General features: G+C 41.3%; 1 protein-coding gene across 3 annotated transcripts; it reads left to right on the top strand.

The window, feature by feature from the left end:
• The first annotated feature begins 26,684 nt into the window (after positions 1 to 26,684).
• Positions 26,685 to 65,592, top strand: PGM2 (phosphoglucomutase 2). 3 transcript variants are annotated; one of them, XM_047856436.1, is made up of 14 exons: positions 26,685 to 26,830; positions 31,856 to 32,023; positions 36,460 to 36,566; positions 40,283 to 40,367; positions 42,314 to 42,397; positions 42,536 to 42,729; positions 46,630 to 46,819; positions 48,254 to 48,351; positions 49,451 to 49,631; positions 49,720 to 49,813; positions 51,256 to 51,385; positions 52,467 to 52,656; positions 58,284 to 58,417; positions 64,209 to 65,592. In XM_047856436.1, the coding sequence occupies exons 1-14, from the start codon at positions 26,780 to 26,782 to the stop codon at positions 64,309 to 64,311; spliced, it is 1,809 nt and encodes a 602-aa protein (XP_047712392.1). In that variant the 5' UTR covers positions 26,685 to 26,779; the 3' UTR covers positions 64,312 to 65,592. The 3 variants fall into 3 exon arrangements, 2 of the variants coding, with proteins under 2 accessions (XP_047712392.1, XP_047712393.1); XR_007151623.1 differs by lacking the exon at positions 51,256 to 51,385; XM_047856437.1 differs by lacking the exons at positions 26,685 to 26,830; positions 31,856 to 32,023; positions 36,460 to 36,566 and adding an exon at positions 36,639 to 37,616.
• The last annotated feature ends 6,497 nt before the right edge of the window (positions 65,593 to 72,089 follow it).

The following is a 72,089-nucleotide window of genomic DNA, read 5'->3' as shown; positions in this document are numbered from 1 at the left end:
TTTACCAATTCCATGCTTGACAGAGAAATCATGTTTGGGGGGTGGAGGAGGGTGGGGGTAGGGGGGTAAGTAACAAAACTTTCCCACATACCATGTCCTCCTCTGACCCTTGTTATTTAAAATTCTTCAAATCTCATCTCTTTTTCCTTTCTAGAAACTTCTCTGAATTGCCTTTAACCAGCTCTCTCCCTTCAGAATTCCAAATGTATATTCTCTCTTCCATTTAAACGGTGCTTAACAAATATACCTTATGATGGCTGCCATATTTTGGTCTGTAAAGTTATTCAACATTTGTTTTCTTTCCAACTACAGAAGCTCTTTTGGGGGACGGACCATGTCTCACCCTTTATTAACCCCCTGAGGTACCAAGCTATTATAGGGCCCGAACAAAAAGCCATCCAAAAAACAGTGTATTCGTAAATAAAATATAGATCATGGGTGTATATGCTTAAGACAGTATGGATATACTACTTTATGTCCTCAAACTCCTGATTTGGCAATAATGAGGTGAAAAAAAAGCATCTTGTCTCCCTGAGAAAACTTTTCCTACGACAAAAGTCAGGGTAAGCTTGGCTGAAGTTCATATGACTAAGTCATGACCAAAAAGAAACTTGATCCGTGACCTTCAGTGAAATGCTCAATGTAGAAAATGTAAATGTGCTTAATGATTAGTGATGCTTGTTAAAAATTAAGTCTTTAAAAAATCTATTTATCTGAATTTTAAGGCTACACATACCTGGAGGTCATAGGTGATACCCTTCTGACCAGATTTCTGTTTCTAATACTTTTCTTCTAAATTTTTTTTTTTTTCAACGTTTATTTTTTTGGGACAGAGAGAGACAGAGTATGAACGGGGGAGGGGCAGAGAGAGAGGGAGACACAGAATCGGAAACAGGCTCCAGGCTCTGAGCCATCAGCCCAGAGCCTGACGCGGGGCTCGAACTCACGGACCGCGAGATCGTGACCTGGCTGAAGTCGGACGCTTAACCGACTGCGCCACCCAGGCGCCCCTCTAATACTTTTCTTCTAATGGCCTTCAAAGCAAATAGAACAACTAAGTCAATGAGAAAAGCAACAGGAAGCATATTTTCCATACATCTATTGTCTAATTTCCTTTTAGACAAATCCTTGATCCTCAGACAAAAGACTTATTCCACAATAACTTGATTTAAAATACCTCATTTCTGTAAGTTTCATTGTAAAACTATGTTTAGCATTCATATGGTATGAATGTTTCTAAATTCCTTAAAAACTTTCTCTTTTGAGGGGTGCTGGGTACTCAATCGGTTAAGCATCAGACTTCGGCTCAGGTCATGATCTTTCAGTTCGTGAGTTCAAGCCCTGCATCAGGCTCTGTTCTGTCAGCTCAGAGCCTGGAGCCTGCTTTGGATTCTGTGTCTCCCTCTCTCTGCCCCTCCCCCGCTTGTGCTCGGTCCCTCTCTCTCTCAAAAATAAATAAAAACATTTTAAAAAATTAAAAGAGAAATAAATAAAAGTTTCTCTTTTGACATAAATGTATATCCTATTTGCTGCAGCCTTGGAGTTTGCCAGTTTATCAGGCACTATTTCTCTCTAAAACATCTTTGGGGACTCCAAATGGAAAAAAACACAACAAAAGAAAACGTCTTATGGAACAGTCCACCATTAAGGAAAGAAGTACAAGATGGGGCACCTGGGTGACTCAGTCAGTTAAGCGTCCGGCTTCGGCTCAGGTCATGATCTTTCAGTTCGTGAGTTCAAGCCCTGCATCGGGCTCTGTGCTGACAGCTCAGAGCCTGGAGCCTGCTTCGGATTCTGTCTCTCTCTCTCTCTCTCTCTCTCTCGGCCCTTCCCCTGCTCACACATTTCCTCTCTCTCTCTCTTTCTCTCAAATATAAATAAACATTAAGAAGAAGAAGAAGAAGAGGAGGAGGAGGAAGAAGAGGAAGAAGAGATCTGGAGCACATCCCTACTGCAGCCAGTGAGAGCCACGGTCCTCCGAGTGCAGATGTTCTGAAGTAAGCATTGCTCCTCTCTTGTGCCCTCTCTTTTTTGCCGTACTAGCTCCCAGTGTCATCCATTGGCTGACAAAACTTGAGCAGCTGATAGTGCTGGACCTGTAGTAAAAGGAAGACCTTCAGGCTGAATGTTAAAAAATGCAGATTTTAGGACAGCAAAAGAGCTATCAAGGAAAAGGTCAAGGAAGTCCAGGATGAGGAGTAACAGGCAATTAGGCATCGGTGGGAGAAGCCCTTTGATTTTGTAAAGGGCTTTAGAAACAGCGCGACAGCCCAGCAAGGCTGACCTATGCCAGAGGACACAGTGGCCACAGGCAAGGAGTGACAGACATCAAGGGAGAAGGGCCCTTGCCAATGCGTGAAGGATGGATCTCGAGGACTGGGATGCCATGGGCCCGTGAAGAACTCAATGTCCCTTTCATTTAGAGTCCTCATTTCCAGGAGGGAGTTTCATTGTCCCCAGGGACAATTAAGAATATGAAATCATTTATTTTTCTTCAAATTTAAAAGCAAGCACCTTGGGGCGCCTGAGTGGCTCAGTCGGTTGGGCATCTGACTTCCCTCAGGTCATGATCACGGTCTGTGAGTTCGAGCCCCACGTCAGGCTCTGTGCTGACAGTTCAGAGCCTGGAGTCTGCTTTGGATTCTGTCTGTTCCTCCCCCACGCATGCTCTGTCTCTCTGTCTTTCAAAAATGAGTAAACATTAAAAAACTAAAAAATAATAAAAAAATAAAAGCAAGCATCTTTATTCTCCACATTCAACTAACACGTTAAGTTAACTAACATCTAGTTAACTAACATGTTAACTAACGAACATCTGTTAACTAACAGATGTTCAACTAACATCTATTAAGTGTCGCTTGCTGAAGACTGAAGTTGCAAAGGCAACAAGACAAAGATTTCTCATGAGAAGCTCACAGTCTCGGTGAGCTCGGTGAGTCTGGCTGGCTCAGTCAGGGGGAACATGGGACTCTTGATCTCAGGGTTGTGAGTTCGAGCCCCACGTTGGGTGTAGAGATTACTTAAAAATACAATCTTAAAAAAAAAAAAGGAGTTCACGATTTTATAAGGGCAGATGCTGAATATTCCCCGTGGCCCCACTAGATCCATACACCACCCTGCCCAATGCCCCTGTGGGTTGACTTTCTGGACAGCATCAACCAGTCTTCTTTGGCCCCCCGCTTTAGATAGGCTCAGTCAATGGGCGGCACAGTGGGAGAAGGGTAGGGGAGAAAATAGTAAAGCTTTTTATTGCCTTGGCTCCTTCTGCCCTCCCATGACTAGCCAGTGGTTGTATCCCCTTCCAGCCACAGCTGCGACCTTCTCCTAGAGCCACAGATGGAGCCAGATCTTAGTAACCATTCTGTCTCCTTCAGCCCCAGGGCTGACAGTGGCTTTCCCCCTGATGTAGAGTGGGAGTGCCTCATTACCCCTTTTGGTTCTCCTTGATGTGTAAACATCCTGTCATTAAACTCTTTCATCTGTTTCCTCTAGGCTGATATAGGAGGCAAGCTGGACCACAAGAAAATGTCATAGAGTATCAAACCCAGGGTGAGGGTTCAAAGGAAGGAGTCATCAGTCCTGACTAGGAGATCAGGTGAGGCTGTGGTTTATAAAATCCTTTTCCTATTTACTCTTTCAATTGCCCATTGACATTTCCCTAGGGGGATGGAATCGGCCACATTATTTTCCAGCAACTGCAGTGGAAAAATCTAATGACACCATCAGGGAAAAGTTCAGCGGCCATGTGATTGACTATATAATGAAGTTCTAAAATGTATCTAAAAATGTATCTAAATGTATCTTAAAAAGTATCTAAAAATGGTACATAACTTATACTGGTGTGTCTGAAGGTTATATGAGATACACACAGAGGGTGAGGAAAACTACTTTTAAAATCCAACCCACTTTCTAGTTGACTAATAACTCAGATGACTAACAGTTATGTATTCTCGCTAATGACTGTACTAATTAATATAATGTAGTATAATATAGTAATTATATATGGAATTACATGTATAGATATCATCCATAGTAATTACTTACCACATCACCATGGGATACTGTTATTCTTATGTCCATTTTAAAGCAAAGGAAACTGAGAATTAATGCCTCACGCAAAGTCAGAACAGCCTGTGAGTGACTGATTGGGGATTCCAAGCCCATTTACTTCCAATCTTAACCACTGTGCTCCCTAATAAAAAATTCCCTTAGGTTATATATTAGTTAATGTAGCATTAAATGCTATAAAAGACAAACTCCCAAATCTTAGTGATTATCCTGAAGAGTTATCTCTCACGCATCTCAAATCCAATTGGCAGAGGTCCGTGTGAGAAGGGTCTGCTCCATGTGGACAGTCAAGGACCCAGGCAGGTGAAGGCTCTGACATTTTCAGCATCTTCTTTCAGAGCTGCCCCAAATGTTGAAGTCCAGTCAGCAGAAAGGGGAAGAGAAAGAGAGAAGGAAGCATTTTATGGATCAGGCCTGGAAACGCCAGGTATAAATTCTATCCATATTCCATTTGCCGGCAATCCATTGTATGGCTGGGAAGTGGAATCCGGCTGTCTGGGAGGAAAGAAAAAGGACCTGATGAAGGGCTAGGCACACTCTGCTTCAGATTAGAACCCCCCATTTGAACAGAAGTGTTCTCAGGTGACAGCAAGCTCTGAGTCTGATGACTTTGGAATTCATCTGAAGGTCAAGTGAATTCCACAATATTTAGTTTTCGCTACGAATATTAGATCAGCCAAGATCCTGTTAGAACAGCAAATACTTTAGGGCTTTCAAATAATGAGAACTTCAAACAATGAATTTCTAAAAGGACTAGAGAAACTAAATATGAACAGTGAGACTACCCAGATTTTAGAGATATGGAGAACCACCCCCAGGATGAGAAGGTCAATAGGATGAGATGTGTCGTCAGAGCCCTAAAGCTGGGGCTCCAAAGCCCCATCTCTCCAGTGGGAGATGCCCAGAAGGAGAGAGGAGCTAATGGGCAGGAAGTCGAGGTACAACTGTCATCAGAGACTTTACCAGAGAGAGAGAGAGAGAGAGAGGGAGAGACATGGTGGGGGGGCGGGGGGAGAGAGAGAGAGAGATGGAAGGGAAGGATGCACAGACACACAGACAGAAATACCCTGGCTTCTCTTCTCCTCCTTGGCCCAAATCTTCCTTTAGTGTCGTCCCTTTAACTGAACTTATCAAGAAGCCAGTTGACAAGGTAGTCTGAGAACTATAGGTCCCTGCATTAGAGAGCAGATCAGGGAGAAGGCAGAGAATGAATCTAAGAGCAACCAGGTAAGTAGTCAGCAATAATATCTAATCCCCTCCAAATACACCCTTTAAACCAGAAAGCAGACAAATGTACTGAAATTGTTTAGCTTATACCTATATAAACAAAGCAATATGAATACCTAGTTAATGAAGCAAAAATCTAATAAGACTGGGTTTTTTGGTCCCTGTGTCTCTGTTGTATCATACCTCAAAGCCATGGAGAAAATCAGATTCAGTCATTATCAGGGCAGATACTAAGCACAACTCTTTTTTAATAAATCAGAAACATAGAAAGCTCAATGAAAGGAAAAAACCTATTCAACATTCATTCACTTACATATTAAGTGCTGGGCTCTCTGCTATGAGCTCGGTCAGGTCTAACACATTGAGCACCACCTCTGTGCCATTCCTGGTGGCCTACATTTTCTTTTGGTTGGTTGTCGTTGAGGTATAACTACATGGTATCCGCGCTTAAAAAACTTGCATGCTCCGCCTTTTTTAAAATTTTTTTTAACGTTTATTTATTTTTGAGACAGAGACAGAGCATGAACGGCTCAGTCAGAAGAGCATGCAACTCTTGACCCCAGGGTTGTACATTTGAGCCCCGCGTTGGCTGTAGAGATTACTTAAATAAACTTAAAAAAGAAATCTCCAGTTCCTTTATCTCTTTTTTTTCTCCAAATTTTTCAACTACCCCCTTTTCCCACATCTTTTCCTGTCATCCCAGAACCAATAGCCCAATACTCAACCACTCTTTTATTACAGTGAATGCGTTGTTTCTTGGTTTTCCTATTCAATGTGTCTATCTTTCTAACTGGGGGGGAGTCCCCATCGTGAGAATCTGCCATGAAGTAGAGACTCTTTCCACAGTGGAAGCTGAAGGGGCCAGATACTTCTCCCGTCCTCCTAGAAATAGAAGTTGGACATACAAGGGTTAGTCACTTGGATGTTCCTGCATGAGGTCAACTCTTGACCACTGACGACAAATGGATAGCTTCATACATATTTATGGCTAAAGAATCCAGACAAGGTGGGTCCAGAGGCAGGGGAAGGGTGTCCTGGTAGTAGTGGGCCACCTTGACAACAGTGGTAGCCATTCCAGCAGGGATCCCCAGTCATTCGTTCCCATGTGAGCTGTCTGATCTCCCTTGAGTCCCACCTGTTTTTTCAGCCTGACTCTCTAACCTTCCCTTTGATCTATGAGCTATTCATTATATACTTAAGTTAATGTTTCCTTTCCGTTACTTTCAAGGGAATGACTGATGTATTCACCAACACTTCAACTCACATGTTCATTGTCATTCTTTTCATCTCTCGATAAACTCACAACTTGTGGTTATTGACTCTGCCCCCATGTTTGGCTCCCACATTCTGGCTTTGGATCATGCCAGGAAAAAAGAAATCACTCTTCAGACTGGAACAAATTCATGATCTGAAACTTCAGTCCTAGTCCTTCCCAGAATACTTGTTCTTTATCCCATCCCCCAAAGCAGCTACTTAAATTCTTAGCCTCCTCTGGTTCCCCTCCATCATCTGCCTTCCTCATTCCCAAGTGCTTCCAATGAACAACTCAGTCATCTGACTCGCAGAGGAAGCAGAAACCATGAGACATAAACCCAACTTAATAATCATTACATGAATGGTTTCAGCTAGCAATCAGTATATGACTATCTTATGCTTCTCCTTTTCACCCTAAGATTATTTTCATAAAAACAATTCCAAGTATTTACACAGACCACATTATTTTTTCTGCCTAGAGAATATGTCAATGTATGTGTATTATATATGTATATTATATATACATATACACATATATATGCATATGTATGTATATATGTATGTTTGTGTGTCCCATATTTTTTCTCTTTGGTAAAATAAACTTTCTTTCCCTCTCTATTTATTTTGTGCTATAAATGGAGAAGTTATATTTGTGCTTTTACTACTGATGTCCTTTCCTGTAAGTTTATTTCCTTAGGGTATATTTCCAAAATAGAATTAATGGGTGGAAGGGTATGAATAACTTAAAAAAATTTTTTTAATGTTTTTATTCATTTTTGAGAGACAGAGAGAGACAGAGCACAAGTGGGGGGGGGGGTGGGCAGAGAGAGAGGGAGACACAGAATCTGAAGCAGGCTCCAGGCTCTGAGCTGTCAGCACAGAGCCTGACACAGGACTCAAACTCACAAACCGTGAGATCATGACCTGAGCTGAAGTCGGATGCCTAACCGACTGAGCTACCCAGGCACCCTGGGTATGAATAACTTTTAAAGAGCCTGCTATATATTGGAAACTTATTCTCCAGAAAGAGGTAACTCTTCTGCAGTGAGAAAGCACATTTTGTTTCCTCACAGTGACCAAGTAGCCCTAGCTCCCTTGAGCATGCTAATTTTTATTAATTTTTGCTACCTTATTTTATATTCCTTCTTTCTATTGGCTTGTAGACACTGTCCATGAGACAATGCACTGTCTCTTGTTCTGGATGACCTTCAATGCCTACTAAATGAACCCTACCTGTTGATTTTTGCATTGATGTGCTGGCTGTATCTGAATAGTAAAGCTTTTATCAGATGTTGTTGTCACATTTGTTTCTTCTCTCCGGTTTGTTTTTTTCACTGTTCATTTCAGTATTTAGTATGCGCACAAATTTTAGTCTGACTTCACGTATTTGATCATATGCATTGTATCCCTGGTCTTAGCCAATACTTCTTAAGCATCAAAGACTTAGTCCTCCTCCACACCTGGATTAATTTTGGCATCCATTTTTCCAAGGGTTTTTTTTTTTTTTTGTCGTTAATAAATTGGTATTAAATATTTAACTCTTTGATCCATCTGAGGTTTACTTCAGTAAATAATCTGAAGCACAGCTCCAAATGAATATCTCTCCCTACTATCCTGCTTGCCTGACAGCATTTATTAAACAGATTTATATCCCCCATCATCATTTTTTAAAACTCTTGACAATGATTTTCAGTCCAATTATTTTTTTAGTAGGCTCTATGCCCAATGTGGGGCTTGAACTCACCCCAGATCAAGAGTCGTATGCTCAACTGACAGAGCCAGCCAGGTGCCCCTCAACCCAGTATTTCCCATTGCTTCATTTCCAGGAGTGAATTATTGTAGGAAATTCAGACCTGAAAACCCTCTGAGAATCAGGAATGTGGGGATTCAAAAAACCAACTGATGGGCACATGGGTAGTTAGGGATAAAAGGGATTTTCAAATTATTTGTTTCAATCCCTCCTTCCTAAGACAAATGAGGAAACTGAGGCATCAAAGAATTAAATATGATACAAATCACTCTGCTTCAGACTGTGGCAAAATATAGAGAATTAAAGCACATAAGCAGTAATTAAGGAGATGGATTTCAGATGAAAAATGCATACAAGCATTAAAAATACCACTGACAAAAAACATACAGCTAATGATACACATAAAATATATAGCTAATAATAATAACAAATATACAGCTAATAGAAATATACAACTAGCAATAACGGCAGCTTCTATTAATTGAAGATCTATTGTGTTCCAAGCACTATGCATCTCTCTCTCTTTTTTTAAGATTTTATTTTATCTTATTTTATTTTATTTTTGAGAGACAGAGGGGGGGGGGGCAGAGAGAGGGAGAGAGAGAGAATCCCAAGCAGGCTCTGTTCTATCAGCACAGAGCCTGACACGGGGCTCAATCTCATGACCGTGGGATCATGACCTGGGTTGAAATCAACAGTCAGATGCTTAACCAACTGAGCCACCCAGGAGCCCCACTATGCATCTCTTTTAAGCCCCATGACAACACTTTACAGTATATATTATTATTCCCATTTAGACCCCTAGTAAATTGCCCACAGTCTGCCACCAAGTGGCCAGAGCCAGCTCCCTGTTCTATCTCTCTCACTTGAAAGCTTTTTCCCACTATACAACACTGCCTCCCAGCTACCCAATGTTATAACACTGGGCATGCCAAGTGCCCGCGAAATCAAAAAACAGCCTGCTGCTTAAGTCCATTTGAAACTGGTTAAAAGAGTTATCTCAATTAGTAAAATTGTGTGATTTGGGACAAATCAAGTGAACACGTTAGAACTCAGTTTACTCAGATGAGGGCAGCCGTCCTCAGTAGGGGACAAGAGACAAGATAAACTTTCACATCACTTCTGGTTTTAAAAGTAATAGGATTTGAGGGGTGCCTGGGTGGCTCAGTCAGTTAAGCATCCAGCTTTGGCTCAGGTCATATTCTCTCAGTCCCTGAGTTCGAGCCCTGTGTCGGCTCTGAGCTGAAGGCCTGGAACCTGCTTCAGATTCTGTGTCTCCCTCTCTCTCTCCGCCCCTCCCTGCTTGTGCCCTGACTCTCTCTCTCTCTCTCTCAAAAATAAACATTAAAAAAATCAATAGGATTCTAATTTCTGTCATCTACTTTTCGTTCTTCCACACATAATGAAAATAGCATATGTTTTTAAAAGCAGCACAACCCATTTTTTACTCAACATGTGTTTCTAAAACCATTTTACGGCCAGTAAAACCCCTCATAGAAATTCAGTTGATGGTAGCCATGAAAGAAACGAAAGATAATAACTCAGGAAATGTTTTGCAATTTTTCAAACTAGTGTATAATGTTTAAAAAGGAATTTTTTAAAGATTATTTTCAATACAATAGTGGCATAAGATGATCTGGGAGAATAAATACTATATTTAAGGTTAAAATGATAATAATCACAAATAAGGGCTTATTCGGTGAGTTAACAAAGGAACAAATTTAAATATATTGTAGTGGCTGGGTCAAAAGAATTGATTTATTAATCCCAAGCTACTGATGTTACAACTTCCACTATATTTTTAGTAATTAATGACTAAATGGTAATTTTTGTTCAGATCCTTTTTATAAACTGTAGTGTAGTACCTATATTAAATGGAGGCATAAGCTAAATATTTGAGCAAACCAGAGTAGTCCCCACAAGATTTTAGATCTAAATAGATTTTCCTTCTTTGAATAGAAATAGAATTCTGAAATATTTGCAAGAATATATAAGCTATTGCCAAGGACAAGAAACCCAGTCTTTCCCACCGACTGGTGTTATCACAGGCCACGGGAGGCATCTCAGGGTAAGCATTTCTGTGGCTGTATCTTAGATCTTCCAATAAAGGACTCTAAGGAATTTCATATACTGATAAGAAATAGAAATTAGAATATAAAGGAAATGATTGAAAAAACTAAGCCAAGCCATATTATTAAACAAAAAATAGGAAAAAGGCTTCCCTAGAGATTTCTAAAAATAAAATACTTCAGGCTGGCTAAGAATAGGTGTGAAAGACCTCACAAAGTACCTCTTAGTCATGGAATTCTATGAGCGTCTGGTATTTTTAAAAGTCTACGTTTGCTGTGAAAAAACTTTCACAACGTTGGACGTATTGCCAGAAGAGGGCACCCTTTCCCACAAAACCAAGGTCCGTTTGCTCAACTAACAGGTAAACCAACCTGTGGAGTAAAGCACTAAATTAACTTCCGAATTATCAGTAACAATGCTTTTTAAAAAATTATTTTGCTAGTAATAAGTGTGGATGTATATGTATGTGTGTATTAATAATAATAATAAGCTATTAATAATTATTTTGACTATATCTTGTCTAACCTTGGATAAACTTTCTTAGTTTAAGTTTGTCAATAGACAAGATCCTGGAAGGCTGATATTTTCCAGACCACATCTTAAACTACCATGCCTTGACCAAGGCCATGTGTATATGTATATGTATATGTATATGTATATGTATATGTAATGTAATTTAAAGTGTGAGAAGGAAAGGAACTTTTGCATACCTGGCATGAGAACTCAGGAAATAGAAAAATTCCATTCACTTGGAAGTTCCTTCTGCTTTTCTCTGCTTCTCTCTTCTTCATCCTTCCCCATCCCTATGGGAGCTGCTATTTTAAATTATGTGTTAATAATTTCCTTGACTTCCTTTATAGTTTTATCACCTACGTATTGCTTAATTTTGCCCCCTCCCCCCCCCCTTTTTTTTTGCCCTTAATGTAACTATCTTACTGCATGAATTATTTTGTGATGTGCTTTTTTTGATCAATGTTCAATGTTTGGGATCTACCTGTACTGATACCTGTAACTGTATTTCATGCATTTTTGGCGCTTTGTAGAGTTCCAGCCTATGACTATATCACAAACTATTGTTCATTGTCTATGCTTCTTTGGTCCACTTTTTATTTAGTTACTATTACAGGTGACACTGCTGGAAACTTAGCAAGGGCCTCTCACTACAGATGTACAACACTTCATCTAGGAAATTCCGCTGCCTGTTTTTGTATGGGCCCATTAAGGTGGGAATCATTTTTACATTTTAAATAGTTGAAAAAAGAAAGAAAGAGAAAAATATTTTGTGATAGGTGAAAACAATATGAAATTCAAATCTCACTGTCTACAAATAAAGTTTTACTGGAACATGAACACACCCATTCAGTTCCATGTTGTCTATGGCCGCTTTCCAACTATAGCAGCAGAGGTGAGTAGCTGTGATATCTTGAATATTAGCTACTGAGCACCTGGCATGAGTATAGTCCAAACTGAGATATCTTGGCCCACAAAGCCCAAAATATTTACTATCTGGGTCTTCACAGAAGAAGTTGGCAGACCTTTGCTGTAGATTATATTCCTAACCTGGAAGTGCTACAGCATAGAGTATGTACATTTTCAATGACATTTGTTTTCCAAGGTAGCTCTACAATATACCAATTTATATTCCCATTGCCAGTGCATGAACATTCTCAAGGTTCTCATAATGGGGACAGGAAAACTAGATAGGCTATGGAGATACAGAAGCTACGGTTCTGTGCATATATGAGTTGTGGTACTCATTTGCAACACTTTTTAAAATTCTAAGCTGTTGCAATAAGCTATGAATAATTATTTTGCCTATATCTTGTCTAACCTTGGATAAACTTTCTTAGTTTGTTTGTCAGTAGACAAGACCCTGGAAGGTTGATATTTTCTAGACCACATCTTAAACTACCATGCCTTGACCAAGGCCATGCATGCCCTGGGACTCCCAGCTCCTTCATCTAGAGAGATTGCATCTAGCTAAGACCATTCATGGGCCTCCTATAAAACCAGAATGGTACAACACGAATGGAATGTAACTGGCCCAAATGCCATGTGCGTGTGCATTTATCCTTCAATCTTCTGCTTGTGAGATCTAGAATAAGCTACAGAGTGCTCAGGTCCAAGCAGTCCTCATCATAACTAATGTGTCTTATGTAGCAAATATGTTAACACACAGCTACTGAGCACTGGAAATGAGTCTAATCCAAACTGACATGTAATCCAGTGTAATATACTCATCAGATTTCAAAGAGTTAATATGATAAAAAGAATGTAAAATCTTTGTTGTTTTTAGGTGCTAAACTTGGGTAATTCGCTATCCAGCAATAGAAAAGCAATACAGTAGGGGGAAAAAAAGAAGAAAATGAGATATTTCAAGATACTCTTAAGTTATTTTATTAATTTTCTCTTAATATTTGTATTATTTTAATTCGCTTGGCCAACACTGAATTTTTTAATAGATATTAAGCATGTAATACAACTATCTTCAGACATTTTTAAATGGATTGTTTTAATTCTGGCAATGGATGGTGCTGGTAGCAGATGATAATAGGGAAGTATTTAATACTGTAGAATCATACACTTAAAAATGGTTAAAATGGAAAATAAAATTATATTTTATTTATACATTTTAAATAAAATATATTTTATTTATATATACTATATTATATTATGTGATATATATTTTACCACAACAAAAAAGAGTTGTTTAAAAAAAAAAAAAAAGCTTTTTAAAATAGTTACTTTCACTTTCAGAGAAGAAAAGAGTTTTATAAGCTTGCAAAAAAGAAATAGATAACCATTAATGCAAGAAAAAGAATTTAGTTTTACTGTGACCGGAAGTCTTTGTGGCTTCAAAGATGGCTGCAAGGGGGCACGGGCTGGCTCAGTGGGTAGAGCACACGACTCTTGATTTGGGGGTTATAAATTTGGGCTCCACCGTGGGCAGAGATTACTTGAAAATAAAATCTTTAAAAGTATTTTAAAAAAAAAAGACACAAACTACCTCCAAGGTCTGAATAACAAGTGTGCTTGTGCATGAGAATAGATATCACCTGTAATAATGTGACATTCCAGAAGAAAAATCCCTCACAAAGTGCCATCCATTGACGTTCTTTAAGGAAAAATGAACATTTTAAAACAGGATACTGAAAAAGATACTAGATATGAAGCCCACATTAACACAAGCTTCAGATATAGGAATTATTGTTGAGAACACAATATCTCAAGTTTGAGAAAGGGCAGGATTTGTGGGTGTGGCCAATGCCCAACTCTCAGCTATTGTTCTGGATACAGTCTAGCCAGGCCTGTGTTCCCCAGGCCTTGCTGGCCACCAGAATCAGAACTTTGACTTCTTGAAATGCTAATTTCTTTTTTTTTTTAACGTTCATTTATTTTTGAGACAGAGAGAGACAGAGCGTGAACGGGCGAGGGGCAGAGAGAGAGGGAGACACGGAATCGGAAGCAGGCTCCAGGCTCTGAGCCATCAGCCCAGAGCCCGACTTGGGGCTCGAACTCACGGACCATGAGATCGTGACCTGAGCTGAAGTCAGATGCTTAACCGACTGAGCCACCCAGGCGCCCCTTGAAATGCTAATTTCTAAGTCCCATGCCATAAAACCCAATGGTCTAACTATAGTTCAGGTTTGGAGTGTTTGTGACTGTTCAGGTGTGTGAGTGTAAATCCATGAGAATGAAAGAATTTTTTTTTAAGTTTATTTATTTATTTTGAGAGAGAGAGAGTGAAAGGGTGAGAGAATCACAAGCAGGCTCCACACTGTCAGCACAGAGCCCTTTGTGAGGCTCGGACTCACAAACCGGGAGATCATGACCTGAGCCAAGTCAGAGGCTTAACCACTTAACCAACTGAGCCACCCAGGTTCCCCAAAGGAGCTTTTTTTAAGGTCCCCCAGGTAATTTTGGTTTGGGAATCACTGAACTAAGAGGCCAATCACTTCTTTTTGTCAGTTGGACATCTCAAACAAATATCTGCAACTTGCGTGTCCTTTATTCTAGTGGTAACTTCTGAACTTCCCTTCTTTCCTCTCAGTGGCATTTAGGAAAACTGACCATTCCCCTCCAGAAGCACTTACCTCACTCACCTCCTGGGACACCACACTGTCTGGTGTTCTGGCTGTGCTTTCTCAGGCATCTCTGAAGATTGGGGGGTGGGGGGGCCAGAGCTTAGTCCTTAAAAGAAAACCAGGTGGGTCAAATTCACATACAGCCTATTTGGCTTTACCTCAAAGCTTCTTCAATAGAGATTTGTTGGTTTATTTAATACTTTTAATTGATTTTTTTAAGTAGGCTCCACACCCACTGTGGGGCTTGAACTCACGACCCTGAGATCAAGACTTGCATGCTCTACTAACTGAGCCAGCCAGGTGCCCCCAATATTTTTTATTAAATAAAGTTACTATGTCTATAAAGAGTTATACATAATTCTAAAAGGGCTGTTATGAAAAGCAGCAGCCTTTACCACTACACCATGTCCAAAACACAAGTTCATTTAACTCTTTTTAACTGGTTATTTGTATTTTCTTCAATAATTCTAAACAGCATGCTAATAGAAATAAGCGTTGATTTTTTTTTTTTACTTTAAACATTATTTACTTATTTCCCACCATAGGAGATGATGATTTTACATTTTCTAACACATACACTCTCTCTCTCTCTCTCTCTCTCTCTCTCCTCAGTATCTCACCCTTCCAATGTGTTATAAGTTTGGTTAGATCAATATTCAGAGTTTAAATTTTATGGCCATGTAACATGTAAACACTATTGAAAGCTAATTCATGGATTATTAATTTTTCTTTCCTGTGCCACTTATCTCTTGAGAGTTTTAGATGCTTTTAAAAATTTTTTTTAAATTTCTAATACTTATCATTAATTTATCCCCAATCTTGTCTCCAGTTGAGTAAATCTCCCAGCACGTCCAAATACGTCAGGCACTTTATCACTTTCCATTTTTTTAAAGACTTAATTTTTTAGAGCAGTTTTAGATTTACAACAAAATTGAGGTGGGGGGTGGTACAGGGATTCCCGATGTAGCCCCAGCCCCATATATCTTCAGTCTTTTGAAACCATATCTCTTGCTGCCTTCTGACCTGCAGTAGACTTCATGCACTGACATCCAGGCCAGCTGCACAGAGATTCGCTCAGATGGCTTCCTTCAATATCACCTTAGGGATACCTTTCATCTTATTCTTGCAAATACCTGGTCCTCAGAACTCATTTGGGCAGAGTGTTCTGAACTTCACTATCCCGTGTTTTAATGCAGGTCTTTCCAGGTGTACTTTGTCAGGTACTCAGTGGGCCATTCATTCTAGAACCTCATGTTTGGGAAATTTTCTTGAGTTATTTTTTTGATGATTTCCTTCCCTCCATGTTTTCTGCTCTCCTTTTCTGGAATTCCTAAAATACTCTAATTTCTTTACATGTCCCCCCTTTGTGTATTTTGCTCTACTTTTTGGGAGAGTTCCTTAACTTTTTCTTTCAACCATTCTTTAGGATTTTTTTATTTCTATTATTATGCTTTTAATTTCCATGATTTTAATTTCCACTATTTTCTATTCTCTAAATCCCCTTTTGTTTTTTTAATCATCATGTTATTACTTAATAAATTTTCATTACTTTTTCAAGATACTAATTTTTCCCCCACATTTTCTTTCCCACAAATAATCTCTTTCATATAGGTTATTTCCTTTCTCTTGTTTTATTTTGTCTCTGTCTCTCAAATTGGAGGATGCTTAAAATCTGGTGATTCTTAGCTATCTTCTCATACTTAGGAGTAGAGCACATGGGCACCTGGCTGGCTTAGTTGGTGGAGGCGTGCAACTCTTGATCTTGGGGTTGTGAGTTTGAGCCCCATGTTGGGTGTTGATATTGCTTCATGATAAAATCTTAAAAAATAAAATCATAATAATTTTGGAAAAAAAAGAGTAAAGCACAAAAGAGCTGGTTGGAAGTCTGATGTACTACATGGCTTCAGGGTAAGATGACTTAGCTGCCCATTCCATTGGGCTTCCTTCTCCTTGGACTGGTTATATTCTCCAGATAAATCTCCACGCTCTACCCCATTCTGGTAAGATGGATTGTCAAGAAACCTGGGGCAGTATCAATATTCAGTGTATAAATTTTTACTTATTCTTCCTATTTTCACTTTGGTAACCTGATCCTAACCCATATCAGGGATTCCTCAGTCAAGAGACCCTCAATTTAAATATCAGAGTATAAACCTGCTGTCCTCTGCTGGTGTGTGTGTCAAAGGAACAATTGTCACTGCCATGAAGGGCAAGAAGTCTAGAGATCTAACTGCTTCTTTTTTATAATTTCTAAAATGAAAATTTTTTTTAGTGAAAGAGAGAGCGTGAGTGGGGGAGAGGGACAGAAGGCGAGACAGAATCTTAAGCAGGCTCCATGTGCATCATGGAGCCCAAGGTGAGGCTCCATCTCACGAACCTAGGATCATGACCTGAGCCAAAATCCAGTCGGATGCTCAACCAACTGAGCCACCCAGGTGCCCAAGATCTAACTGCTTCTTAAATACACTTTCAACTGATCTTTCTGTTCTTAGCCCCATCTTTACTTCCGGAAGCATCTTTGTCTACCAATTCCTGAGTCTTTTGGGGTTCTGCCTTTGAACTGGATTGTTCCTGGCTTTCTGCACCAGTTGAGGATTCAGTGCTCTTAAGGCTGCTAAGTCAGTTACTTTCTTCCAATGGCTTCCCAGCCTCCAAAATTTGTTGCTGTCTCCCACCTCTTCCCATTCTCTTTGTCCGTGTGGGTTTATATCTTCTTAAAATGTCCCTTTCTTTGCATCCTAGTATGGCTTTAGAAGAAGGAGAAAGAGATACATAGCCAACCTGCTATTTTTGGTGCAAAGTCTCAATCCAGGTCTTACTATTAATAAAACTTATATCTTAATGCTTATCTATGGGATTGATCCTGTGGTTTCAGGTTGTTTACCTTTCTGTTTTTCTTGTTCATCATAATAGTTCCTGCATCTAGCCTTCTGTGTATTAGATTTATACCACCAATGTTGGAGAAAACTAAACCAGTCAATGTTTTAGCACATTCTTGTGAGACACAATAATGTTTTAAAACGTAGTTTTAAAGCTGAGTGTGGAACTTTTCCTGCATTACTAAAACAATTATAAAAAATTATACACACATGTGTACGTAACACGTAAGTGAATTCTAAGACATAAAGCTAAGCGATGGAACATTTGACATTCGGAAATGATAAAATTCACTGAAAACCTTTAATTATTTAGATGTCCAACTATATAATTATCTAAGCCTTTAATTTGAGAAGGAGCCTGTCTAGAGCAAATTACAGTTGTCAAGCCACATTTTAATAAGATTTCATCAAGTCAAAGTAGGACATAGCATTTTTCAGAATGTGATCATTACCAGTATTCAAGAACTGTGGAAAAAAATTCATTCGTGCTTTTTTGCATAAGCTATTTATCTGTGTGCTAGTCAGAGGACATTTTGAAAAGCCAAACATGAAAAATTTAATAGCAAAACTTTTCAGTTATTTAAGGCACGTGGTGCCTGGTGTTGGCTGAGAAACAATTGGGGGTTTTGCCATTGAGAGGAGGCTGGAAGCCCTGATTGTCCCTCATCAAGCAGGTGATCCAGGGGGAAAGGTCATATGATCTGGGGACCTTTACTGAATTATTTTATCTTCATAGGCTACAGGAAAACTTAGGCTGACTTAAAACCCAAACATTCCCTTATTTCAGTCCTCTTCAGAGCAGGTAAAGGTCACTCTGAGATGGCTCAGTCAGCTTTGCTGTGATAAGGAATGGTCCCCTAAACCCCTCGTGGTTCACAGTAGCAAGTGTGTCTCTCTTGGCCACATTACATGGCAGTGGCTCTGGGTCAAAGCCAGACTGCTTCAGCCAGACTGAACAGCAGCACCATCTGGGACACGTGGCTCAGTGGCAGAGGGAAAGAGAACCGCCTGAAAGATGTGGCACCTGTTAAAACGTTTTTCAAATGGGACCCATGTCTCATGTGCCCACATTCCACAGAGCAAAGCAAGTCACACGGCCAAGCCCAACACAGTGATGAGGAGGGGAAGTTTCTCCTCCAGCAGGAAGTCCCTGCATGTTGTATGGTAAGGGGTGGATATAGATCTACAGTAGAACCTTGGTTCGCGAGCATAATTCATTCCGGAAACATGCTTGTGATCCAAAGCACTTACGTATCAAGGCGACCAACGTCATGATCAGCGTCAGCGATCATGTGATGTTCAGCGTCATGTCCTACTCCCGTATTGCAAGGCATCTCTCATTTGTCAAGTTAAAATTTATTAGAAACATTTGCTCATCTTGGAACGCTCACAGAACAAGTTACTCTCAATCCAAGGTTATGAAAATAGTATAATCTCTACAGGTAGAAAAGACAAAGTGAGAGAGAGAGAGAAAATGAGAGAGCAAGAGCAGGAGAGAGTGAGGGAGCTTAACTGATTTAAGAAAGAAAAGAGGATTTGAGAAAAGTTGAACAGTGATTAGTATAGGAAACTTTACAGGTTGAAAATGGTTTGTTTTTTACTTCAAAACAGTGGTACCTTAAGGAATTTAAGGTTGGATTTTCCACCTTAAATAATGATTTGTCGGTTGTCCTTGCAAGATAATTTATCAGAGACCAGTATTTCTTTTAACAGTACGCTCTCGGGACTCCTTTCTAACGCTATCCGTTCAAGAAGTACAAACTAAATTCCACTTTAATGCAGGTAGAATTAACAGACTGAGTTGAGAAGATTGTAGATCATAATGATTTGGGTTAGAAAGCAAAACACAATGTATCAGCCGGCTTCATTCGGAGCACAGCCATTTACCCAGTGGCTACCCAAACAGAAACTGTGGGTCCTCTGGGTCCTGGCTTAAAAAGCGAGGCTCAATATTCAGTTGACAAAACAGTAATGTCTCAGAAACACCCGGAATTATGTGGTGCTCAGGAAAAAAAGAAAAAAGAAAACAAAATTTCCCTTCCTAGTAAGTCTCTTAAACTCAACACTTTGTAGGGGGATACATTTTTTAGTCTAAGGCTTAGTCCCAAGCTGAGTGTACTAGCACTTTAGCGTTAGTGTTTAGAGAGTATTGAGCTTTTTTTTTTTTTTTAATTTTTTTAAGGTTTATTTATTTTTGAGAGACCGAGACAGACCATGAGCAGGGGAGGGGCAGAGAGAGAGGGAGACACAGAATCCAAACCAGGCTCCCCTGACAGGGGGCTCAAATTCATGAACCGCAAGATCATGACCTGAGCTGAAGTCGGACACTTAACTGATTGAGCCACCCAGGCGCCCTGAGTTTTTAAACACAAACCTCTTAAGAGAGTTTTACCCTCACAGGCTCTGACAATGTGGTCAGGGCATCTCTGCATCTGACCGAGGCAGGAACCAAGACATGCAGCAGTTCGATGATAGCACTTTCCTGAGTCTGCTGGCTCATCAATGCCTGGCCAAATAGCCCAATACCTCAGGCCAAAGGACACGGCGATGCTTAACTGGTCACCCAAGTTCTAATGAGAATGAACCACTCTTTCCCTGAGATCTATCTCGTTGTGACAGGTTGGAGGTGAGGGGTAGAGGGCGGTGTGCTAGACCGGGCACCACTGAGAAGGAAAAAGATGTGAAAATTTTGAAAGCAGAAGCTGGGGTGAGGGAACACAAACCAGGCCTGCTGTTCAATTTCTAATGATCAGAAGGCCCAGTGGGGATTCACGTGCAAACAATTATTAAAATAAGTAATCAGAGAGGGGCATCTGAGTGGCTCAGTAGGTTAGGCCTCCGACTCTTGATCTCTGCTCAGGTCAGGATCTCGCAGTTCGTGAGATCAAGCCCCTCAAGAGCCAGCCTGCTTGGGATTCTCTCTCTCTCTCTCTCTCTCTCTCTCTCTCTCTCTCTCTGCGCCTCCCCTGCTTGCACTCTCTTTTTCACTCTCTCTCTCAAAAATAAATAAACTTATTTTAAAAAAGTAATGAGAGGAAACTAAGCAGTTTCATGAATTTATTTAATGAAAATAGGCATAAATAACAGATATTTAAATCTTTTCACTGAGAAAGACCTTTGACCTCCAGCTGGTCTGCAGAAATAATTGCTCTGTTTAGGTTTATGGCCAGTAATGAGTACACTGATAAAGTCTATTGACGGATTATTATTCATTCTCTCGTCAACCTTGAAGTTGGGGCACTAGGGAATAGTGACAAGCATTTCATTTTCTTGCTTAAATTCAGAAATGCTGGCTCGTTTTAGAGAAAAGGCTTGTATGGGAGTAACTTGTATTATTACTATAATCCATCTTTTTTCTTTCTTCACGAATATAAGGGAACCCAATGATTCATTCTTCAACACATACTTATTGAACATCTATTATGAACCAAACACTGTCCTAAATGCTGGGGACTCAGACAAAAAAGAATTTAATTATAGCAGAGTAGAGAGACAACATTAAAATCAAATGTATAATATCATGGCAGCTACCGATAAACACTTTGAAGAAAAATAAAGTAGGATAAGAGTGGGGGAGATCCATTTTGGGAGAGGCAACGGTGTGCTGGTAACAGCTCTCACCACTTTCATCAGAGCTGACTATTAAAGTTTTAGGAATTTTGCTGGTCAGATGTTAAAAACAGCTATTATTATAAATTAAATTGTGCAACCTTGTAAGTAAAAATACGTTATAATAAAAGCAAAGGTAATAAATACTCAACACTCACCATTTATATTTATTTTTCTACTTGTTACTATCATCTATGCTCTTTATTTACATCTATTATATCTGTGTGTTGGAAATTTTCTTCCCAACTCTGTGTTTAGTGATGTCACGGTAGCTTGAAATCAGCCATGGCGGGTATAATTACACCATGGAAATGGGCAAATAATACTAACCACGGTTTTTTCCTTTCTTTCTTTCTCTTTCTTTCTTTCTTTCTTTCTCTTTCTTTCTTTCTTTCTTTCTTTCTTTCTTTCTTTCTTCTTTTTTTATTTCAGAGAGCCAGTTAAACATTTACCAGCACTTTACAGAGAAGAGTCCTTCCGATAAGGTGATATTTGAGTAGAAGCCCGAATTAAATGTGGGCATTGTCATCAGGATATCTGGGGGGAGAATAATACATGGTCAAGTATCAGCACAGAGAACAGCCAGCATGGCTGTTGATTGCAGTCAGTGAGAAATGTGGCAGGAAATCAGGACAGGGACAGATTAAGTAGAACTTTGAAGCCCGTGGTAAAAGATACTTTTTATGACAAGTACATTATGAAGCCATGGAAGGATTGAAAATAGGAGAGGCACACGTGCTGATGTCTATCATAAAGGAGCATCCTATTGTATGGAGGAGACTAGACTGTTCTATTAAGTGATTTGTTCTAAATTTCAAGTGAATGCTGTCTGAGAATTACTCCTTGCTTGTTGCAAATCTCCCAGAACCGTTGATATTTGCGATCATGCTAACATTCAATCACAGGCAACATAGAGCATGTGGAAGTGACTATGAAGGCTCATTCCTATCCACACTCCTTCCTGGGCACACGGGTAGTCTACACATCCCAACACTCTTGCAATTAAGTGGGTTCATATGATGTGTTTTAGCTAATGAAACGTTGAGTCGAAGTGATGTGTCACTACCAGGCAGAAGCATTTAAAAGCCATTGTGTGGCCACTACACTTTTGTCTTCCATGGTAACTGCAGAGGCCACATACTGAGATGAAGGAAACCACAAGATGAAAGCATCCTGATCCCTGAGGGACTGTGTGGCATATACCAGCCACCAACTTACTCTGGACATGTAACATGAACAAGAAAAAAAAAATCATTGTATCTTTGTTTCACAAAGCCCTGAGATTTAGGGATTAACTTATTCCTTCAGCTTGACCTAGCCTATTGTGACTAATACAGAATTTCAAGTTCGCAGTATTTTGAATAATAGCTGACACTTGTTGAATGCTTACCCTATGCAAGGCACTACAGTAAGCATTTTATATGTATTTCCTCATTTAAGACCCACATCCCCCCAGTGAGGTGGACACTATTACTGCTTTGTTTTACAAATAAGGAAATTGAGGCCAAGAGAGGTTAAGTGGTTTGCCCAGTGTTCCCCAGAGAACCAAGATTCAGCCCTGACTCTGGTGCCTTCCCTTTTCCTACATGAGGAAAGAACACACAGCCTTCCGACTTCATCCATTTCTTCACCCACTTACCAGGCACCTACAGTGGTAGCCTCCTAGTAGGCAAAGATAAATAAAACACCTCTAGGAGCTCACAGTATAGTGAGGGAGACATTTTGAAGAGTAGATTACAAAGAAGTGAATTTACAGGAAATACAGGTGACAGAGGAAGGTGCTGAGAGACTCCAGTCAGCAAAACCCAGATTGTGCAAAACCCTACAGGACAAATAACCCAGTTTATTCAACAAATAAATTGCAAGGGAATACAGGCAGAACCTATAGATTAAAAGAGATAACAAAAGATTTACCAACCAATGGCAAGATTATCTGGCTCCGGATTCAAGCAAGCTGTTAGCAAACAAACAAAAAGTGAAGGTACTTACTAGATACTTGAAAATTTGAATACTAAGTGCACATTTAATGATATTAAGAAATTTTTAACTTTAAAAAGTTTGGGTGAGATAATGGTTTCGAGGTTATTTTTATTTTTTTTTAATTTTTTTTTTAACATTTATTTATTTTTGAGACAGAGCGAGACAGCGAGACCCTCATGAATGGGGGAGGGTCAGAGAGAGAGGGAGACACAGAATCCGAAACAGGCTCCAGGCTCTGAGCCGTCAGCACAGAGCCCGACGCGGGGCTCGAACCCACGGACCCTGAGATTGTGACCTAAGCCGAAGTCGGCCGCTTACCCGACTGAGCCACCCAGGCGCCCCTTCGAGGTTATTTTTAATGTGTCCTTACCTTTTAGAGATACATGCTAAAATAGTTATAGATGAAATGATATGATGTCGAGAATATCCTTCAACATATATAGGAGGGGGGAGTGGATAGACTGGCCATGGATGATCATTGTTGGCCTGGTGATAGTTACATGGGGGTCAATTTTAGTAAATATTTTAAACTTTACAAAATAGAAAGTTTTAGAATAACTGTTCCTGGGTTGGATACAAAGGACCTGTCAGTTTTAGAATCACTGACAAGGTGTTTGGGGAAGTTGGGAAAGCTTCCAAGGAAAACAGGACATCCACGTGTGAAATAGCTCTTAGGCAGCAGCAGAACACGCACAAACAAATCAAATTATTTTAAGCATCACCCAACATTATCAATGCCAGAGATGGTTAATATTTATTTTCCCACCACAGCTGGCTGCTAGCACAAGGAAACAGGCTACCAGAGTTCATGAAACTTCCTTCCATGGACATGTGCAGAAATGAGCTGAGGGAACAGGAGATTAAACGGTGGATTAGAAAGTCAGGAGACTGGGCAGTGAATCGTGGCTCTGTCACTGACCAGCTGCGTGTCTTGGAGAAGGATGCTTACATTTTGGGTCTCTGTTCCCTCGTCTGCAAAACAAGGAGGCTCGAACTGTTCCTGCTCCAATTATTCTAACAAATGTTACTTGGGGTCCTGTGTGGGAATCACCTGCCCCAGCAGCATCATTATCACAGCAGCATCATTATCAGAACTGGAGAGACTTCCAGTTCGGGCATCTCAGTTACAGGAGACTCTGGGGAAGTCCCTTGCACACAGAGATCCCCTGAAGCAACCATCTGGAAGAGTTCTGGCATAGGAGAGGGAAACAAAGGGCAAGTGAGACTGCCTGGTCTCTGATTCTCTGGGTCCTGCAATTTCTGTCCTAGCATGATTGGAAAGAAGGTTGGTCTGGGGGAGAGAATGAAACAACCCCAAGCAGGGCAATGTGCAGACAACCTGACAGATGGGGACACTCCGTCTGCCCATCCTTCTTCACTGTCATTTGCCTATGCTCCAGTCTCTCAGGCCTTTTGGTTCAGGAGAAGGACCACACTCCCAGGGATTATCTGAAAAGCATTTTCCAGACCGCCTCCTGCAACATTAACCGTGTCCTTCCCTCATGTCTCCACATGTGTGTAGGGAAGACTCCCAGAGAAGGACAGCCCCCTAATGAGCATCCTTCTGGAATTTCTTTGTTTCCATCCCAACAATTGTATCAGTCTGTAATTATGTAGAAACTGGTACAATTATATGATTAATCTGTCTCTATAAACAGATATCATAAATCCTGGATGTTTGTTTTCTTCTTAAAATTGAAATAGGACCTATAGAAAATGTACAATTCATAAGGTCAGCCCAGTGAATTATTACAAAAGGAACACATGTGGGCACCCACTATATGGGTCAATAAAACAGTCCGGACATCCCAGAAGGGACTCTCCTCCTTCCTAAAGTCACCACTTCCCCTGACATCCATTGATTAATCTTGCCTCCTTTTTAAAGTTTTTAATTATTAAGATTTTTTTAAATTGAGATATGCGGGGCATTTGGGTGGCTCAGTCGGTTGGTCATCCGACTTCAGCTCAGGTCATAATCTCACTGTCGGTGAGTTGGAGCCCCGCGTTGGGCTCAGTGCTGACAGCTCGGAACCAGGAGCTTGCTTCAGATTCTGTGTCTCCCTCTCTCTCTGCCTCTCCCCTGCTCACATTCTGTCTCTCTCAAAAGTAAATAAACATTAAAAAAAAACCTTTCTAAAAAACTTTATAAAAATTGAAATATGTACCATGAGTTTGTGTGCAGTGAAATTTACCTTTTAGAGTATGCAATCCTATGAGTTTTCATAAACAGAGCTGTGTTTATCACAACCTCAATCAAGATACAGAAGAGTTCCCTCACCCCCAAATTCCCTTGTATCCTTTGTAGTCAACCCCTCTCCTTATCCCCAGTTCTTGTAACCAGCTGATCTTTTTTTCTTTCCCTGTAGTTTTACCTATCCTACCATGGCATATACATGGAATGGTCCAGTATTTGGAGGGATGGGGGTGGGGGACGGGTGGGGGGAGGTGGGAGGGAAGGCCTGGCTTCTTTCAACCTAATATTTGTAAGATTTGTTCATAATGTGTATAACAGTTGTTCATTTTCATTGTTGTATGAATCATAATTTAGTGACATTATTGAGTGAACATACCACAGTATTATCCAATGTATTGTTGATGGACATAAAATTGTTTCTAATTTGGGGCTATCAGAGATAATGCTGCTAGAAACGTTCTTGCACATGCCTTTTCATGCTCACTCTATGCATCTTCTTCATGGTTTAGTGATCCCAAAGTAATGAAGATGTTCTCCTACCTTAGTTTCTAGAATTTTCATTTTACTTTTCACACTTAGACCTACAACTGACCTGGAATGCGTAGTATTTGTATGTGATATGAAGCAGGGGCTCAAGTTTCTTTTTCCTTTTTGCTACCTAGATATCCAGTTGACCACCACCATTAAATAAATAAATAAATAAATAAATAAATAAATAAATAAATAAAAAGTCCTTTCACCTTGCTCTACAGTGTCACCTCTGAAATAAGCTGTGTATACATGTGTAATTTTGTTTCTGGACTCTCCATTCTGTTCCACTGTCTAGTCATGTTAATCCTCCCCCTGTGTTCTTCTTTTTCCAAAATTTTCTCATTTATTTGTGACCCTCAGCATTTCTACATAACTTTTATGCTCCTATCTGGGTTTACTCATCCTTGGTCCCAGCACTGACAAGGTGCCTGGGCACACTAGGAACTCATTGAATAGCTGTTGCGTGAATGGAGGTGACCTCGGGAACTTTCAGGATGATGATAAAGACTTTCTCGCATGCCTGGTCTCAGCAACGCCCTCCCACCCCCACTACCCCGGGCACCCCTCTCCCCCCTCCCCCACCCTCCACTACGCTGGCCCCCTCCCAGACCACCCACTCATCCGGCCCAGCTCCTCCTCCCCCACCCCCTCCCCACTCCCCGTCCACGCGGAGGCACTCGGCTAAACTGCTAGGAGACTGAGTTCATCACTTTCCTCCAAAACACACCCTTCCCAGCAGCGCGTTCTCCCAGTCCCGCCTCCGCCTCTCCCGGCCCCTCCTCCGCTTCTCTCGGCCCCGCCTTCGCCTCTCCCGGCCCGCCTCCGCCTGGCCTGGCCCCGCCTCCGTCTCTCCGGCCCCTCTTCCGCTTCTCTCGGCCCCGCCTTCGCCTCTCCCGGCCCCGCCTCCGCCTGGCCTGGCCCCTCCTCCGACTCTCCCGGCCCCGCCTCCGTCTGGCCTGGCCCCTCCTCCGCCTCTCTCGGCCCCGCCTCCGCCTCTCCCCGCCCCGCCTCCGCGTCTGCCGGCCCCTCCTGGGCCTCTCCCTGACAGGCCGGAAGGGCAGTCCTTCCCCACTGGGCTGCTGGCAGCGCCTGGAAGGCAGCGGCGGCGGCTCCGGGAGGCTGCGGTCTCGGCATGGACACCCGGCTGGACCAGGAGACTGCGCGGTGGCTGCGATGGGACAAGGTGAGGGACGACAGGGTGTGGGAGCGTCGGATGGAGAAGTGGGGTTCCTCTGCACGCCCCAGGAGCCCCCACCTTTCCTGCGGGGAGTGCGGGTGCCTGAGCTTCCTTCCCTCCGGCCGCTCGCACCTGCAAGGCCCACGGCCGGTGGAGAAACGGAGGTGGAGTACCGAATTACGAATATGCAGATTACGACCTGCTACGACCTGTCATAGGGAGACACCCCCTTGAGGCCACAGCTCGCTCCCTCAGCTGCCGGGCTTCCTCTTTGGGGAAGTGGAACCCACCGGGGCATATTGATGCAAGGCGCGGTTGCAATACATCTACACAAAGGAAGTAGAGCCACTCACTGTTGTATTACTTACAGATTCAAGGGGAGGGGGGCGGTATGCAGAGAGCCGGGGCAAGGTCAGTCCTCCGTCCCAGGTATGACGTCCCGGGGAGCCGGAGAGAGGGTACGGTAGCAAGCACCCAGTATAAGGTGGTTAGGGCGGCGGTCACTAACTTTTCCTCCGGGCTGAACTCTAAGTGGTTATTTAAAAGATGCCCCGGGAAAAGCAAAGGAAAACTTGGGGCGGAAATCCCTCTGGGTGTGAGCAGGGTTATAAAGTAAAATGACTTGGCAGCAATCCAGAAAGACTAAGTTGTTTTTCTCATCAAATGCGGGAAGACGGAAGAGCGAGGAAGCTGGGGTGGCCAGGCCTCCTTGTGTTTGGCCTGCACGTGGCAAAGCCGGGGCAAGCCCGGAAAAGTTGTCCCGGGACAAAGCCAGCCCTCTGGCCGTCTGGGGCTCCAAGTTCGGGAGAGGGAGAGCGAGCCCGAGCTGATCTGAACTCGGCGGGGCTCTGGGGCCGCGTCCAATTGGGGCGTGCCCGCGTGCCCGCGTCACTCGGACCGCTGGCTCGTCCTTTAGAAGTACGCTGTGCATCCCCAGAAACCCAGAATCGTTCCGTCCAGCCTATTCCTTTTGCTCCTGGGAACTTTGCAGGGAGCAGTATTCCCATCCACCTCTCCCAGGTGCTTGGTTGAGAACGTGCGTGCTCCTGATTGGGCCCGCCTGGCTTCAGGCGTTTTCTTCTGGTCTCCGACTTTGTTGGAATGACAGAAGGGAACTCCTTGAGCACAGCACCGCTAGCTTTTCTCCTGTTCCCTCTCTTAGGTGCAGGAGCAAAGAGACCCCAAAGCAGACAGCACCTCCTCCCTTCTTTAACTCTCCTACTTGCCCCTTGGGGCAGGCTGTTTGTTTACCCGGGAATGTTCCTTCCTCTTCTGCTGAATTTGTTTCTCAAGCTGTTAACTCCTGTTTCTGGCCTGAACTTACATGTGATTTATGTAGAGGGGCCTTCCCTGGCAACCAGGGATAAATTATGTCTCCCTAATTGGTCTGCATTGCTCAAAACAAAACAAAAAACAAACCAGAAAAAAAAACAACACACACACAAAAACTTGTTTGTAAGTGTATTTGTTTAATGTCTGGCCCACCAGGGCTGACTTCGAAGGCAGGACATGTGTTGGGTGGCACGACCCTGTTCTAGGAGGGTCCAGCACTTGGTACGATCCTCTGCTGTCCTGTTTTGAAATTCACTTGTTGAACAAGGAGTCCCACATTTTCATTTTGCACTGGGCCCAGACAAATTATACAGCCGTGCCTGTCCACTCCTCCACTAACGTACATGGTTTTTAGAGCCTGACACAGGGCACTGGCCTTAGCAGACACCTAAAATACTGGTAGGGTGAAAGAAGGAAGATTGTAAACTCTATCAGCAGGGGCCAGGCCTTCCTCCTTCCCCGGGGCCCCTGTACTTGAAATGTGAGCACATCCCATCCAGGATGCTATTGGCAACTCCTTGGGTTGCTTTTTCTTTTCCTGGAAAGACAGCCTGGTAATTCTTTAGGGAGGGGAAAATGTTTCCATTTGTGATAACTTCGTAACTTGAGGTGGGTAGAATCCTTTTAAAGTCATAATTGATCGTGTGTTTTAAACCCATGAAACATTCTCTTTGAAGAAGTCAAAACCTAACTTCTGCAAGATCTTGTATCTGTATATGGAGAGAGAGTACTTCCCTGGGTAGAGGCAAAGGGGATGTTATCCTTTTTAGTTTTTAATTTCTACGGCTCCTCTTGCTTGTTTCTTCCTGTCTCAGTGTCTTCCTTGGTTTGAGACAGACACCGGGTGGGGAACGTCCTGCCCACCAAAGGCACTGCAAGCCCTCTGGTCTGATTCCCCCACGTTGTATAGCTGACCCTGTCCACTCCCTCACTGGTGCAGAGGGCCTGACACAGCACACTGCACAAGGCAGGCACCCTCTGCATTTCCACTGTGCCTTCATCCCCTGTGTCTCAGCTGTCAGCTTTAGTCACACTCAGGGCCGGTTCTGATCTCTGCCGCCCTCTTGACTTTGTATTCTTCTCTCTCTGCCTCCTTTGGTTTCTCTCAGGCTATTAGGTCTTTGATGGCTATCAAAGGCCAGGTGGCATTTTCCAAATCTACCCTGTACACAGGGGAATCACTGGATATTGGGTGTGACCTTAAAGTCTGTGTTTTCTCATTCACTCAGCAAATATTTATTGAACCTCTTTAATGTGCCAGATCTGAGCCCTTCCTTGAGGGCACCTGACAATCTGGTTGCTCAGATGGTGCTCTAGGATCACCGGCTATGGCTCTTAACCCAAAAGGTGGGGTTTTACTTGATCCTAATCAAGGTAGAACAATATGGAAATGTGGGCTCCATTCCAGAAAGCAAAGGTTTTATTGCAATAGCATTTCAAATTTTAATGGCGTGGCATATCTTGGCTGCAGGTTCATTTAGTTGGACCGTGACTGTAAGATAAAGTGCTTACTCTCTTGTTCCTCTGAAGTCCTTCTTTAAAAACCTGATGTGGAATTAATGTGATTGTCATTTCCCTCCATTCTTAACATTGTCTGCAACTCTTGTACAAAGAAAATAGGGCAATGTAAAGTGAACTTAAATGGTTCACGTGAGCATCTATTTGAAACAGTTCATGTAATAGAAAAAGCACTAGATCAATGTTCAAGCAAGTCACTTAACCTCTGAGGATCCCCATCAATGAATTGGGGTTTTTGTTATTTGTCTCTTGCACCCACTGCATGCTTCACATTTGAGAGAATTGTACAAATTATGACATGACAATAGTAAGTTTTTTTTAAGTTTATTTATTTATTTGAAAGAGAGAAAAAGCTTGAGCGGGGGAGGGGCAGAGAGAGAGGGAGAGAGGCAGAGTCCCAAGCAGGCCCTTCATCACGGGGCCCCAACCCAGGAGTCATGAGATCATGACCTGAGCTGAAGTCGGACGCTTAACTGACTGAGCCACCCAGGTGCTCTAGTAAGGTTTTGATTTAAATTGTATAATCGCACAACTCTGTGGGAAAATTTGAAGATATTAGGGAAGAAAAGGAACTAAATGCCAAGCAGAGAAAAATGTTTTCCATTAATTTGATGTAAAGTACCTCCAAACCACCTTGTAAAAGAGGTTCTAGGCTGTTCCCATTTTACGGATGAGGAAACTGAGAATTCAAGAAGCTAAGTAGGCTACCCAAGTACACAGAGTTGGTACGTGATGATGTGACTGGCATTCCATTCTGGGTGTTAGATCCCAAAACCATGTGTTCGTTCCATTTCTCCGAAAGCACTTGCCTTGATGGGCAAAAAAAATAACGTATTATAAAGGAGAAAACAGGGCTCCTGGGTAGCTCAGTCGGTTAAGCGTCTGACTTCCGCTCAGGTCATGATCTAACAGTTTGTGAGTTTGAACCCTGCATCAGGCTCCGTGCTGACAGAGCGGAGCCTGGAGCCTGCTTCGGATTCTGTGTCTCTGCCCCCGCCCGCACCCCTGCTCATACTCTTTCTCTCTCTCTCAAAAATAAATAAACATTAAAAGAATTTAAAAAAAAAATAAAGGAGAAAACTATTTTCTTATACTCACAACACTTCCGACCCCAAATGTGTGGTTTTTCCACAGCAAGTTAATTTCCAACTCTCCATGGATACCAACTGGGCATCCTACAATGTAACTCAATTCCGACACTACCCAGAGTCAGCACAGACCTCCCTCTCTGAGTTTAGGGGCTCCGTCCCACAAAACTACCCCCACTTCAGATGTCAGTCCAAAGCCCCAGGTGGTCACCTGGCCAACCAGTGATAAATCAAGGGTTCCCGAGACCCCCTCCTCGGGTTTGATAATTTACCAGAACCACTCACAGCCCTCAGGAAAGCACTTTACTTACTATTACCAGTTCTATTATAAAGGATACAACTCCGGAACAGCCAAATGAGAAAGCTGCATAGGGTAGGGTGTGTGGGAAGGGCTGCAGAGCTTCTACGCCCTCTCCAGGGATGCTGCCCTCCCAGCACCCCAAGTGTGCACCAGCCTAGAAGGCCTCCGAATCCAGTTACTGAGAGTTTTTGTGGAGGTTCTCTTAACCTAGGCGCGATCGAATCATTGGCCACTGGTGAGTGGACTCAATCTCCGAGCCCACCAATCCCAAGCTGGTTCCCCTGGCAACCAGCCCCACCCTCAGGAGTCACTCTATTAGCATAAACTCCTGGTGTGGTTTGTAGGGGCTTATTGTGAATAACAAAAGATACTCTCACCCCTGCCTCTCAGGAAATGCCAAGGGTTCTAGAAGCTCTGTTCTAGGAGCCGGGGACAAAACCAAAATAGTATTTCTTATCATATCACAGTATCACACATTATAATTTTTAAAAAATTGAGTCATGGTGTTGTACACCTGAAACTAATGAAACATTGTGTTTAACAATAAAAAAACTTACTCATATTTCAACTTGCAAAACTGAGAAGCCATATATATATGGCTCGTCAAATATATATATGTATGTATATATATTTATATGTATACATATTTACATATATATGTATCTTTTCAGATATATACATTATTCCTCTATAGGTTCACTCATTGTGGGTTTTTTTTTTTAATATATATTTCAGATTTTTTATTCTGCTATTCAGCCGGCTGTGTCTGTTGTATACATTTCTGTTTTGCAGAATCCTTTAACTTTGGAGTCAGTGAAACAACTAATTGCAGATGGGAATAAAGAAGAACTAGAAAAATGCTTTGGGGCCCGAATGGAGTTCGGGACAGCTGGCCTTCGAGCCCCAATGGGAGCAGGAATTTCTCGTATGAATGGCTTGACCATCATCCAGACTACACAGGTACCACATTTTCATATTTCTTGGTCATTCTTAACACATCCCCAGCGTTAAAAGATAAAACTGAGGCATGGTAAACGTTTTAAGAGTTCGTTTCTGTTTGAATTGGTCAGTGCCAAACCGGAAGTAGTTAGCGTCCCACTGGCAGGGGCTGGAAGAAAGACTTACATAGGAGAGGAAGAGGCAAGGCAAGGCAATTCGAGGATTTGGGAGTGGTTGCCTTATTTGGGAATGTCTTGCAGGCAGTTTGTGATTAGCTGTCCTTAGGTTTTAATTTCTTAACCTTTAGGCATGTACAGGCTTGGCCTTTGGTTTGCTTCTATAGATAGACTACTAAGGCATTACGCCTCCTCAGTTAATATAACCCCAGGCTCCTTTTGCATTTGAGGCACCTAATTTGTTTTAATTTTGGCCGGGACTTGTGGATTTGCCAAGGCACAGGGACATTTACTCAGTAAAGTAAGGCTTGTGCAGTTGGTTAAAGGGGTAACTTGTTTCAAAATTCATACAAAACTCATACAAATTCAAAATTCATACAAAATTCATACAGCCTAGTTGGCTCAGTCGGTTGAGTGTCTGGCTTTGGCTCAGGTCATGATCTCACGGTTCATAAGTTCGAGCCCAGCATCGAGCTCATTGCTGTCAGAGCAGAGCCCGCTTCCCTATCCTCTATCCCCTCTGTCTTTGCCTTCTCCCTGCTTGCGGTTTCTCTCTGTCAAAAATAAATAAAAACGTTAAAAAAAAATCATACAGCCTTCCTTTCTTCCTTTCATTCAGCAGAGATTTATTGAATGCCTACTCTGTGCCACGCTCTGGAGATATAACAGTGTGACTCAAACAGACAGATTCCCTCGTGGAACTTTCATTCCAGTGCAAATCCACCTGCTAAACTGATGACTTTTATGGTTTTGTAATTTTTGCAATGGTGGAGCAGGTGCAAGCGTTGAAAAACGTTTCTAACTACCAGAATACCCGGGAGCTGATTCTATTTCATTTTAATTTGTAGTATAAGTGGAAATTACTGCTGAGTTCCTTTGCTTTCATTTGTGAATTTTACTGTCAGAGTCTACAGCCAACTGCCAGGAATAGACATGAATCCTTTGATGAAACAGAAGAGCTCCCATGGAGTACCCGGAGTTTTGTTTATGAGGGAAATGAAGAACAGATTATTCTCTTTCTTCAACTACATATGCTTGTTTAAAAATGAAGGTGGCTTTGGGGCACCTGGGTGCCTCAGTCGGTTAAGCACCCGACTCTTGATTTCAGCTCAGGTCATGATCTCACGGTTTGGTTTGTGAGATCGAGCCCTGTGTCGGCCTGTGCACTGACAACGTGTAGCCTGCTTGGGATTCTCTCTCTCCCTTTTCCTCTGCCCTTCCCCCACTTGTATTTGTGCACTCATGCACGTTCTCTCTCTCTCTCAAAAAAAAAAAAAAGAGAGAGAGAGAGAGAGAGAGAGAAAATGTAGGTGACTTTAATTCTGAAAGGTAAAAAGGCTAGAAAAAAATGACTAATGATTACGTGTACCTTACACGTATCTCCCAGCATAAAAGGCAGACTTGAGCATGTTCTAGTGAAACCCAAATAAGGAAGTCTTGTGTCAGGGTATGGACTTATGCCATGGGAACCCTGGCTACAAATTTCTGTAAGCCATAGGGCTCCCTGAGATCTTCTTGGAGGGAAGGCTAGAATGGAGCGAGCCTGGGAATCCTGTTCTAGTTTATGGTTTGCATGGGATCGTGCCGCTCAGGAAAGTCACCCTCTGCTTTAGGTACCAGGGCTGTATAACTAATCGCCCAAAACATAGCGGTTTTGAACAACAACCACATTTATTTTGCTCACACATCTATAATACAGGTGGAGTTCAGTCGGGACAGCTCATCTCTGCTGGACCTGGCATCCCTTGAGCCAGCTTAGAGGCTGGAATCACCTGAGAGCTCATTCAAGCACACATGTGCAGTTACTGCTGACTTTTGGCTGAGAGCTAAGCTGGGGCTGGAACGTTCTGTGTGCCCCGGGCTTCCTTACAGTATGGCTTGGAGAGCAGCCAGTGACAGCATCCAGAGAGAGTGTGCACAGGTGGAAACCCTATTGATTTTTATGACCTAGCCTTGAAAGTCACACAAATTCACTCCCATCATGCTCTGTTTGTTAGAACGACTCAAGGCTGTTCCTGTTCAGGGAGAGGGCACATAGATACCCACCTCTCAATGGAGGAATGTCACTGTCCCATTAGAGGAGCACAGGGAATGGGATGTATCCATATGGCTATCTTTGGAAAGTCCAGTTGGTTACGTCTCCATTAGGCTTAATTGCTAGGGGGTTCTAAGGGATTCAAGATGAACTTGGAGCCTTTTTTCCTACATTCATCTACATCTAGTTTCTGAGTATGATGAAATCTATCCTCAGAAAGGTCTTAGGCCCTGTCTCACACATCGTCTCCCCTAGGGGAATTGGCCCCTTCTGAGGGGAGACCTTGTGATTGTAAGAATCCCACAAAACTGAAATGAGGAGATCCTTTAAAGGTCCGCTGATTCAACCAGCCACCCCTTGTGATAATTTCTTCTACAGTCCCCACCACTTTGACCTGATTATCCAGCCTACTCTGGAACATTTATAATGGGAGACAAGGATGTTTAAATGTACGACAGGTTTTTGACATCAGCAGGTACGTTTTTAAAGTCTTAGGAGTGGTTTCAAAATCAGAGAAAGAGGATTCCCAGGACAAACCACTCATAGTTTGAGATTTTGAAAGTGTACAGAATTCCTTTATTATGTCCTTTGATAACATTTCAGTTCTGAAAACCTCCCTGATCCCACACTGAGTCCTCTCTAGAATAAACTTTCCCTCTTCCCTTAGCCATTTTCTCGAATCCTTAGTCTCAGCTGGCCCCAGTGTTTTTTGTTTTTTGTTTTTTAAATATTTGTTTATTTTGGGGAGAGTACAAGCAGGGGAGGGGCAAGGAGAGGAAGACAGAGGATCCGAAGTGGGTTCTGCACTGATAGACTGACAGCATCGAGCCCAATGTGGGGCTTCAACTCATGAACCCAGGAGATCGTGACCAGAGCTGAAGTCAGACACTCACCTGACTGAGTCACCCAGGTGCCCCAGCCTCAGAGTTTTTTTTAAAGAAGTTTGGGGCTGTGAGGGTTCTGGGCTTACACTGAGTGCTTTTTGTGCTCTTAAACACTGGGGCCATAGGACAGGGTCTGAGTGGGGCTGGGGAGAGGGTGCTGTCGCTGATGGAAGCCTTAGGAGCATCTGAGTACCTTCAGGAAAACCCACAAAACCAATGCACATGTGTCCTTATTTCCTATATCACTCAAACTCAGAAGATCAGCCCAACACAATATTTTGGGGGAAAACAGAAGGTATTCTCAACTGGCACGGCTCTGGCCACAAAACTGTGAAGTATCTCCCCCACCAAAAATAAGTTATATTTATTTTTAAAAGACTTCCTTCAAGGGAGGGGACCAAAAAAAAAAGACTTCCTGCAGTCGAAGTGAAATAAGTAATATTCTTACCCAATCAGCCAGAGTTCTATTTGTTCTGTAATAAAACCTATTTTGTCCAGTGATATAAACCTATTGAGTTCAAAGTTCACTGTTTTCTAATCTTTCATATTTCAGATTGATGTGAGGTTATTGTACACACTGAGATACAGGAATTGCATGTTCCATTAATTGTAGGCAGATGATAATAGCCCAAACTCTGCACAATTTTTATGTGTATAATTGGCTATGCCATGCAATTAGACTGATAAGGCCTCCATAAAAGTTTGGCTTGCTAGAAAACAAGATCACAAGTAGAACAGGTTTAGACCAGATGATTGCCAAAGGCTTATAAAGCATATTAAGTTTCTTTGACCTTCTGATGTTACCGAGGAGGCTGAAATGTCTGAAACACCTCCCTGTCCCCAGACATTTTAGAACTAGTGTAAAGGGAGGAATATAGACTTTAAAGGAAAATAATAAAAATAATGTTCATAACAGCAAACACATAGTGCTTACTTGGTGTTGGATTGTCAGCACTTAGCATATTAATTCAATCCTTAAAACAGCCCTTTGGGGTAGGTACTGTTGTTTTCCTAGAAAACAGAACAGGAAACTGAGGCACCAAGCGATTAAGGGATTTGTCATTTGCTCATAGGTGGCAGAGTAGAGTATGAAGCCCACAGATGCTGTGTGTTTTGAACCCCTGCACTATATTGCCTGCAAGCAGACCGAGGCAGAAATCCAGGCTCTGCTATTCATGTGTCCGGCAAGCCTCCCTGAGCCTTAACTTTCCCATCCATAAAATGGGATTCCTTGGCAAAACTGATCTGGGTAATAGATACTAAGTATCTAGCACAGTACCTGATACATATAGTTAGACAATAACTGAAGCTGTTAGTTTCTTATTGTTCAGTGTGTTTCATTATCCGTGGGATATTTTTCAGGGATTTTGCAGATACCTGGAAAAACAATTCAGTGACCTGAAGCAAAGAGGTGTTGTGATTAGCTTCGATGCTCGAGCTCATCCACCAAGTGGAGGCAACAGCAGAAGGTATTTAAGGATATTGAAGAAGCCTTTTTTTGTAGTGTATTTGGTGGGTTTGTTTTTAATCACTTTACATTCATTTGTCAGCTACAATGGCTTAACTATAAAAAGGAGTCCGTTCTGCCTTGCAACTTTAAGAATTCTAGTTTTTCATTTAAGGGAATGAAATTATTTAGACAATTTAGAAGTTAATGTGTATCTAAATGAAAGACATTTTTTTAAACGGGCAACATTATTTCTCCCTCTCGCTTTCTTCCTCTTATGTCATTTTTTTCCTCCACTATTCATAAGCTGCAGGAGCTTCTTCCCATTCTTGAACACCTGCTTTAAGCTGCATTCTTATATTATTTCCAAACCACTGGGACCCTCTTGTAGCCAAAGGCAGATGATGACGGTGATGAGGGGAATAGCAGTTATTTGAGTGCTGAATATGAACTAGGCCCTCAGGTGTTTACTCATTTCATTGTCACAACAGCCTATAAAGTGTACTTTTATCTCTGTGCTCTGAGATCATGACGTGAGAGAAGGAGCCACAATTTCAGCGTAACAAAGCTGACACCAGCGGTCAGCAAACTTTACTTCTAAAAGGTCAGTAGTAAACGTTTTACACACTGTGGACTGCAAGTCTGTCACAACTACTCGACTCTGGCGTGGAGCACAAGCACAGACATAGGTTATACATGCTGAGTGGGCGTGGTGGTGTTCCAATAAAACTTTATTTACAAAATGGGCTGCAGATTGCCAACCGCTGCTCTCGACTCCCTCTTTTACTTGAACACTTCCCCTATTATGATGAATTTTTTTTTGTCACTCCAGAGTAAGAGTATTAGTAGTTTCTGAGGTTGGAAGAACATACAAATATTTAATATTGATGAAAAGTCTCCATAACTTTAGATAGTGCAGGATGAGTTCATAGAGTCCTAATCCTTTGCCCATCAGGAATTTCTAATCTAAGAGAGAAGCATTGACGGGAACCAATGTGCAGCTTCGAGGAGGGGAGCATAGCCAGGGCATAAGATTAGATGACACCAGCCACCAGACTGAACTCCGAATGACGTAAGATTTTTGCTTTTAAGCTGCAGGCTCAAAAATGTGTTTTTTGTCAACAAAGCAAGAGAGAAACTGTAGCCCTGTGTTTGTAAGAGAGTGATGTAGTATCAGCCAGAATATCAGTTTGTCAGTTTCCACTTCGTGAATTTACAGTTAGAATTAGGGCATAAGCATGCGCTTTCCTGGCCCCAGGGGCAGGTCACATCCTCCAGCCAGAGGGCACCCAGTGCACGTATGTGGCCAACGGTGCCTGTTTAGCTTCTGAAATTGCTTCATTTTAGGCTGACTATCCTGCTTCTGGTTGATATATCCTTCAAACATGTTCACGTTATCAGTGAAGTTACAGATATCTCTTGCTCTGGCCTTGGAGCCATATCATTTCCTTGAAGTGACTGCTATATGAGTTTATGGTTCACGTCTCAGTGTTTGATGGGATGGAGTGGAGCTCAGGGTCGCTCTCGATCACCTACAACATGCAAGATGTTTAGAACTTGTAGCATAAATATTAAACCAATACCTGGTAAAACCTTCATGATGAGTAAATGGAAACTTCTTAAAGAGCTAGAAATGATTGGTCTCAGAATTTTATGTAAGGAACTGTTTACTTATTCTTTAATCTTCCAATTTTAAATATCTGGTGGGAAACATAAACAGTAGCTGTCAAGCATATGCAGAGAACACATTGGATCTCTCTTGTGCAGATCTGTAACTTAGTTTGTATATGTAACGTATATGCTGAGTGTCTCCCTTGCTCCTTTTAAGTCAGTGCCTTTAAAAGCAGCCAGAACACATGATAAACATGTCAAGTCACTTCAATTCTAATAAATGAAGTTTAGACTTAATTCAGATTTTTATTAATATTGTTTTTGCTGAGTTTTATTTTTTATGAGTCTCCTTGTATGGAGCCTTTTTTTTTTTTAACTGTCAAAATCATTTTTGTGTTTCTGTGGATCCTAAGAATTTTAACGCTTGAGTTGTTAAAGCACAGAGATCTCTTTGTGCCCACCCAGCTCCAAGAAGAGTGTTGGATAAGGCTGGTCCCAAGAAATACTTGGGGAGAGAATGAATATATATCTGGTTGCTTAATCCTGTAATGGCATAATGTAGTTCATTGGAAGAAAACTGCTCAGTTATTGTGACAAAATATTTCACTGCAAGCTGCAAGAAAGATTCAATGCTCAGTTCTGTCCTGCCCTAAGCTAGCCACCATGGAAGATGAGAAAAATGTCAGTGTCAAAGATTTAAGTCTTCTTTTACTCTCTTGCACTGTTGGTGGGAATGCAAACTGGTTCAGGCACTCAGGAAAACAGTGTGGAGGTTCCTCAAAAAGTTAAAAATAGTACTACCCTGTGATCCAGCAATAGCACTACTAGGAATTTATCCAAATAGGCAGGAGTGCTAATGCACGGGGGCACATGTACCCCAATGTTTACAGCAGCACTTTCAACAATAGCCAAATTATGGAAAGAGCCTAAATGTCCATCAACTGATGAATGGATAAAGAAGATGTGGCTCATATATACAATGGAATACTACTTGGCAATGAGAAAGAATGAAATCCTGCCATTTGCAGCAATGCGGTTGGAACTGGAGGGTATTATGCTAAGTGAAATAAGGCAGTCAGAGAAAGACAGATATCGTATGTTTTCACTCATATGTGGAATTTGAGAAACTTAACAGAAGACCATGGGGGAAGGGAAGGAGAAAAGTAGTTACAGAGAGGGAGGGAGGCAAACCATAAGAGTCTCTTAAATACAGAGAACAAACTGAGGGTTGATTGGGGGGGGGGCGGGGAGAGGGGAAAATGGGTGATGGGCATTGAGGAGGACACTTGTTAGGATGAGCACTGGGTGTTGTATGTAAGCGATCAATCATGGGAATCTACCCCCAAAACCAAGAGCACACTATATATACTGTATGAGGGCCAACTTGACAATAAATTATATTAAAAATAATAATAATAAAATAAATTAAAAATAAATTAAAAATGAATCTTTTCTTAAACGAATGAATGGAGCCAAGATGTATATATGCCATATATATATGTGTGTGTATATATATATATATACACACATACACACACACACACACACACACACATCACATGCACACTCACACATATGTCAATATGCCTTATGTTTTATGAGAACATCTAATCAAATGCTAGTCTGTGTGGCTCATGCTGGATTGTGATAACTTCAGACTGGGATTTCTCAGCCTCTGCACTGTTGACATGTGACTTCATACTGGCTGGATAATTCTTTGTTGGGGACTGCTGTGTGCATTATAGGATGTGAGGCAACATCCTTGGCCTCTAGCCTGCTGGTAGCACGTACCCCAGTCTCCAGTGACAATCAAAAATGCCTCAGACACTGCAGACGTCCCACGGGGGCAGAATTGCCCTCTGCTGGGCTCAGCCCTGGCTTAGCTGCTGTGTGGCCATTGGACGTGGGATGACTTCTCTGGCTTTCCTTGGCCTTAGTCCCATGTCTGTCAAACAAAAGGGTGGAACGAGACGACTCCTAAGATTCCTCCAGCTTGAATGTTCTATGCCAATGGAAATATAACAAATGAACCTAAAGAAGTGGGTGGGCATTCACTTCCTGCTTCACTGTCATGCACAGTCCTGACAGCCCTGTTCTCCTTTCTCCCCCATCACACTGCATTTCCAGATTTGCCCGACTTGCTGCAACCACATTTATTACCCAAGGGATTCCTGTGTACCTCTTTTCGGATATAACCCCAACCCCCTTTGTGGTAAGTATCCCTTTTGTTTATAATTTTCTATCACGGGGTCAGGGATGGGACATGGCTGCATTTTAGTCTTTGGGCTTTGGGTATTTATGTGACAGAAGAGCCCCTTGGCATTTATCAGATATGCTCTCATCTCTCTGGATATGTTTTCCCACATTCTAGTAATATTTGTATGGTGTTCAACTTTCAATATGTCAGAATTGATTTTTTTCTTTTTTAAAAATTTTTATTATTTTTTTTTATTTTTTAACATTTTATTTATTTTTGAGAGAGAGAGACAGAGTATGAGGAGGTGGGGAGCAGAGAGAGAGGGAGACATAGAATCCGAAGAAGGCTCCAGGCTCTGTGCTGTCAGCACAGAGCCCAATGCTGGGCTCAAACTCGTGGGCCGTGAGATCATGACTTGAGCTGAAGTTGGACGCTTAGCCAGCTGAGACACCCAGGCGCCCCAGAACTGATTTTTTTCTAAGTGCGGTTTTTCTTTAGTTACCATTAAAAGGATATTTTAGCTAGTTAGCAAAATATTTTGTTGGTCATCTGTGTTTTCATTTGATTTGTAGTTCTTTTTCTCACTGGCACAATGTCTCGGGTCCCAAAAGAAATGTCTTGGGTCTAAATCTGAATTTACCTCAAACTGTGCCTTACCCCGAATATTTTTGACAAGTTGATGCGCCAACTTTTTATACAAATGTTTCATTCTAAACGCTATTCATGACCAGGACAAGAAGCATGCTTGGCATATTTTAGTAAGATTTTATATATATATATATGTATATATATATATATATATACATATATATATATATATAATCCTTAATATAGCAGAACCTAAAGAAAAAGACAATAGGGACTATGACAACTGTTGTTTTTAAGTAGCTAGAACTTTTAGGAACAGGGCCAGATGCTGAGAATATGCATTTTCAGAAATTAAGCCAACAACATGCTTAGAATGCAGTTATTTACATGGAGTGGAGAAGAGAACATAAATATACAGAAGGCAGCCCCACAGTGTGGTGCTTTCTCTCTCTAGTGAGCTGACAGGTAGGTGCATCACCTCCCAGATTGTAAATAAGCCAATTCACACGCAATGTCCCATGAAAACGTAGCTCGGATTTCATGGTTTGATGGAAAGATTGCAGTGTGTTCAAGCATCCTTGGGCTTCTGTACTATGTAAGTGTTAACTGCCATGATTTTTATATCAGACACGAATCATAGGAGTGTGTCGTGATCATTTCCCCATGCTGTAGAGTGGTTCTCCTTTTTTCTTTGCTTCGGGGATGGAAAATAACTCCTAAAGGGACAAATGACCACAGAGATGCTTGCTGGGAGGCTGGAGGGGGGCAGATGGTTAGAATCTCCGGTTGCCTGTGTGTAGGAAGTCTCAAAAGCAATATCACAGGGAGGCTAAGCCAGCCCCTCTCCCCATTTGGAGAAGTAGTCTTGTAAAGGTGGGGGGCTGAGTAGAAATACAAGAGAAGGATTTCTAACCCTGGAGTAGGACATAAGTGAGCAAGATACAGGAGCAGTCTCCATTTCTTCATTTCCCTCCACCATTTCCTAAAAGCAAATGGGAAAGAAGAGAAAGCCATTGGAGGGGAGAAACTGAATCCAGACACTTCTGTCCCAAGCAGAAGGCTTAAAAGAATGTGAGATGAAAGATTAGACCTTTTTGTTTGAACAGTTGTCTCGCTCTACCAAGTGGAAGACAGAATGAGAAGAAGGCACCTAGGAAAATCCCCACGTGCCTTGTTAGGGTGCACATCCTAGAGTTTTGAGCTGTGAGTTGGCGCTAAGGGAAATGCAAGTATACTTGGGTGTGGCACAAAAATATTGAATGATGCGTTATTTATGTTTATTAAAGGAAACATTGATACAAATAATATACAATAAACACACTAAGTATATCCTGTTCTTTGTTTGAAACGGTTCTTTTTTCCTGCCTGCACAGCCCTACACAGTGCTGCATTTGAAACTCTGTGCTGGAATCATGATAACTGCCTCCCATAACCCAAAGCAAGATAATGGTTACAAGGTATTCATTCTGTTTTGTTTTTTTTTTCTCTCCACACCTGTATCATTCTATGTGCATCCTATACCTTTACGGTATAGGTAACAGAGGCTTTATTTCCATTGACCCTAACCCATCTGGATATGTTCCTACATCCTCCAGGTCTACTGGGACAATGGAGCTCAGATCACCTCTCCTCATGACAAAGGGATTTCTCAAGCTATTGAAGAAAATCTAGAGCCATGGCCTCAAGCTTGGGATGATTCTTTACTTAATGGCAGTCCACTGCTTCATGACCCAAGTGCTTCCATCAATAAGAGCTACTTTGAAGACCTGAAAAAATACTGTTTTCACAGGTAAATGGATTGTAAATTCACCTCAAGTGAGTTGAAATTTGTGATTCAGCCAAGTTCTATCAGTTTTCATGAATTTTTTCTCTTCACTCGGTATATCTTCTGTAGCTGTATCTGGTTTTAGAGGCCGTAGGTCAGGGGTTGGGCATTTTTCTTGAAAGGGCAGATAATAAATTTTGTTGGCTCTGTGAGCCATTGTATTATTACAACTACCCAACTGTTGTGGTGGTAGGAAAGCAGCTATAGATGAAACACGAGTGAATGACAACAAACATAGCTCGGTTAAAAAAAAAAATTATTTACAAAAGCAGGTGGCTGACATATTGGCCGTACTTCAGTGACCTCTGTGGTAGAATCATAGATACGTGTATATATGCATGTGAGTGTGTGTATGTGTATATGTATGTAAAAAAAAAACTTGCTGAAACATGGGAAAAGGAAACACTGATGTTTTGTATCTTTCCAGAAATTTTCTGTGCATATGCTAGCATATTGTATGTGTAGTGTGTTTCAAAACCATAAACAGGAATATAGCGTGCGTGTAGTTTGTTCCGTGCCTTTCTCCCCCCAGTTAGTCATGGATACCTTCTGTGTCAGCCCCTACTAGTCCTGACTCCTCTGCTGTAAGGGATGCTGTACACATTGATTTAACCCGGTGGCTCAGAGACTTGATACGTACAGTTAGGTAAGAAGCAGACCAGCTGAGTAACCGTGTGGTCCTTCTGTAGCATGCTGTGGGTCCCACCACTGCTGACTGTCCTCCAGCAAGAAAGAACTGGTTTTAAAGAAGCATAATTTCTAGACCGTCTCTAATATTGTCTTTGTTGGACCACTGGGACCAGTTGCAGCTGAAGGGAGTGGCCCTACGGGCTGGGTGTTAGCATGTGCAAATGGAAGTCCAGAGCGGCCAGATCGCCTGATTTGTTCTCCGTAAGAGAAATGAGAAACCTAAATTTTCCATGTGAAATCTCCTCATTTTTAAATATTGGTGACCATTTTGCAAATGGCGCGTTCGAGGGTAAGGGTCTCGAGTTGTTTGCTACTCAGAGCACTGGCGGCAGCACGCCTCGGCACAGTTCTGGAGAACCTGTGTGTGCGCACCTGTGCGTGTGCGTCATAGGAGACATTTCTGGCATCAGCGTTGTACGTGCATTTACAAAGTTGGCAATGATTAATAAATTGCTCTCCAGAAATGTTATTCTAGCGGACACTCCCACCAACGTCATCATAACAATATCAAATACAATGATGGAATATATCGAGTATATCTTAGCAGTGTATGATCCACACATCTTACCCATACTGAGTATTATCAACTTTCTTATTCTGCTAGATGAAAGGAGTGTCTGGGGGCGCCTGGGTGACTCAGTTAAGCGTCCAACTCTTGATTTTGGCTCAGGTCATGATCTCCTGGTCCTGAGAGCCTGCTGGGAGTCGGGCTCTGTGCCCTCTGCACCGGGCATGGAGCCTACTTGACAGTCTTTCTCTCTCTCCCTCTGCCCCTCCCCCACTTGCACTTGAGCTCCTGCTCTGTCTCTTAAAAAAAAAAAAAGTAATATTGTATTTGGATTCTTTAAGTATGAATAAACTATTTTTTCATATTCATTTAGCCTATATTTTTCTATGTATTTATTCATTTTTTGCATCTGTGAAACCTCTTTGCTTACATAGAAAACTAGTCTTCATTTATTTCAAATATTGTTTTCCATTCTGCTCTTGTTACCTTTGAACTTTTTTATTGAAACTTTTGGATGAAATCTTATAAAAATTTGATTAAAAAGTTGACTTTTTAATTTATGAGTTCTGAATTTTATGTCAGATTTAAGACTTTCTCTACACCAAGATTATTTTTAAAAATCCCCTTTTTTTCCCTGGGACTTGCATATTTACATTTTATAATGTTTAAATCTTTTCTTTCACTGGTGATTTATAATTGTGCCTGAGACACAAAATAAGAAAGCAGATTGGGGCTTTTTTTTTTTTTTTTTAAGTTTTGTGGTTATATCAATGCATTAAATTGAAGAATCTGTCTTTTTTAATTGGAAATTAAAAAGCTGTCTCTTTTATTTTTTTTTTTTTCAACGTTTATTTTTTATTTTTGGGACAGAGAGAGACAGAGCATGAACGGGGGAGGGGCAGAGAGAGAGGGAGACACAGAATCGGAAACAGGCTCCAGGCTCTAAGCCATCAGCCCAGAGCCCGACGCGGGGCTCGAACTCACGGACCGCGAGATCGTGACCTGGCTGAAGTCGGACGCTTAACCGACTGCGCCACCCAGGCGCCCCAAAAGCTGTCTCTTTTAATTGGAAATATCACCTTTATCAATTAATTTCTTTTTTTTCTTTTGAAGTTTATTTATTTATTTGAGAGAGAAAGAGGGCATACCAGTGGGGGAGGGCCAGAGAGAGGGAGAGGGAGAACCCCAAGCAGGCCCTGCACTCTCAGCACGGAGCCCAACATGAGGCTTGAACTCACGAACCTTGAGATCATGACATGAGCTGAAATCAAGAGTTCGATGCTTAGCCGGCTGAGACACCCAGGCGCCCCTATGAAATAATTTCTAACAAAAATTGAGTGCTTATATAGATAACTTCTATAGGACTTTCACTTGTGCTAATTAATTTAATCTCATTTTAATCCTCACAGTAATGCTGAGGGTAAGTTCAGGTGTATTACCATTTTATAGATGAAAAACTTGTGACACAGAGAGGTTAAGTTAATAACCAACAATCACACAGCTTATAAGTGGCAGAGCTCCTAAATTCAGAGTCTGTCTTCAAAGCATGTTAAGGATGAAGCTTCTCATATATATTTTCTATGTCAAATTTGATCTACTTCTGCTCTCTATTCTGTTCTTCTAATCTGCCTTTTTATATCTAGTTCTAAACCCTTCTATAATTATGATAGCTTTATAATTCACTTTAATATCTGAGTGATTTTTTTCAGGTTTGTTCTCACTAGTCTTTAGCATATTTATTTTTCTGGATGCATTTTATTTCTTAAGAGAAGACCTCGTGCATTTATTCACTTTCAAAAGAAATGGACAATAACCTAAGATTCCAGCAGTCAGAACACTGGAATTTTTCTAAGTCTTATTTTTACCTTTCTATTACCTTTACTTTTGATATTTACTGTTATTCTATTTTAAGTCTCCGGAGCCAGGCAGTTTGACCAATAGGATTGTTACTTGACAAAGAAAAAACATTTTTATACATCCCTATATAAGATGTTCCATCACATTTTGTTAAAAGGGACATTTTGAAAACCATTTTGAAGCTAGTTAAGAGTACTTGGAACTGAGGCCCTAGCACTGCCATAGGTGGGCACCCACGAGCAGCTGAGTCTCTCCTGGAACCTGAGCCCAGAGTTCTTTCTTTAATCCTACTCTAGGTGCAAAAGCTATCGCATAAAACAGACTCTGAAAGTAATCAGATTTACTGGAAATAACTACAGAGTAAAATTTAAGGCATGAATATGTTGGGAGTAGGGTATATATTTGGGAAAAAGTGAATAAGTTTTGCTCTTTTGAAAAACTTTTTAATGTTTCTTTATTTTGAGAGAGAGAGAGAGCACGCACAGGGCAGGGGCAGAGGGAGAGGGAGAGAGAGAATCCCAGGCAGGCTCTGTGCCGTCAGCACAGAGCCTGATGCAGGCTATCCCTTAACCCCGTGAGGCCATGACCTGAGTCAAAATCAAGAGTTGGACACTGAACCATCTGAACCACCCAGGCACCCTGCTTCTTTTTTTAAATGGAATTAGATAGTTGTCTTGTACATCTTTATTACATTGATTTCTTCCTTTCTTAGCAATCTGGTTCCTTAATAGCAAAGTTTCTAGTTTTGCAAGCCATATTTAAATATTTTATCTATATTTTATCCTTTCCCATCATGTGTTTAATCCCAGGAGTGTGAACAGGGAGACCAAGGTGAAGTTTGTGCACACCTCTGTCCACGGCGTGGGTCATGACTTTGTGCAGTCAGCTTTCAAGGCTTTTGACTTTGCTCCTCCTGAGGCTGTTCCTGAACAGAAAGATCCCGATCCTGAGTTCCCAACAGTGAAATACCCGAATCCTGAAGAGGGTAAAGGAGTCTTGGTAACCTAATCTTTTTTGTCCTAAAACTTACCTCTTATATTGAAACTTCTTACTATCCAGTGAAATAATTTTTATGTATTTTTTTTAGTTTTGTAAAGTTTTATTTATTTAAGAGACAGAGAGAGTGAATGGGGGAGGGGGGCAGAGAGAGAGAGAGAGAGAGAGAGAGAGAGAGAGAGAGAATCCCCAAACAGGCTCCACGCTGCCAGCACAGAGCCTGGCACAGGACTTGAACTCACAAACCATGAGACCATGACCTGAGCCAAAACCATGAGTGAACACTTAACCAACTGAGCTACCCAGGGCACCCCTTTTTATGTGTTTTCATTGTGCTAAACAAAAAAACCAACTTTATCATGAGAAATATTTATATCTATTAGTCATCCATTTCTTATAGGAACCTTCAAAACACATATCTTAGCATCAGGATGTGAGAGCTGAAATTGAAATGATATTTTAAATTGAATTGAATTAATGAAGTTAAAATTTAGTTTACCCTGATTTCTTCACGTTAAAAAGAAACAGTAATGGAATGAATATTTATCACATGTTTTTTATTCCTTAATATTTTTATTCTGGAATTTTCCTAATATGAAGCAGAATTATTAAAATTATGGTTCCTTTAGCCTTTTTTTTTAATTTATTTTTTTAACATTTATTCATTTTTTTTTTTTAATTTTTTTTTTCAACGTTTATTTATTTTTGGGACAGAGAGAGACAGAGCATGAACGGGGGAGGGGCAGAGAGAGAGGGAGACACAGAATCGGAAACAGGCTCCAGGCTCTGAGCCATCAGCCCAGAGCCTGACGCGGGGCTCAAACTCACGGACTGCGAGATTGTGACCTGGCTGAAGTCGGACGCTTAACCGACTGCGCCACCCAGGCGCCCCTATTCATTTTTGAGGAACAGAGAAAGACAGAGCAAGAGCAGGGGAGGGGCAGGGAGAGGAGGAGACACAGAATCCAAAGCAGGCTCCAGGCTCTGAGCTGTCAGCACAGAGCCCAATGTGGGGCTCGAACCTATGAATCATGAGATCATGACCTGAGCTGAAGTCAGATGCTCAACCGACTGAGCCACACTGGCACCCCGCTTTTAGCCTTTTTAAAGGTTAACAGTGATATTCAGCAAATTGGCTTACTTTGGTTTGTTTTGAGGTTGATCACTTGGCAAGGCCTAGAAACATCAGTCCAGCCACACATGCGCTATTAAATGTGAGGTGAACCCCACAGGCAGGTGTGGGTCGTGTGTTGATGTTCCCATTATCTGACCTCTGGCTTAGGAAGTAATTCGTGATCAGCCAAGACCAGCTCCAGAAATAAAACTCAGCCTTCGTTTGGGGAAAGTTTTTTTTTTCCTCAAGAACTGAATGTTTTTAAAGATGGCAATATGCTCAGTTCTTGACTGAAATAATCTTTTCTTTTCCTACTTTTTCAGACCTTATCTTTTGCCTTGGCTGACAAAACCAAGGCCAGAATCATTTTAGCAAACGACCCGGATGCTGATAGACTCGCTGTGGCAGAAAAGCAGGACAGGTACAATTGATTGGGATTACCTATGTAGTAGCAAACATAACGGGTGACATCTTGAGCAGTTAACTGCTCCTGGAAATATTTACTGTTCATTGTACACATCATCACCTCACGGAACTTCCTGTCACTGAACCTCTAACATACAGCAAATGCAGTTCTGGGGCCCACACGATGATTGGCGAGCAGAAGGCAGAGTAAACAGCCCAGGGTGTATTTGGAATTGAAATTACTATTTCTCTTCTCTCGTTTCATCATCAATTTTATAATTAATGACTCAGTTCCTAATGCAGGCAAGTACTTTGTTTGGTGCTGGATTTACAGGTCGGTATTTACTGAAGGGTTTGCTGAAGGAGCTGTACCTTCAAGGAAACGTTGAATTCAGGTCGAGCGGACCAGAGAGGAATAGCACTGGGGTACCCAGTGTTTAAGACAAGATTGGCCATAGAGTCTGTGCAGAAGAATAGGACGTAAGTGGAGGGAAAAGATGAAAAGCAGGCAGGGTCCAAGCAGTTTTGGGAGGTCAAACGGCACACGTGATGTTTTGGGAGCAGCGAGCAAGCAGGTTTAATTCTAATCACTTTCTAGAAAGTTAAGCAAGGTGGTACATGCTAAAATGCAAGATGTACTGCTAGCCACCCAACTACAGAGAGGAAAATGAATCACACGTCTGTTCTGTGGTGTCCTGACCATTTTAGTGCAAACTCACTCTTGAGACACACTAGGATATTGACCTCTCAGAACCTCAATACTGACCAGACCGAAAATTGAGATTCACACACTATAATCCTGTGGGGGGCAGGGGAGGAAGGGGGGCAGCATATTTCTGTCATCTTTAAAGCCAAACCCTTTGACAAAGACAAATAAACGTGTTATGTGTCGTCACTCTTCAAAGATGGGATGTTGGAGCAAACCAATTGAGACAGAGTAGCTGCTCAGATGTTTGTGGTGAAGTGACACTTTTTCGACCAGTTATTTAAGCAAGAGTGACAAGAACACTCTTATAGAAACCACTTTGAGCCTCGTTCGGTTTAATTGTCCCGTCCCAGTCACTTCAGTGTCTCTCTTAATATCACAGCAATGCGTTGGTTGTTCTTTCTTTCAGCGGTGAATGGAGAGTGTTTTCAGGCAATGAGTTGGGGGCGCTCTTGGGCTGGTGGCTTTTTACTTCTTGGAAAGAAAAGAACCAAGATCACAGTGCCCTCAAAGACATATACATGTTGTCCAGCACGGTCTCCTCCAAAATCTTGCGAGCCATTGCCTTAAAGGAGGGCTTTCACTTTGAGGTAAGATGTTTCTGGGGCTCGCTCTTAAATTTCTTTTGCTCTGTAGGAGGTCTAAGGCATTTCTTTCTCTTTTGGGTTATCCCTTTAGGAAACACTAACTGGCTTTAAGTGGATGGGAAACCGAGCCAGACAGCTAATAGACCAGGGGAAGAATGTCTTATTTGCATTTGAAGAAGCTATCGGTAAGAAGCAATAATAGTGATTGTAGCATTAGTTAATATATAGAATGCAAATAAATGGGATTTGGATTTGGGTTCAAAAAATTAACAGTAGAACAGGAACACACCGGTGCTCAAAGAGCACTGAACTGTCCTACCCCAAAATTGGCATCTCAGACATGCTTTCAGCTAAAAAGAATATCTCTTTAAAAGCCAAGCCATTAATATAAGAAAGTGAATCCTTTCCCTGGATGACTGAAAACAGTGATGTTCTGCCCATGAATGCTCGTAGCTCAGGAATCATGTATTTGGGGGAGTTGTGGTATTTCCTCAACTGTGGTGTTGATCTCCAGGTCTGATATGGCTCACTCCTGTTCTAAAAATGCTGGGCAGACGTCTGTCCAGAGGAAGAGACAAGGCCTGGTTGTAGGGCTTTCATCAAAGTGACTGTCACCCAAAAGGACAGCCCGAGTCAAGTCAGAATGACTGGGAAACGCTCGTCAGTTTACGTAAGGAAAAAAGGGAACTAGGTGTAGAAACTTGAAATTCGGATGTTTATGTGAGGGATATTTTAGCTACATGTTTAGTAAAAGCTATTATACCTTATACTTATTATATAAGAAGATTCACCTGTTCCCTGCAGCACAGATGCTCACATATTATTTAACAAATTAATAATAGCTCAGCTTTTGCCCTTTCGTCACAAATGTCAGTCTTATCTTTCTATAGCTTTTTATTAAAAAATGTTTTCTTCAAATATTTATTGCATATCAGTTAAGCAATGGATGAACACTGACCTCAGTCTATAGCACTTTGCATCGATCTAGTTAGTAACCACACAAGAGAGCATAGGCTAGGTGTCAAGGTGAAGGATGTAACTCAAAGAACTATGGGAATTCAGAGAAGACAGAAGAAGCATTGACTAGAGCACCTGGAAACTATTTTGTGTGAGCTGAAGGAGTTGGGGCTGGACCTAGGGAATGAACAGTTGATCTAGGAGGGAGAATCTCCTTATCGGTTATTCAACCAGTACATCTTGAAGGCCTGCTATGCACTAGACATTGGCCTGGATTCTCGAATATAAAAATGATAAATGAGGGGCGCCTGGGTGGCTTAGTTGTTTAAGCATCCGACTTCTGCTCAGGTCATGATCTCGTGGTTCGTGTTTGAGCCCCGTATCGGACTCTGTGCTGACAGCTCAGAGCCTGGAGCCTGCTTTGGATTCTGTGTTTCCTTCTCTCTCTGCCCCTCCCCCACTCATGCTGTGGTTGTCTCTCTCTCTGTCTCAAATATAAACATTAAATTTTTTTTAATTTTTAAAAAAAAATGGTAAATGGGAAGCATTCACATATTCGTATTGTACAACCTCTTATGAGATGGGCAAGTTGCATATAGGTGTGTGCATGTACAGTGTTGTAAAGGAACTCACTCCTAAGCGTGTGTGTATGACGCGTGTTTCTCTGCAGGATATATGTGCTGCCCTTTTGTTCTGGACAAAGATGGGGTCAGTGCCGCTGTCATAAGCGCAGAGTTGGCTAGCTTTCTAGCAACCAAGAATTTGACTTTGTCTCAGCAGCTAAAGGCCATCTATGTTGAGTAAGTGTCTATTAATTCTGTTTAATTGAAGTAATAGTGTTAAATATTTTCTTATGGTTCTATGTGTGAGATACTAATATTCTTTCTAATGCTCTTTGGTTGTGAATTCTATTTCTTTTTCTTTTTTTAATGTTTATTTATTTTTGAGAGAGAGAGAGAGATGGGGTATGAGCAGGGGAGGGGCAGAGAGAGAGGGAGATACAGAATCCAAAGCAGGCTCCAGGCTCTGAGCTGTCAGCACAGAGCTCCACGCGGGGCTTAAACTCACAAACCGTGAGATCATGACCTGAGCTGAAGTCGGACACTCAACCGATTGAGCCACCCACGCGCCCCATGAATTCTATTTCTTATGAAACTAAATAAAGAATCATCTTTTCTTTTGATACTTAACCATGTAATGGTAATTATCATTCATGATTGCACGAATCCTTAACAAATGAGGGCATCAGTTGCAGAAATAGCTAATTGAAGAATGTGATTTTAAGTGTGTGATGTCAAAAAAGATTAAAGGTGTTCATGAAATCTATTAAGTTTTTAGAGCAATGACCCAGGTCTGCCTTTATAAAGTGCAAAAGCAGCCCGTGGCAACACGTTGCAGTAAGACTCTTACAAATACAGGCTAAAGGCGAGGCAGCAGTTTGGCAATCCCCAGGGTCAATTGTTGTACCTCTTTTTTATGCTAAATTATTCCTTTGAAGGTACTCATGGCTATTTGTTTCATTTGGTTTAAAATATACTGGTTGACAAATGTACACTGTGTGGAATTATGTGTTCCTTATTTTGCATATTTGTATTTCCTTAACTGAGATATAACTGACATTAGTTTCAGGTATGCGATATAGTGTTTCAATATTTGTATATATTACAAAATGATCATCACAGTACATCTAGTTAACAGTCGCACCACACTTAATTACAAATATTTCTTCTTATGATGAGAACTTGTAAGATCTATGCTCTTAGCAACTTTCAAACATATAGTGTAATATTATTAAATATAATCACCATGCTGTATTTTACTTATTTTATTCTAATAAATTTTTTACTTAATTTCTAAAATGATTTGTGTTTGTTTCCATAGGTATGGCTACCATATTACCAAAGCTTCATATTTTATTTGCCATGATCAAGGCACCATTAAACAATTATTTGAAAACCTTAGAAACTATGATGGGAAGAATAATTATCCAAAAACTTGTGGCAGATTCGCAATTTCTGGTATTAGAGACCTTACAACCGGCTACGATGATAGCCAACCTGATAAAAAAGCTGTAAGTAATATCTTTTATCAGTTAAACACTTCTCTATTTACCTTCTATTATACTTGGCATAGTTTGACTTATTGAATCATGGAGTTAATTGAAGCTGATTGTAGGCATCCAGGCATTATTATAAATAAGCTATCAAAATACATAGAAAGAGTAGGGCAGCCCACCCTGGTGTCTCTGAATCAGTAGATCTGGGGCGGAGGCCAATAATTTGCATTTCTAACAAGTTCCCTGCTGATGCTGGTATTACTGGTACACACTTTGAGAACCGTTGTTTGCTTCCTGCTTAGTTTTACCCTATTCTCTGAATGTTTGGGAGCTGTTAGCTATAAAGCATGAGTTTGCATTCTTCACATCATGTGGATCCTCCACTGGAGTCAAAAGAAGGCTCAGATATGGCCGAAGAGTATTGCTAACTAATGGCAGGAGATAGGAGGAAGAGAGTAAGAATAGCCTTGTGAGATATTAGACATCTTGTTAGTTACCTTTTTTTAAAATTTTCATCTGCACACAATGTATTTTTTAAAAAGAAGTATTTTTGGAAGAGTCCTGATGAAACATGACAGCTCCAGCCCCTGCCATCTCTTTGCTATGCTGAGATAACCATGTTCCCTCTCAGTTGTTTCTCCTGGTATTTACCACCAGATTTTTTTTTTCAATGTTTATTTATTTTTGAGAGACAGAGGGAGACAGAGTGCGAGCAGGGAAGGGGCAGAGAGAGAGGGAGACAGAGAACCCCAAGCAGACTCCACATTGTCAGTGCCGAGCCCGACATGGGGCTCGAACCCACAAACCGTGAGATCATGATCTGAGCCAAAATCAGACACTTAACCCACTGAGCCACCCAGGCACCCTTACCACCAGATTTCTAAATAATGTGCTCATATGGTGATGTTTTGGCTTCTCAGCATTGTACTTTATTAATTTTCTATTATGGAGGTAAGGATTTAAATCTTACATTTCTTACATTCACTATTCCGCCTTCTCTCCTGTCTTCGCAAACGCATGTGCCACAATATTTGATGAAATCAGATTCCATGCTTGTATTATTATGACTAGTAACTATTGTTTCCTGCTTAGCTAAGTAGTGTACTTTGATTAGTTTCCCCTAAATTGTATAATTATTTTTCCTATAATTAATAGTTGCTTTGTTCTTTTGTGTGCTTGGATTTTTATGTAACTATCACCAGTCTTTCTCACATCCTTCAGATACCTCTCAGTAGGGTTTTCCACATGGTCCAGTGCTGTTTTATCAGTTCCGTGTTGTTTCCAGCAGCTTCTGTCCTGATCCCTCCATCCGGGCAGGGCCAACTGCTCTATGTGTTGAGTACACACACGTCATCCTGGGAATGTCCTTCACCACTTACCGAGTCAGGTCCTTTGCTCCCACACCCCATGACTTCTTCCTATATTTGTTTTCCTAAATCATATCCTCTAGTAGATTCCTTAAACGAAGTGAATAGGAGGTAAATTTTGAGAGGCATTTAAATCTGGAAATATCTTATTCTACCCTCACATTTGATTGACTCGTAGTTTTGAAAGCAGCAGTGCTCTGTCATTTTTTAGTTCCCAGTATTGCTGTGGAGGGTCTGATCTTTCAGGAAATAGTTGAGGCGTGCTGTGAGCCACATAAAGGGATGTCGATGCCATACTGATTCAGTCCTTTCCATGCAGCTTGTTTTTTCTCTATGGGAAGATTTCAGGAATTTTCTGCTAAAACTCTGAGTTCTAAAATTTCAGTGATTTGCTTTAATATGGGTCTTTTTTCAGTCATTTTTCTGGGTAGTCGGTGGGTCTCTGTTGGTCTTTGGAGTCATTTCTTTCAGTTCTGAGTAATTTTCTTAATTTTGTGTCAAAGAAGAGGGCTGCGTGGTCATTTCCCAAGTATTCTCTTGCCCTGAGTTTCCGGCCTCCCTTTCTTGTTGAGTTCTTAGTTAGAGGCTGGCTCTCCAGGACTAATGTTCTCCTTTCCTTGTTTCTCTCTTTCTTACTGTCCATCTATATCTTCTTGCCCTACTTTCTGGGAGATTACATCAACATTAATTTTCAGTGCTTCTGTTCACAATTTTAGCTCTTATTGTCCAACTTATTAAAAATAACACCCTAAGGCTTCCAGCTGACTCAGTTAGTGGAGCATGTGACTCTTGATCTCAGGGTCATGAGTTCTTGAACGTTGGGTATGGAGCCAACTTAAATAAAAATATTTTAAAAATAAAAATAACATCCTATTCTTGTTTTATGTATATAATATTTTTCTTTTTTTTAAATAATGTCATGGTTCAACAGTTCTATACATTACTTGGCTGTCATCACAGTAAATGTACTCGTGACCCCTTTTGTCTGTTTCATCCATCCCCCACCCACCTCCCCTCTGGCCACCACCAGTTTGTTCTCTACGTGAAGAGCATATATTTTCTGATGTTGTTGTCTCTCTTTTTCTTAGTTCATTGTTTTGTTCCTTAAATTCTCCATATGAATGAAATTATATAATATTTGTCTTTGTCTGTCTTAATTCACTTAACATTATACCTTCTATGTTGTCCATCCATGTTGTTGCAAATGACAAGGTCTCATTCTTTTTTTTTTTTTTCCTTAAGTAATCTCTACACCCAACATCAGGCTCAAACTCACGACCCCGAGATCAAGAGTCACATGCTGTACTGACTGAGCCAGGCAGGTGCTCCAACATCTCATTCTTTTTAAAGGCTGAATAATATTCCTGTGTGTGTGTGTGTGTGTGTGTGTGTGTGTGTGTGTGTGTGTCTCCACACACATACACCCTTGGACTGCTTCCATATCTTGGCTATTGTACATAATGCTGCAGTAAACATTGGGGTGAATATATCTTTTCTTTTTTAAAAATTTTTATGCTGCAGTAAACATTGGGGTGCATATATCTTTTTTTTTTTTTTAATTTTTATGCTGCAATAAACATTGGGGAGCATATATGTTTTCTTTTTTTTTAATTTTTATTTATTTTTGAGAGAGAGAGACAGACAGAGCGTGAGTTGGGGGAGGAGTAGAGAAAGAGGGAGACACAGAATCTGAAGCAGGCTCCAGGCTCTGAGCTATCAGCACAGAGCCCAATGTGGGCTCGAACTCACGGACGGCGAGATCATGACCTGAGCCGAAGTCGGACACTTAACCGACTGAACCACCCAGGCGCCCCTGCGTATATCTTTTCAAATTAGTGCTTTCATTTTCTTTGGGTAAATACCCGGTAGTGGAATCATTGGATCATATGGTAATTCTATTTTTAATTTTTTGAAGAACGTCCATATTATTTTTTATATTGGCTGCACCAATGAACTTTCCTACCACCAGTGAACAAGTATTCCTTTTTCTCCACATCCTTGCTGACACTTGCTATTTCTTGTCTTTTTTATTTTAGCCATTCTTATAGGTGTAAGGTAATATCTCATTGCAGTTTTGATTTGCATTTTCCTGATGATCAGTGATATTGAGTATCTTTTCATGTGTCTGTTGGCCATTTTTATGTCTTTGGAAAAATGTCTATTCAGGTACTCTGCCCATTTTTTTTTTTTTAAACTTTTTTTTTTTTTCCAACGTTTATTTATTTTTGGGACAGAGAGAGACAGAGCATGAACGGAGGAGGGGCAGAGAGAGAGGGAGACACAGAATCGGAAACAGGCTCCAGGCTCTGAGCCATCAGCCCAGAGCCTGACTTGGGGCTCGAACTCACGGACCGCGAGATCGTGACCTGGCTGAAGTCGGACGCTTAACCGACTGCGCCACCCAGGCGCCCCTCTGCCCATTTTTAATCTGTTTTTTGGTGTTCTGTAAGTTCTTAATTCATGTTCGATATAAACTGCTTATCAGATATATCATTTGCAAATATCTTCTCTAATTCAGTAGGTTGCCTCTTTGTTTTGTTGATGGTTTCCTTTGCTGTGCAAAAGCTTTTTATTTAGGTGTAGTCCCAATGGTTTTATTTTGCTTATGTATGTAATATTTTATCTGTCTTAAGTATAGGCATTATAACTTTTTAAAATGTAGACTTTTTTTCCTGTATTGTCTTTATATCTCCCAAATTATTTTTTTACTATTATTCAGGTTTTTTGGATTGTGTCTTTAAGCTGTCTTTTCCCAAAGTCTGGTAATCCCTCATTATTTGGGGGCACTCAAAAACCGATCGGAAGTTCTACATACATGAGCAAACCTTGTCAACTGACAAACTTTGCTCTCAGGAGATTGGGTGCCAAGTTAACTTTTACACGGCGGGCTCCCTATCAGGGGAAGCCTAATTCTCACCCTGATCTCTTGCCTAAAGGCTGTAAGGTGGGTGACAGCGGTGGAGAGTTGCCTGGGAGTCTGGAGGGAGGACGGCTGGTATTCAGGTTGTTGACTCTGAGTTGCTCTCTGTTTTCACCATATCCTGCCCTTCTATACCAGTGCCTGGTGTACCCAACTCCTGAGCCTTTCTTGTTCAATTATACCAGAGAATTAAGCCATCTCCTATTAAGGTGGTTGCCTGACTGTGTGGGCAGAGGGTGAGGATCTGGGAGAGTCTGATAGGTCTTCTCACATCCTTTCTTTGTTTCCCACCTGCCTTTCACAGTGCCTGGTGCCTCCAGGTAGTGAGCTTTGCCAGGGTTCTGCAAAGCTCATTGACCAGGGTCTTGTTTGTTCCTTGCAGGTGCTCAGCTGTCATTGTCCTGTGTTCCATCAGGTCAATTCTGCCCCTTCATCTGTTTTGTAACTCCCAGGATTCGTTGGCAACCTAATTAACTACTGTTTTCCTTTTCCTCTTTGCCCTTGTGTTTTGTATATTCACACACACAGTTCCGTCATTTTAGCTGAGTATGGGGAACGATTAGCTATGAATACATCTGCCAGAAATGTTATATTTAAAAAGATCTCTTTATATAACTGTTTTTTTTTTTTTTTTTACAAAGTAAAATAAGGTCTAGTTTATTCTGGGTTTTTTGGTCACATATTATCAATCTATTTAAATCAATTTCTCATGAAATGATATGCTTCCATGTTAGTAAAACTTTAGTAGCTTTGGGGTGCCTGGCTGGCTCAGTTGGAAAAGCATGAACTCTTGATCTTAGGTTGTAGATACGAGCCCCACATTGGGTGTAGAGATTACTTAAGATCTTTAGGGGCACCTGGGTGGCTCAGTCAATTAAGCATCCAACTCTTGATTTCGGCTCAGGTTATGATCCCACAGTTCGTAAAATCAAGCCCCACATCTGGCTCCATACTGTCAGTACAGAGCCTGCTTGAGATTCTCTGTCTCCTTCTATCTCTGCTCCTCCCCTGCTCACTCTCTGTCTCTCTCTCTCAAAATAAATAAACATTTAAAAATAAAATAAAATCTTTAAAAAAAAACCCAAAAACTTCAGTAGCTTTAATTAACAAGACTAGGGAGGTAAAATGCAAGTATACAAGTTACTTAATTCCCCAAATCATTTTATGATTATTATTATTTAGTATTTAATTCAGAAGAAGAATTTTTTTTTTTATTTCCTCAAAAGTATCCTTTTCTCTGAAACCAGTATATTTGCTTGGCATTTATTTTCTTGCCTATACAGGGGGAAACTATTATTTGAGCCAGAACAGTTCATGTCACAATTTAAATGTATAACGTGTAAATTAATTCCTAGGTTCTCCCTACCAGCAAAAGCAGCCAAATGATCACCTTTACCTTTGCTAATGGGGGCGTGGCCACCATGCGGACCAGCGGGACTGAACCCAAGATCAAGTACTATTCGGAACTGTGTGCCCCCCCTGGAAATAGGTATGATATCCACGGCAGCACGTGTGATTGCTGTGCCCTAAAGTTCCTAATTGGTTCTGCACAAGTGCTAAGTAAAACCTTTTGCTTTGCCAGTGTTATGTACTTTAATTAGGAATGTTGTTTCAAAGCCTGCAGCAATACTGTGATATTAACAGCTGTTTGGAGCATCCACGGACACAGGAGCTCATTTTTACTTACTTATTGCTGTCCTACCTTTCTTTGTATGGGAAAATTTCATTCCAGATTTCAGTAATAGTAATACAGTTTCCTTTTTCTAATACTTTAATTTGAGACTAGCACCAATGAGTTTTTCTCTTTTTCTCCTTGTCTCTGATACAATAATTAAAAAAACATTTTTTTAATATTTATGTCTTTTTGAGAGAAGAGTGTGAGCGGGGGAGTAGCAGAGAGAGGGGGAGACACGGAACCCGAAGCAGGCTCCAGGCTCTGAGCTGTCAGCACAGAGCCCGACACGGAATTCGAACTCATGAACCGAGAGATCACGACCTGAGCCGAAGTCGGCCGCTTAACCGACTGAGCCACCCAGGCGCCCCAATAATTTACATTCCACTGTACCTGCCTTGAACAAATATCTTTGAGTATCTATTGTGCATAAGTCTGTGCCGGGTTCTGGGGAGGATAAAGAGCCATAGCAGAAAGAGTCTTGCCTCCAAAAAGCTGACGGTCTGGTAGCTTCAGGGTCATGTTTTTGTGACCTCGGTAAAGGGTTTGAGTTTACTTTGCAATACCATAACATCTTAAACTTTAACAACCATGGTGCATGTAGTTAGCTTGTGTAAATGTGATCCTGCAGACTCATTTAACCCCCAGGTAACTAGCACTTCTCCATTCGGAGTAAAGAATCAGGAAAAATTGTTTAAAGACTAATTAAGTCAGTACTGTGCAATGGAAATAAAATATGAGTCACATAATGCAATTTGAAATTTTCTACTAGACGCATTTTTAAGTAGTGAAAAGAGGGGCGCCTGAATGGCTCAGTGAATTGAGCGTCTGACTTCAGCTCAGAGCATGATCTCACAAACCATGAGTTCAAGCCCCGCATCAGGCTCTGTGCTGACAGCTCAGAGCCTAGAGCCTGCTTCAGATTCTGTGTCTTCCTCTCTCCCTGCCCCTCCCCCATTTGCACTCTGTCTCTCTTGCTGTCAAAAATAAATAAACATTTTTTTAAAAAGTTAAATAGTAAAAATAAACAGGTAAAATTAATTTAGTAATTTATTCTACTTTACTTAACATGAAAATATTATTATACCATATATAATTTATATAAAATTAATGAGATATTTTACTTTTTATCACATTTTCAAGATCCATTTACTATTTTACACTCACCACATATCTCAATTAAAATGCTTGATTTTTTTTAAAAAACACTTGTTCCATACAATTGACCCTTGAACAACACAGGCTTGAACTATGAAGGTCCACTTATATGTGGAATTTAAAAAAAAATTTTTTTTCAATGTTTGTTTATTTTTGAGAGACACAGAGAGAGAGAGCTTGAGTAGCGAAGGGCAGAGAGAGGGAGACACAGAATTCAAAGCAGGCTCCAGGCTCTGAGTTGTCAGCACAGAGCCTGACGCAGGGCTTGAACCCACGCACCGTGAGATCGTGACCTGAGCCAAAGTCAGATGCCCAACCAACTGAGCCACCCAGGCGCCCCAATATGTGGATTTTTTAAATAAATACAGTGTAATATTATAAATGTATTTTCTCTTATTATTAATAACTTTTTTAGTGTATTGCAAGAATACATGTAACAAACAAAATATGTGTTAATTGACTGTCTATGTTATGGTATGGTTTCCAGTCAAAAGGAGGCTATTAATAGTGAACTTTTTGGGGTGTAAAAAGTTATCCATTGATTTTTGACTGCATGGAGGGGGGGGGGTCACTAATGCCCTAAATCCCAGGCTGTTGAAGGGTCAAATGTATTAAGAGTTTATAAAATTTACCGTTGAAAAAATAGATTTGGATACCTAAGTTGTTCCAAACATACTTCAGTTTTCCAATAATTGAATTAAATGGCAGCTTTTTTTTTTTTTAATGTTTTATTTTATTTTTTGAGAGACAGAGAGAGACAGAGCATGAGCGGGGGAAGGGCAGAGAGAGAGGGAGACACAGAATCCAAAGCAGGCTCCAGGCCCTGAGCTGTCAGCATAGAGCCCGATGCGGGGCTCAAACCTATGAACACAAGATCATGACCTGAGCCAAAGTCGGATGCTCAACTGATTGAGCCACCCAGGTGCCCCTAAATTTCAGCTTTTAAATTTGAAAGTCAGTTAATTAAACTTATATTCAGTTTTCAGTCCCACTAGTCACATTTCCAGGGCTCAGTACTGTAGTCAGGAGCATGGATCTGATGTTTCCCAACCAAAGCCTTGCTCATTGCAGAGTTTTTCTGATCTTGTGAATCCAATTTGCACTATGTGGAAATAAAAGCAGAGGAAATTTTCTGAGCATCTTCAGTTGGCCAGCCAGTAGCAGATTAAATGTAGCAAATTAGAGAGGTGGGGGCAGAATTATTAGTGTTAGACTTTCCTCGGACAGGAAGAAATGACAGCTGATAGCAAGGAAAGAAACATTAAAACAAAACAAAAACATAAAACATGGACACGGTAACTCAGAATGTTGACTGCTTTATCATAAGGGAAATAGCGTTCCACTTCCAAACGGGCCCTGAATCTTCTTCTGAATAAGAGACCCAGGTCAACAGTTAAAGTCATGATAATGGCTCTTAAATATCATGATAGTCCAATATATTTAAAAAGTCATAGACTGTGTCCTATATTTTGCTACAAATTCCCATTCAAAACCTTTTTGTGCTGAAAGGGCGAAAACTCAGCTAGTAAGCAGCTTGAACAAACACATAAAGCTTCCCATTTTCTAAGCATTTGTATTACCAACATTTGATTGTAATATTGTGCAAGTATCACTGTTTCTATGTGTGTTAAATAGTAAGCTGTTTGCTACTCTATTGGGTATGAGTTTTTCCAGACATTTCTTTGTAATTCTCATTCTCACGTAATGTTTTCATATTTCTATGCCTTTCTTCTGGAAAAAAAAAAAAGGGGACATTAGTCCAACTTAAAGATCCATTTTCTCTATATATTAGTTCCTTGTCATTTCTCTGTGAAGATATAATAATTTGGAAAACTTTATAATAACAATACTATTTAATGTTTAAGGATCTGGTATTTTACATTTTTCACATGGCTTATTGGGTGGACTTAAATTCAAATATTAGTTTACAAATTCCTGAAGACACTTAGAAAAATTGTCCTTGGGGCGCCTGGGTGGCTCAGTCGGTTAAGCGGCTGACTTCAGCTCAGGTCATGATCTTGCGGTCTGTGAGTTCGAGCCCCGTGTCGGGCTCTGTGCTGACAGCTCAGAGCCTGGAGCCTGCTTCGGATTCTGTGTCTCCCTCTCTCTGACCCTCCCCTGTTCATGCTCTGTCTCTCCCTGTCTCAAAAATAAATAAACGTTAAAAAAAAATTAAAAAAAAAAAAAAGAAAAATTTTCCTTTTATTATATTCATCAAGATGCTGTTCTAACTTACTAATTGGGACATTGGGCACTGGGTCAGTCCACGGATATGCTATCAGGGCTCAAGCAAGTTACCAGCATACCTAACGTACAAGAGCAATAAAGCCATGGCTAAGGTTTCCTTACTGTCTGATCACCTTAATATTATCGCTGTCTTTTATATCATCAATTTCATTTATTCATAGAATTCCATAACCTACTCATCCTTTAGAATGGAAAATCCTTTTCAAGTTTAAGTCCTGCTTTTTTGATCAAAATATTTTTTGAGCGGTATATGTCTTTTGTCCAACTTTTTATTTTGGAAATTTTCAACAAATGCCCACATACCTTTCGCCTAGACCGAGGGTTGGCAAACTTTCGGTAAAGAGCCAGATAGTAAATATTGTAGATTTTACAAGCCATATAGTCGCAACTACTCAGTTCTGCTGTTGCTCAAAAGCAGAAAGAAGGAATGAACACAAAGGAATAGGTGTAACTGTGTTCTAATAAATCTTTATTTATAAAAACAGGCTGTCAACAGACTGCCAGCCATAGTTAGCCTACTCTAACCTAAACAGTCGCTAACATTTTGCAATATTTGCTATCTCTCACATATATTATTGTATATGCAGGTTTTGTACCTGTATTGTATATGCAGGGGTTTTTCCTGAGCCATTTGAAAATAAGCTGCAGACCTTAGTACAACTGAACAAGGATGCTCTAAGGATGTTCTAAGGAATTCTTGGAATTCCTTGGATACTGGAATCCTTGGATACTGGAATCCTTGGATACTTGGAATCCTTGGATACTGGATTACAATATCACAATTTAGGTAACAATTATATCAGGCAAGCTTCTAACAGAGAAACAAAACCAGTAGGAGATATACACTGTACTTATATATTTGTGTTTGTGTATTCACTAGGGAGTTTAATTTTAGGTATATTGTTTAAAAAAAAAAAAACAGTAGTTGTTTAGTTGTGTGCCTTCCTGAGAAATGTTGTTTTCTTCAAAACACATTTGTGGAGAAGGAAATAACAACCAATGTGATTCATGTGTATTTATGAAGCATAATTACCTTGTATGTTACCAGTGGGGGTAAAAATAATTTTAATGACAGCTACATTTATTGAGGTTTTTGGGCCAGGTTCTGTGCTAATTGCTTTATATAATTTATCTCAATCTACACAACAACTCTCTTGAGAAGATAAAGTCTTTATCCCAATTTTACAAATGAGAAATCTGGGCCTCTGAGAGGCTAAGAAGGGCATACAGCTAGTAGTAGAGCCAGAATTCATGTCTGCAATAAAATGGATTGTTTTAGTTGTACCGAGTAGCTCTCACAGTGTAACAATGAACTTAACTAATTACAAGAATTGCCATTTCCATTTAGATAAAGTTGCATATATTAAAGACAGTCGATTATGAAGTCATGTAAGTTAGAATTGAAGGATTTGGTTTTTTAAATTCAGCTTTTTGGTTTAAAGTCCTTCCAGTAAACGCACCGTGCTAGGAGCCTGACCCTAACACGGGCTGCTGGAAACCTGTCTAATCACAAATTCATTTTATCATGATCTACCTTCCAATTGTTTGCATATAAATGAGTGTTGTCCTCATGCTTGAAAGTTTGGTTTCCTTAGAGGGAACCAGTTCCCTGGATTTTTGCTTATACTTCGTTGTGACCCTGGAAGTAAAGAGAAAAGCTGGGGGAACTGAGTGCCTGGTATCTGATTAGCAGGCCCACTAGGAGGCTCCCATTCTCTGCTGCTTAGCTTCCAATATTCTGAAGACAGACTGCATCGGGAACGTTCCTATCCTGGGAGACTGAGGACTTAACAGAGGGGTCATTGGTAAAAGTTTAACAGGATTGCATGACAATTGAAGTTATAAAGTTTTCTTTGCACTGTTAGGTACAAAGTTTGCAGATCCTACAGGGATGCTAAGGCAAAAACTGTGCTTCTTAAAAATTCTTGTAAGAAATGCAAAGGGACGATTTTATTTCTAGTAGAGACCTTGGGAAAGCCTTTGGGGGAAATAATGGATATTGTCTCATGGGGGTTTTTTTTGTTGTTTTTTTTTTTCCAAGTCAACAGATACATTCCCATGCTTAAGTCACTGGAGTTCTGTTTTGTCTGATTTAGCCTTCCTCTTAAGGTTAAATTTCAGTGTTACTTGGCCAATGCAGGGAGAACTTAAAATATGCTTTGGAATAATCCACTGACCTGGAATTTCCCCTCTTATCTTCCAGTGATCCTGAGCAGCTGAAGAAGGAACTCAATGAACTAGTCAGTGCTATTGAGGAACATTTTTTCCAGCCACAAAAGTACAACCTGCAACCAAAGGCAGAGTGAAATATATCAGCCATGGGCGTAATTACAATCAAGCTACCGGTGATTAATTAAGCAATATTTTTGAGGACCAAATGATTTAAGTGGTCGCTCTAAGTATTTATATTTTTTTAATAGGCCTACATTCCTCATTGTTCTATTTTTTTACCTTTAAGACGAATAAAGAAAAGATGCCCAAACCCAAGAAACCAATTAAATTTAATTCCTATTAAAAGGTTAAGCCCGGGCATTTCCTGAATTAAAAAAATGAAGATTTTAAAAATAGCAAACTTTCAAAACTGTACTGTAATTCATATGCTTTAATTAGAATAAATAACAAATGTGTCTTCTCTATCATTCTTTTTATGAATAATTAAAATCACCAGAAAGCCTATACAATTACTAAATTCTGGGCTGTCATATCATAGGATAACCACTTTTTAGGTATATGTATATTTACATTTGTATGAATTGCTTATAAAGCAAAATATATAAACAAATTGAATGTCCTGTTCATGTTTAGGGAAAAACAGGAACCTATAAAGTGGAGCAAAAGATACTTTAAAAAGAGAAAATTTTTCATCTAAAACTTTTTAGTTGCAATAATCCATCATTGTACAGTGTTTACATGCTAGGAAAAAACAGCCTTATCATCTTTGTTCAGTACACTAACATTCATTTTATCTCTTTAAATCTTGAATTTAAAAATTGGTTATTTGAAACTGCAAAGTTCTTTATTGTACAGTTGTTTGCTTTCGTACAAGTTAATGTAATTTTTGGGACTGAGGCACAAAGACTATAAGCTTTAACTATTTGCCTGACTTTGCTTTTTTTGCTTTGATCATATGTAATTAAAATCTAAAACTATTAGATTTCCTTTTCAGGTTTATATTTAACCTGTGCCTTCTATTCTTCTCATAACCAATGGCCTTAAAACCATCCAAAATTACTCCCTTTGAGCCCCCATGAGTCAGGACCAAGCCGTTCTTTATATACTTTGTATATTTCATGTGGTTTTCTGTTTTTAAAACAAATGATTCCCCATTATTATTATGACTAACCTAAATGCTTACTAAGTTTCAGAACGATGAAAAATTACAATCCTATTGGCATTTTTTCTAAAGTAAAGGGGAAAATGTTTTTATGTCTTAGTGATACATAGTTTGTGCCCTATCAGAACTTTTAAATCTGTAATATTCCATATATTCTGTCAGCTGCTTCATTGTAGCTGTTATGTATTTTTGTTTTATAGTGTTTTATAGTCTCACACTGCACCCTAGAAATAAAGTCTGTATCCTCTCTACAGTTTTTGGAGCTTGTAAACTATACCCCATCATGGAGTTGGTTTCTGGAAATACATCACCCTACTGTGATGATGCTCACAGTTTGGGGGGCTAGTGAGTAACTGTCAGGCTTACACATTCTCGAATGGAGTCATTTGCAAAGCACTCAGGGTTCAGAAGTGTGAGAGGGGGAACCCTTCTGCCCAGAGAAAGCCTGGAAGAGAGCTGAATGACTGCTTTGCTTCTGGGGGTTGGGGAGCTAGGAGCTGGGGATGAAGGAGAAGGGCCGCCAGGCACAGAGCACAGCACCAGCAAAAGTATGGAAGTGCTCGCATGTGTGTGTGTGCGTGTGTGGAGGGGTGTTTCAGGTGGTGAAAACACACCCCAGGTGTACAATTTAGGACAGACCCTCACTTCTCTGCCACTCACGTGAGCTGCTGATTAAACTGGACCTGGAGGGGGGGGGTCCCCCAACTCTATTTCTAAGGAATAACACACCATGGGGGTGCCTGGGTGACGCAGTTAAGCGTCTGACTTCGGCTCAGGTCACGATCTCACAATTCTTGGGTTCCAACCCCGCCTCGGGCTCTGTGCCGACAGCTCAGAGTCTGGAGCCTGCTTTGGGTTCTGTATCTCCCTCTCTCTCTGCCCCTCCCCCACTCACGCTCACTCTCTGTCTCTTTAAAAAATAAATGAACATTAAAAAAATTTTTTAAGGAAAAGAAATAGCACACCATGTATGCACACTATTTTATGAGTTTTTTATGTTATTACGGGATGCCAGGTAGCCTAATGTGTGATGCATAAAGCTTGCAACATAAGATCCCTCTGGGTTCTAATGATGGTCTGCTGTGAACCATCTTTGTGACCTTGGTCCACTTAACCTCTCAAAGTCTCAAATTTGTTATTTTTTTTTAAATTTTTTTTTAACATTTATTTATATTTGAGACAGAGAGAGACAGAGCATGAACAGGGGAGGGTCAGAGAGAGGGAGACACAGAATCTGAAACAGGCTCCAGGCTCTGAGCTGTCAGCACAGAGCCTGACGCGGGGCTTGAACTCACGGACTGCGAGATCACGACCTGAGCCGAAGTCGGCTGCTTAACCGACTGAGCCTCCCGGGCGCCCCTCAACTTTGTTATTCTTTTAAAAGACTTTTTTTTTTTTTAGGGCAATCCTATGTTCACAGAAAAACTGAGAAGAAGGTGTAGAAATAGCCCATCTCCCCCCTGCTCCCCCGCATAAGTAGCCTCCCCCATTATCAACATCCCCATCAGAGTGGTGCATTTGCTGTAATTGATGGAATACACTGGTATGTTATCACCAAACTGTGGAGACAAAAGATCATTGGTTGCCAGGGGTTGGGAGGGGAGCAGTGAAGAAGTGGAGCCCAGGGGATTTTAAGGAAAGTGAAAATACATCTTAATGGTGGATGTGTGTTCTACATTTGTCCAAATCGATACAGTGTACAACACCAAGAGTGAACTCTAATGTAGACCGTGGGCTTTGATAATTTTCAGTTTTTATTTTCTTATTATTTTTTAATGTTTATTTATTTACCTTGAGAGAGAGAGCAGGGGAAAGGCAGAGAGAGAGAGAGAGAATCCCAAGCAGGCTCTGGGCTGAGAGCACAGAGCCCAACGCAGGGCTTGATCTCACGAACTGTGAGTTGGACATTGGAGTCGGAAATCAAGAGTCGGACATTAAGTGAGCCATCAAGGCCCCCCAGGTCAGTTTTTAAATTAAAAGATTTTAGGGGCGCCTGGGTGGCGCAGTCGGTTAAGCGTCCGACTTCAGCCAGGTCACGATCTCGCGGTCCGTGAGTTCGAGCCCCGCGTCGGGCTCTGGGCTGATGGCTCAGAGCCTGGAGCCTGTTTCCGATTCTGTGTCTCCCTCTCTCTCTGCCCCTTGCCCGTTCATGCTCTGTCTCTCTCTGTCCCAAAAATAAATAAACGTTGAAAGATTTTAGGGGCGCCTGGGTGGCTCAGTCGGTTAAGCGTCCGACTTCAGCTCAGGTCACCATCTCATGGTTTGTAGGTTGGAGCCCCGTGTCGGGCTCTGTGCTGACAGCTCAGAGCCTGGAGCCTGCTTCAGATTCTGTCTCCCTCGCTCTCTGCCCTTCCCCCACTCACGCTCTCTCTCAAAAATAAATAAACATTAAAAAAATTTTTTAATTAGAAGATTTTATTAAACGATGTCTGAGGTCATTTCATTCGGCAAGTCTTCAGATGATGTGGAAAATACATAAAGGACACTATCAGCAACAATAAATCATGGACAATTCTCTTTGGCAGGATGCTTAACTCGTCCTCTTACAAGACCCAGCATGGGAGACGGGGGGGACACACTTGGTAGCAAAGAGGGGCAGGCAGCCTCGTGTTCACATCCTGCCTTGCCTCGCAGCCTGAAGGGTGTGTGCTGAAACTGGGGACAAGCAAGGCACCACGTGGCCTGCAGAGCAAGGAAAGTTCTGCAGGGGACTAAGGGGAAGGTCGGGACTGACCACTGTCACACCTACACCTGCTTGGGGAAGGCGGTCTGATTGGAGTGGAGTGGTGGCATCGTTTGCTCTTGGTGCCTAGAAAGGACAGATCCCAAGTTTAGTCCGAGAGACTGAGTTGCAGGAGGAAATGCAGGCCAACTTCTTATTTTCTTTGTGGGCTCGGAAATAACAGCTATTACTCTTTAAGCAAAAATGGGAGTGCCTTTCATTTATCTGATCAGTTTCCCTCAATCATCATACTATCATGGGAAAGTACCGTTCTTTTCTGACATTGGAAACTCGACTAAAAATTAAAATGCTTTGGGGCGCCTGGATGGCTCAGTCAGAAGAGCATGAGACTCTTGATCTTGGGGTCATGGGTTCAAGCCCTATGTTGGGTATAGAGACTACTAAGAAAATAAACTTAAAAATAAATAAATAAATAAATAAATAAATGCTTTAAGTGATGGAACAAATGTGTATGTCCTACTCTGGAGGAATTTTGAAAGGATGGCATCTAAATCACATTTACAGTAAAACCTTGGTTTGCGAGCATAATTTGTTTTGTAAACAGGCTTCTAAACCAAAGCACTCATATATCAAGAACCATTGGCTCATTTGTGATCATGTGACACTTGGTATCACGTACTACTTGTATTGCAAGACATCATTTGTTTCTCAAAATTTAGTAGAATTATTTTCTCGTCTTGCAGAACACTCACGGAACAAGTTACCCGCAATCCAAGGTTTCACTGCATAATTTCTACGTTCTAAAAGACCGGATCCTCAGAGCTACTTGTGCATTCGTTCACACGTTCACTGAGTCACGTTGGAATCCCGCTGTGAGCCAGCCACTTCTCTGGACACTGGTGACACACTTGCTGTCCTGAGTTCAGACTTAGTCTAGCAGGGGAAATACACACATGCACAGATCACCGCGGTTGGGTGTGCGGAACCACAATAGCGAACTATCCCAACTGTGGGCAAGCAGTTCTGTAATGCCCCCTTTTGGACTTGTATTTTTCGACACCACCAAATTCAAATCCCTAACATTTTTGTTCAAAACGGTTTCATTCTGGGAGGCTATTTGCAGCTCATTTCCCTGCATCATCCTTTGTTCCATCCTTGTTCCAAGCACATTTGTGTAGAATGACAACCATTGAAAGCAAGGTGCCTCCAGGGCAGGTGAGCATCGAAGTTTAAAATACTGTCACTTCCGGGGCGCCTGGATGGCTCAGTTGGTTATGCGCCAACTTGGGCTTAGGTCCTGATCTCGAGGTTCTAGCCTCGTGTCAGGCTCTGTGTCGACAGCTTGGAGCCTGGAGCCTGCTTCAGATTCTGTGTCTCCCTCTCTCTGCCCCTTTCTCACTCACACTGTCCCTGTCTCTCAAAAATAAATAAGCATTAAAAAAAAATAAACATTTAAAATACCATCACTTCCATAGACTTCTTGTAAGCAGAGTGCAGTAACTACCGGGATGAACTGGAGGAGAAAGACAACTGTCTGGAGAGGTGAGACCCTCGGGCTGACCCTCCAGGACCAGAACATGGGCACCAGGATGGAGAACAGTGTTCCAGGGGCCAGGTTTCTCTTGACCTGGCTCCCCTTTGTCAGTCCTTGAAAATACACAGTGGAAGACAGAACTGTTTCTCTGTCTCTTCCCATTCAGGTCCAGTTAAAACGGCTTAGGTATGTGGCCCGAACGTGGTACAGAAAGAATGGAGTTGGGCACACAGACTAAAGAGCCAGTTCCAAGTCTAAGTAGCTCTTGAAACCATTTCAAAATGGCACAGTGAAACTCCCAGAGGGAAGTTCGGGTTGCAGTTCAGAGATGATGAGCCTGATTGTGTCCTTAAAATACATATTCTGAGTTATTTCTCTTACCCAGGGGGAAAAAAAATGAAAAGAAAATCTCTGGGCGGCAAGAGTGAAATGCAGCTCATCTGTCTGACAAGTGCTCCTATCATTTAGTACAACTAACGGAAACTTTAGGAGGAGGCTTGGGCTAATTATCTGCCTTGTTGGCTCAGCAGACTTCCTTTTATTTTTTTTCCTTCTGAACCCTAAGGTGGTTCATTCCCTAGGGTGTGATCACCGATTCTCTGCACTCTTGAAAGCTTCTCTGTGCTTGTGGCTGTAATTGTCCTAAGTACAGGACTGCAGACCTCTTCCAGGCTCTGACCATAGGTTCCCATCTGTCTACTTAAACCTTCCTACTCAGGGGTCTCAGACTGCATTCGGTGCAGCTCTGCCCCAAGTCAGTTTTCCCCACTCAGGTCACCAGCTGCGCTCCTTCTGATCCACTCAACTCACCTCGGCTTCAAACACCTGCCCAGAACCTTCAGTGACTTGAATGACTTTAACCCAATCTTTTTTCTAAGCACTTATTATGGAGAACTTCAACATAGAGAATTAGTACAATGGACCTTGGAGCATCCATCACTGAGCTCCACTCATGGCCAATTTTCCATTCATGGCCAATGTGCTTACATCCACAGCCCCCTCATGTCCCATTCTGAAGCAAATCCCGGACCTGTCCTTACATCTGTAAATAGTACCGTAAAAGATAGGACTCCTTACTTACACCCATAGTTATATTGTTGTCACAACTAAAGACGTTTACAGTTCCTTTCTCTATCTACTCTATTCTTTCTTCAATATCTTTTTTTTTTAACGTTTATTTATTTTTGACACAGAGAGAGACAGAGCGTGAACAGGGGGAGGGGCAGAGAGAGAGGGAGACACAGAATTTAATCTATAAATCCTTAATCTCTTTTTTTTTCCTTTTTGTAATTTGTTTCCACCGACCAAATCATTTGTCCTGTAGGATTTCCCATATTTTGGATTTTGCTAGTTGCCTCATCATGGTGTATTTCACATATTTCTCTGTGCCTTACATTTCCTGCGAAGTGATATAGAGGATGGAGAGGCATGAGCTGATTCAGATTTGATTTTCTGGCAAGAATACTTGACAGAAGTGAAGAGGGGTGGTACTCATACCATCTTTTTTCCAAGTTCCCTGGATTAGCTGTCATCAGCCAGTTTGCCTGACCCTTGCTCTGCCCTGCATAATGAAAGAGTCACCAGGGAAATGACAATGGGGCTTAGTTAAGAAGAAGGATGAATTGGGGCTCCTGGGTGGCTCAGTCAGTTAAGTGTCTGACTTTGGCTCAGGTCACGATGTCATGGTTTGTGGGTTCAGACCCTGCACCGGGCTCTTGCTGTCAGCTTGGAGCCTGGAGCCTGCTTCGGATCCTCTCTCTCCCTCTCTCTCTGCCCCTCCCCTTTCTCATTCTCTCTCAAAATAAATAAATAAATAGAAGAAGAAGAAGAAAAAGAAGAAGGAGGAGGAGAAGAAGAGGGATGAGTTGATGTATCCAGTATTACACAGAATGCCAAAAGACTGGTGGAGGCCAGCCTCCCGCAGAAGGAGCGGGAGTTGCTGATAAGCGATCATGGATGGGATTTGCAGCTTATGTCAACCTTGAATGAAGGGGCACTGCCCCCAGTTCTCTTGGGCTCCAATGGCACACACACACACACACAAAAAGTGAGTTGACACCCCTTAAGGATTTTAGTGATTTCCTTTTTTTTTTTTTTTTTTTTTTAAGTAAACTCAGTGCCCAACATGGGATTTAAACTCACGATTGCAAGACCAAGAGTCACATGCTCTACCGACTGAGCCAGCCAGGCACACCTTTATTGATTTCTTTCAATAGATGACTTGCCTGTTAAAGAACAAAACTGAGTTATGAAGACCAACAAAGAAAGGGAGGAGTGTGAATGAGGTGTAAGAATCCACAAAGAGATCCAATGAAGGCTTTGCTTGAGTGGACCAGCCACATGGTGGATGGATGCACAAGTCAGGAAATATGATCATCGTCCCTCAGACGGTGTGTACTCTGGTGTGCAACCAGAATTGCAACCATGATCTTTGTGTATAAGATATCAAGAGATTTAAATGAGCATTTAAATGAGATCATTTGAGATCTACATTCTATGTCTATTCAGAGAGTATGCATGTAGCACCTGCTGC

The sequence above is a fragment of the Prionailurus viverrinus genome, chromosome B1, assembly GCF_022837055.1.
Source record: "Prionailurus viverrinus isolate Anna chromosome B1, UM_Priviv_1.0, whole genome shotgun sequence".
Taxonomy (NCBI): Eukaryota; Metazoa; Chordata; class Mammalia; order Carnivora; family Felidae; genus Prionailurus; species Prionailurus viverrinus.
The sequence above is the reverse complement of the archived record's forward strand: the minus strand, read 5'-3'. Positions and strand labels throughout refer to the sequence as shown.

Bases quoted from the DNA above. Each gene is read 5' to 3' on its own strand.
- PGM2 (XM_047856436.1), top strand. From the start codon at position 26,780: ATGGACACCCGGCTGGACCAGGAGACTGCGCGGTGGCTGCGATGGGAC. The intron at 26,831-31,855 runs GTGAGGGACGAC...TCTGTTTTGCAG, and splicing joins GGTGGCTGCGATGGGACAAG to AATCCTTTAACTTTGGAGTC. The intron at 58,418-64,208 runs GTATGATATCCA...CTTATCTTCCAG, and splicing joins TGTGCCCCCCCTGGAAATAG to TGATCCTGAGCAGCTGAAGA.